The sequence below is a fragment of the Notothenia rossii genome (assembly GCF_949606895.1).
Source record: "Notothenia rossii genome assembly, chromosome: 12".
NCBI classification, from domain to species: domain Eukaryota; kingdom Metazoa; phylum Chordata; class Actinopteri; order Perciformes; family Nototheniidae; genus Notothenia; species Notothenia rossii.
This window is the reverse complement of record NC_136911.1, coordinates 12,315,883-12,387,971: the sequence shown is the minus strand read 5'-3', so window position 1 is coordinate 12,387,971 and position 72,089 is coordinate 12,315,883. Positions and strand designations below refer to the sequence as shown.

At 47.6% G+C, this 72,089-nt stretch overlaps 1 protein-coding gene across 1 annotated transcript; it reads left to right on the top strand.

Annotated features, from left to right (window-relative positions):
* Positions 1 to 12,849: 12,849 nt before the first annotated feature.
* LOC307026442 (uncharacterized protein) lies at positions 12,850 to 40,323 on the top strand (the record flags this gene model as incomplete). The annotated part of the gene is made up of 5 exons (XM_079661829.1): positions 12,850 to 12,885; positions 26,917 to 26,970; positions 27,177 to 27,271; positions 39,954 to 40,007; positions 40,214 to 40,323. The coding sequence occupies exons 1-5, from the start codon at positions 12,875 to 12,877 to the stop codon at positions 40,321 to 40,323; spliced, it is 324 nt and encodes a 107-aa protein (XP_079517955.1). The 5' UTR covers positions 12,850 to 12,874.
* Between the last annotated feature and the right edge of the window lie 31,766 nt (positions 40,324 to 72,089).

Sequence of the window (72,089 nt, the reverse complement as noted above, 5' to 3'; positions counted from 1 at the left end):
GAGACTCTGTTTATTTCACTCATCCAGGACAGAGACCGGGGAAATCTCCTCTCTGTGGCCCCTCCAAGACCCCCAAAGGACGGACCACAGACCTCCAGCATGTGTCCCTGACATGGGCACCTCCATAACCTTGCACACCGTGAGTCCCCGGACTCCCGGACTTAAGCACTCCCCCACGGACTAAACCCAGATGTTCACACCCTACAGAACTCCATGCCCCTGGTTAACCTAAAGGGGGTGGATTTTGCGGTGCTTTACCGTCCGCACATCGGTATCCATATTCGGCCTTATTCACGGCACCACCACCCCTTCTGTGGAGGATATTCTCATGCTCCTGGTAACCCTTTAAATAGTCTGATACTGTCAGGGCTCATCACCGCACTTTACAAGCCATAAATAATGTTTAAATGGTCGGGGAAAGTGTTTTTAAACGTCTGGAAGAGAGTTGTAGCCTGTCATTTTGCAGGATATAATTTAACATGGAACCTCTCCTGGAAATGCGCAGAGTATGTCCATTTCCAGGAGAGGTTCCATGTTAAATCATATCCTGCAAAATGACAGGCTATAAGCCAGGAACAAGTGTTTGAAAGGCGGGGAAAAGTTGTTTAAAATAGTCGGAAAAGTGTTTTTAAACGTCTGGAAGAGAGTTGTTGCCTGTCATTTTGCAGGATATAATTTAACATGGAACCTCTCCTGGAAATGCGCAGAGTATGTCCATTTCCAGGAGAGGTTCCATGTTAAATTATATCCTGCAAAATGACAGGCTATAAGCCAGGAACAAGTGTTTGAAAGGCGGGGAAAAGTTGTTTAAAATAGTCGGAAAGTGTTTTTAAACGTCTGGAAGAGAGTTGTTGCCTGTCATTTTGCAGGATATAATTTAACATGGAACCTCTCCTGGAAATGCGCAGAGTATGTCCATTTCCAGGAGAGGTTCCATGTTAAATTATATCCTGCAAAATGACAGGCTATAAGCCAGGAACAAGTGTTTGAAAGGCGGGGAAAAGTTGTTTAAAATAGTCGGAAAAGTGTTTTTAAACGTCTGGAAGAGAGTTGTTGCCTGTCATTTTGCAGGAGATAATTTAACATGGAACCTCTCCTGGAAATGCGCAGAGTATGTCCATTTCCAGGAGAGGTTCCATGTTAAATTATATCCTGCAAAATGACAGGCTATAAGCCAGGAACAAGTGTTTGAAAGGCGGGGAAAAGTTGTTTAAAATAGTCTGATACCTCCAGGGCGCATCACCGCATTTTACAAGCCAGGGAAGGTGTCGGAATCCTGGGTAAACATTGTTTAAATAGTCTGACACCTGGCACTGTATTTGCCCCTGGGAGAGGTTCCATGTTAAATTATATCCTGCAAAATGACAGGCTATAAGCCAGGAACAAGTGTTTGAAAGGCGGGGAAAAGTTGTTTAAAATAGTCTGATACCTCCAGGGCGCATCACCGCATTTTACAAGCCAGGGAAGGTGTCGGAATCCTGGGTAAACATTGTTTAAATAGTCTGACACCTGGCACTGTATTTGCCCCTGGGAGAGGTTCCATGTTAAATTATATCCTGCAAAATGACAGGCTATAAGCCAGGAACAAGTGTTTGAAAGGCGGGGAAAAGTTGTTTAAAATAGTCTGATACCTCCAGGGCGCATCACCGCATTTTACAAGCCAGGGAAGGTGTCGGAATCCTGGGTAAACATTGTTTAAATAGTCTGACACCTGGCACTGTATTTGCCCCTGGGAGAGGTTCCATGTTAAATTATATCCTGCAAAATGACAGGCTATAAGCCAGGAACAAGTGTTTGAAAGGCGGGGAAAAGTTGTTTAAAATAGTCTGATACCTCCAGGGCGCATCACCGCATTTTACAAGCCAGGGAAGGTGTCGGAATCCTGGGTAAACATTGTTTAAATAGTCTGACACCTGGCACTGTATTTGCCCCTGGGAGAGGTTCCATGTTAAATTATATCCTGCAAAATGACAGGCTATAAGCCAGGAACAAGTGTTTGAAAGGCGGGGAAAAGTTGTTTAAAATAGTCTGATACCTCCAGGGCGCATCACCGCATTTTACAAGCCAGGGAAGGTGTCGGAATCCTGGGTAAACATTGTTTAAATAGTCTGACACCTGGCACTGTATTTGCCCCTGGGAGAGGTTCCATGTTAAATTATATCCTGCAAAATGACAGGCTATAAGCCAGGAACAAGTGTTTGAAAGGCGGGGAAAAGTTGTTTAAAATAGTCTGATACCTCCAGGGCGCATCACCGCATTTTACAAGCCAGGGAAGGTGTCGGAATCCTGGGTAAACATTGTTTAAATAGTCTGACACCTGGCACTGTATTTGCCCCTGGGAAACTTCAAGGTTATATTCATGTTTTAATATTTATTTAATAATCACATGATTTTTACAAAAACAGTATACACAGTATACATATATACAATAATAATAATAATAATATAACAATATACATAATAAAAACATGAAAAGTGGTGAAAATGAGAAAATGTATCCGAAAATAGTGCCTCCTAATGCGGGCATGTTGACAGTAGCCACAGACTCACAGGCACACACACACATGCAGAGATCCAGGGGGCGGAGCACATGGCTTTTTTTACCCAGAAATAAGTCTATGAGAGGCGGGGAGACTCAGAGGACAGGCTGCGTCACCTCACTTTGTAACCCAGGAAAAGAGCAGGAATTCTGGCTGCGTGAGTGTTAAAAGTGCATTCATCTGTGTTAATCCGACAGCCGCAGAGGTGCTGACGCAAAGCAGGCGGAACAAATTGATTATTTGAACCAGGAATAAATGTTTGCAAGGCGGGGAAAGTGTTCCTGCAGCCCCTCCATAACGGTAATAATGATTAGAAATGATTTCCAGGGCAGAAAGCGTTTTTTAAATGTGGAAAAAAATATGTTAAACTGTTTAAAAAGCACAAAGTGATTTGAGTGCAGTTCTCATGTGTCCCCACAGGAGGGCGCGTCGTCCCAGGGAGCACAGTGCATGGTGACAAGGTACGATTTATACCCTAAAATAGCATGCTAAGTGTGGGTGGATTAGTTTCAAAGCATGCACACTCTGCTCGTGTCAGACTTCCATCAAATAGACCGGGGAAAACACCTCTCATTAGCCCCTCACAGACCACCAAAGGACGGACTAAGCAGCTCCAGCACGGCTCCCTCACATGGAGCTCAGGTTATTTCATACCTCCAGGAGAGGGACCGGGAAAACCACCTCTCTGTAGCCCCTGACAGAGCCCCAAAGGACGGACTAAGGACCTCCGGCAACAGTGGCACTTCCATAACCTCGTGCACCGTGAGACCCCGGGCCCCCGGACTTAAGCACTCCCCCACGGACTAAACCCAGATGTTCACACCCTGCAGAATCTCATGCCCCTGGTCACCTTTAAGGGGGGGTGGATTTTGCGGTGCTTTACCGTCCGAACACAAGCATCAATATTTGTCCTCCTTCACAGCAGCAGCAGCAGCAGCAGCAGCAGCAGCAGCAGCAGCAGCAGCAGCAGCAACACCTGCCCTGCTGCACTTCCATAACCTCGTGCACCGTGAGACCCCGGGCCCCCGGACTTAAGCACTCCCCCACGGACTAAACCCAGATGTTCACACCCTGCAGAATCTCATGCCCCTGGTCACCTTTAAGGGGGGGTGGATTTTGCGGTGCTTTACCGTCCGAACACAAGCATCAATATTCGTCCTCCTTCACAGCAGCAGCAGCAGCAGCAGCAGCAGCAGCAGCAGCAGCAGCAGCAGCAGCAGCAGCAGCAGCAGCAGCAGCACCTGCCCTGCTGGAGGTTCACACTTTAACTTATTTGTATTCATTTTTTTTTGTTCCCCTCCTCTGCATGCCCCTGGTCACCTTTAAGGGGGGGTGGATTTTGCGGTGCTTTACCGTCCGAACACAAGCATCAATATTCGTCCTCCTTCACAGCAGCAGCAGCAGCAGCAGCAGCAGCAGCAGCAGCAGCAGCAGCAGCAGCAGCAGCACCAGCACCTGCCCTGCTGGAGGTTCACACTTTAACTTATTTGTATTCGTTTTTTTTTGTTCCCCTCCTCTGCCTTACACATCCTCCCACGCTCGAGCACTCCTCACTCGGACTAAACCCCTCCATGCACACCGCCAGAACCAGAACCTCACGCCCCTGGTGACCTTAAAGGTGTTTGTCTTTGTTTGTTTTTGTACTCCACATAGACAGGCAGGTGTTCAGCACCACGGACAGAGCGGGCCCGCTGCTGCTGCTGCTGGAAGGTGGAACACTTTGAGTCTTTTTATTTTCTCTTTTCTCCCTGCTCCTGCACACACCTTTTGTTCCCCTCCTCTGCATTACACATCCTCCCACGCTCGAGCACTCCTCACTCGGACTAAACCCAGATGTTCACACCCTACAGAACTTCATGCCCCTGGTTACCCTAAAGGGGTGGATTTTGCGGTGCTTTACCGTCCGCACATCGGCATACATATTCGGCCTTATTCATGACACTACCACCCCTTCTTTGGAGGATATTGCAGGATATAATTTAACATGGAACCTCTCCTGGAAATGCACAGAGTATGTCCATTTCCAGGAGAGGTTACATGTTAAATTATATCCTGCAAAATGACAGGCACTGTATTTGCCCCTGGGAACCTTCAAGGTTATACTAATGTTTTTTTTTTTTTTTTTATTTAATTATCACACCACTTTTACAAAAACAGTATACAAAATAAACATAATAACAACATGATTAACAGGGGCCTGGGGGCCATATTAGCCGTCTAACTTGTACAGTGCACCGGGGAAAAAAGGTTGAGTCCACGGCCCCTTTCCCCTCATCAGGAGTACCAATCGGTCCTGAAGAAGAGGTATCGCTGCTCTCCGCCCCTGAATCCTCTTCGGAGGTAGCTGACGGTGGTAGACCTCCTTCTGATGATGATGCTGCTGCAGCTGCTGCCGCCGCCCTGAACATGGAGCGGATCTTCAATGCCTCCTTTATTCCAGGCGTATTCGCGTAGAACCGGTCTGCAGTGCTTACGTCGTGGCACATAAACCTAGCCAGAATCGACCTGCTTTCTGGATCTTGGTGATGCTTGATATTGTCAGCCAGGGCAGTGCGCAAGATGGTGAAGGTGACGGCTGTTTCTAGCCCAGCATCAGCCCAAGCCCTCTTCAAGTGAGCGTTCAGGTTCTTGGAAGCCTGCTTCCCCGATGTGAAAAGGAAGAATTCATTCTGAGGACCCGACAAGCCCTCTTTTATCCCCATCCACCGCATGACCCAGCTAAACTCCTTTATTGTAAGCACCAGCTGTGCTTCACCAAATGTCTTGGCAGTCTTGTGATCCTGCACGTGGATGATGTAGCCCTCAGCAGTGCCCCTTCTGTCCGCCTCAAAGACCTCCGTGTTGGTCATGTTTGCATACACACCCGGACGGTGGCCATACAGGAGGCTCCAATGGAGGGTTAGATAGCCATATAGCAGGTACTGGGTGATTGTGGTCGGATTGCTAGCCATCAGGTCAAGGAGATCAGGGATGCGCTTCTCAGCGGCCGCCATGGCGGCGAGAAGCTCCGCCTGGCTCGGCAGACGATCCAGCTTGTCCCTCTTCACCTTAAACTGGTGGAGAGTGACAGACTTTTTCAAATCGTTAATGTTGGCTTTCACCTCTCTGATGATGTTGGTCATATCAGACTGGGTGAGCCTGCACCCCCGGAGCTTTGATGCAGACAAGTACCTCAGGAAATGGTTCACAGTCTTCAGGAACAACAGCGATGTTGTGACTGTCCGGCCCGACTCTGAAATATACTTGCTCCAGCCACGGACCCTCTTTGTGTCTTTTAGAAACAGCCAGTCTGACAGCCGGTCAAAACCATGGGCCATGAATACTATGAAGTTCTTTATCCGGCTGACATTGGACATACAATTCTCTTTCCGTTTTACTGTCGGTGCAAGACCCTCACAATGACCTCTGTATGTCTGAATGTACGTCTCCATGCTTTTAGGCAACGTGATTTCACGCATGGTATTCCGCAGTCCCTTCCCAGTGCACCATTGATTTTGGGAAGAGGGCCAGTCCTTAGCCAGATTAGCTTTCAGCTTATTGGAGACAGACGCACGGGTCTTCTGGCATACAGGGGTCTCACTACAGGAGGCTTCTACGGACCGCATGACAGTCTGCATCGGGGTCTTGCTTCCGGAGGCTTCTGGGGACCGCATCACAGACTTGAGAGGGATCTCACTCGCAGAGGCTTCTATGGACCGCATGATAGTCTTCACTGGGGTCTCACTACCGGAGGCTTCTGGGGACCACATGACAGTCTTCACTGGGGTCTTGCTTCCGGAGGCTTCTGGGGACCGCATCACAGACTTGAGAGGGGTCTCTCTACCGGAGGCTTTGTCGGACCGCATGACAGTCTTCACCGGGGTCTTGCTTCCGGAGGCTTCTGGGGACCGCATGACAGTGTTCACCGGGGTCTCACTACCGGAGGCTTTGTCGGACCGCATGACAGTCTTCACCGGGGTCTTGCTTCCGGAGGCTTCTGGGGACCGCATCACAGACTTGAGGGGGGTCTCACTCGCAGAGGCTTCTATGGACCGCATGACAGTCTTCACCGGGGTCTTGAGAGGGGTATTGCTGCCGGAGGCTACTGAGTTCATGTCGGGGGTACTTGGGATTGCTACGCCCTTAAATCGTATACATTCTTCGTCTTCCTCAAGCAGAGCAGCAGTGGCATTCTGCTTCCTGGGTTTTAGACCCTGTTTTAGCCTGGAGCGCAGGGTCTTCACCTCATCAATGAGGGCATCCTTCTGAGCCCTCAATGCCACATTGTCCAGCCTCACCTGCATGCAGTCCTCTTCGTCACACTCGGTATGTGGGGAGAAGGGTGGAGGGTGCACCGGGTATTCCTCCTCATTGTCTATATCCAATGATGTAGCCATTCCAATGATGGGATTAGTCTCTCGGAGGTCATGGAGCAACTGCAGGGCCACACTATGCTTCAGCCTTGCCATGACCTGATGTGCCTCATCTCGGGAGAACTCAGGGTGGTCACGAGTTACATGACGGTGTAGTTTCCTCCCAGCATACGAACACCCTGTGATGGGACAGGGTTTGGTCCGAACATTTATTCTACCACTGGCCATTTTAAGAATGATGCCTCTTTCATCCAGGTTCCGCACTGCATGTTTGTGCTTAAGGTGCTTATTCAAAGCCAGATAGCGGAGGCTGCACACCGGGCATTCGGTCAACATCCTTCCAAAAACACACACAATGAATTCTATTTAAATGGTTTTCTGTTTCTCCGTTTATATGCGTTAGCCAACTGCTGATTGCAACCATGGGTCCGATGCTTCAATGCAGGGAACACGGACCAAGGGGAGGACTTGGGTTACCACCTGGTTAAAATGGTCCCACCTCCGCACCAACGCGACTGGCGATGGGTCCGATACATTGATTGTTTTTTGTTTCATGGTTCTGCCACGAACTCACAAGACAGTTTTGGGTACAAAACGTGGGGGTAACAGTACCTCCGGGCGCTCCGTCCCGCTCCGGCTTTCGCCGCAGCGGGGGGAGGAGGCATTGAACCCCTCGCACCTGCCCCCGGAGGAGGCAGGGGAGTCAGGTACCCGGAGGCGCACGGTGGACGGCCAGGGCGAGACCGCCACACCGCACTGGAGTCAGAGTTCCGAGTTTTTCGAGCCAGGTCCCGGTGAAACGCAGTACGGAGCACCCGGCAGGAACCTCCAGCAGACCCCCCCGCGCGGTTCCCTCGTCCCTCGGAAGAGGCGGAGAGGTGGGTGTTTTTCATCTGCTGGCGGACTGCCGGGGAGAACGTGCTGCTCGGGAGCCAGGCTCAGAGTTAGTGGAAGTGAGAGCCCGTGCACCTGCCTTTTACAGCAGGCACGCGCTGGTATCGGGGTGGGGAGAGAAGGTAGATGCAGAGGCTGCAGAAACAGCCAGAGCCTTTCCCCTCTAACACACCCCTCATTTGGTTCATGAGCACTGGGAAGAGTCCCCTGTCAACTCTCCTTATATTCCTCCGGAGACCAGTTGGGAAATGGCAGCATCCCACTTCACCTGGTAGACCAATATCGTTAAATGAGCTCAGTAATGTACTGCACAACATCACATGGGTAAAATGAGCTATATCATGCACTGCAAAATCACATTTGGTTTATTTCCAAAAAGCCTGGAAAAAACCCATATCCATCATGTCCTGTAAAATATCATTCTTTGTTTATGTCCGCTCCAGGATTACCCGTAGTTTGGATGAACCGACCGCCAAGCACCGGAAGCTGGACCCGGGGAGGAGGCCCTCCGATGGCGGGTCAAATTTGATGATACCGCAGCTGGCTGGACACTAGCCGTAGAAGAACACCTGGGCGGGACCAGGCATGTCCCTCTTTGCAGACAAGCATATGTGCTCCCAGGAGCAGAGTCAATCCCACAGTTTGGAGGAACCGACCGCCAAGCACCGGAAGCTGGACCCGGGGAGGAGGCCCTCCGATGGCGGGTCAAAGTTGATGATACCGCAGCTGGCTGGACACTAGCCGTAGAAGAACACCTGGGCGGGAACAGGCATGTCCCTCTTTGCAGACAAGCATATGTGCTCCCAGGAGCAGAGTCAATCCCACAGTTTGGAGGAACCGACCGCCAAGCACCGGAAGCTGGACCCGGGGAGGAGGCCCTCCGATGGCGGGTCAAATTTGATGATACCGCAGCTGGCTGGACACTAGCCGTAGAAGAACACCTGGGCGGGACCAGGCATGTCCCTCTTTGCAGACAAGCATATGCGCTCCCAGGAGCAGAGTCAATCCCACAGTTTGGAGGAACCGACCGCCAAGCACCGGAAGCTGGACCCGGGGAGGAGGCCCTCCGATGGCGGGTCAAATTTGATGATACCGCAGCTGGCTGGACACTAGCCGTAGAAGAACACCTGGGCGGGACCAGGCATGTCCCTCTTTGCAGACAAGCATATGTGCTCCCAGGAGCAGAGTCAATCCCACAGTTTGGAGGAACCGACCGCCAAGCACCGGAAGCTGGACCCGGGGAGGAGGCCCTCCGATGGCGGGTCAAATTTGATGATACCGCAGCTGGCTGGACACTAGCCGTAGAAGAACACCTGGGCGGGACCAGGCATGTCCCTCTTTGCAGACAAGCATATGTGCTCCCAGGAGCAGAGTCAATCCCACAGTTTGGAGGAACCGACCGCCAAGCACCGGAAGCTGGACCCGGGGAGGAGGCCCTCCGATGGCGGGTCAAATTTGATGATACCGCAGCTGGCTGGACACTAGCCGTAGAAGAACACCTGGGCGGGACCAGGCATGTCCCTCTTTGCAGACAAGCATATGTGCTCCCAGGAGCAGAGTCAATCCCACAGTTTAGAGGAACCGACCGCCAAGCACCGGAAGCTGGACCCGGGGAGGAGGCCCTCCGATGGCGGGTCAAATTTGATGATACCGCAGCTGGCTGGACACTAGCCGTAGAAGAACACCTGGGCGGGACCAGGCATGTCCCTCTTTGCAGACAAGCATATGCGCTCCCAGGAGCAGAGTCAAACCCGCAGTTTGGAAGAACCGACCGCCAGAGCACCGGCACGAAGCCGGGCCGGCGGAGGCCTTCCGATGGCGGGTCACGTTTGCCATTCGATCAATGTCTTTGCAGACAAGCATATATGTGGTTGTTACGCAGGATCAAACAGGTAGTTTGATGAAGTAGGGTCCTGTGCCCGGAGCAAGGCCAATTGCTGAATGCCGCAGCCGACTAAGGCCGCTATGCCACAGTGGAGGATGAGAGAAACAGGTGTTTCTTTTGCATTCCGCGGCAAAGAGGGGAGGTGGAACTTCCACCCCGCTACGGAACCTGTGGTGGGACCCCTGAGTCAGACGGTTCGTCTTGGAAACGCTTCATATCGGTCGGCCTGGGAGGTAAGAGACACGCAGGGTAACGGACACGCAGGGTTACCCCCACGCAGCCCACGCAACACGGAGGAGGCAGGGGAGTCTGGTACCCGGAGGCGCATGGCCGCAACACCGCACTGGAGTCAGGGTTTCGAGTTTTTCGACCCAGGTCCCAGTGAACGCAAGACTCCAGCAGGAGCCTCCAGCAGACCCCCCCGACGTTTCCCTCGTCCCTCCCGGCCATCAGAGTCGAACCCGCAGTTCGGAGGAACCGACCGCCAGAGCACCGGCACGAGGCCGGGCCGGCGGAGGCCCTCCGATGGCGGGTCGCGTTTGCCATTCGATCAGTGAGAAATCAGAAGAGGAAGGGGGAAAAAAAAGACTAACTTGTCTTTTTGGAGTTCCATAAAAAATGGGTGAAAATGAAAAAATGTATCCGAGAATAGTGCCCCATAAGGCGGGTAAAGTCCCCTGTCAACTCCCCTCACCTTCCTCCACACTCTGAAAAAGTCAGAGTTATTTTTTGGAGAACCATCAAAAATGGGTGAAAATGAAAAAATGTATCCGAGAATAGTGCCCCATAAGGCGGATTGAGTCCCCTGTCAACTCCCCTTACCTTCCTCCACACTCTGAAAAAGTCAGAGTTATTTTTTGGAGAACCATCAAAAAGGGCTAAAAGTGTTGAAATGTATCCGAGAATAGTGCCCCATAAGGCGGATAAAGTCCCCTGTCAACTCCCCTCACCTTCCTCCAGAGCCCAGTTCAAAAACTTTAAGTTTGGTAAGAACCATGCTGGGGGGTCTCCAGGCAACAAAATGTATCCGAGCCAAAGTGCACATACAGCGGATGAATTCCTCCATGAAGTTACACAGCCGTTTTTTTTCTGAGTCCTCTCAAAAACCGGGTTTCCGATTTCGTGCAGAAGGTAGCTTGTAAAACATGAACGGTTTTTTACAACGGAGGAGGGGAAGTCTGGATTCCCCTCTCCGTTGTACCTTGCAACGGGGGAGGGGAAAAGTGTTCGGCGCTTTGTCCCGAAGCGCCGAACACTTTTCCCCTTCTCCAATTTTCAGATCCCCTCTCCCATGTAATTTTAAAAGTTCATTTTTTGATTATTTTAACATATAATTGACCGTTTTCTTTCATTTTTTTTTCATTCCACGGGTGGGGGGCCTATGGCAGGCTGCCTATGAGCTCCCAAATTTGGCCCGGATCATCCGGGATTTGTGGGATAAGCTCCATAAACTGACAAAGTCATCCAAATATGTCGCTTTTATCGCCCAAAGATATATCATGCAAATACATTAAAATAGTAAAAGGTACGATTGTGCTCGGCATTAACCGGAATTTGATTTATATAGCCCCCAAAAAATGATTAAAAATCATTTTCGTGGGGAAAAGTGTTAAAACGCCTGATTAAAGCATTTGCGGGACCCCAGCGATCTCCAGACTAGTTGCATTGTGTCGGGGACCCTGGATAATGATAAGACCCATCATTTAAATACAAAAAACACCATTAAAAGTCACTTTTAGGGGCAAAAAACAGCCTCTGTCCACTTTGTTAACAAACTGATGGGCAATTGGACAAAAGTGTGATTAAAGCATTTGCGGGACACCAGCGAGCTCCAGACTAGTTTCATTGTGTCGGGGACCCTGGATAATGATAAGACCCATCATTTAAATGCCAAAAACACCATTAAAAGTCACTTTTAGGGGCAAAAAACAGCCTCTGTCCACTTCGTTAACAAACTGATAGGCAAATGGACAAAATCGTGATTAAAGCATTTTGCGGGACACCAGCGAGCTCCAGACTAGTTTCATTGTGTCGGGGACCCTGGATAATGATAAAACCCATCATTTAAATGCCAAAAACACCATTAAAAGTCACTTTTAGGGGCAAAAAAAGCCTCTGTCCACTTCGTTAACAAACTGATAGGCAAATGGACAAAATCGTGATTAAAGCATTTGCGGGACCCCAGCGAGCTCCAGACTAGTTTCATTGTGTCGGGGACCCTGGAGAACGATAAGACCAATCATTTAAATACAAAAAACACCATTAAAAGTCACTTTTAGGGGCAAAAAACAGCCTCTGTCCACTTCGTTAACAAACTGATGGGCAAATGGACAAAAGTGTGATTAAAGCATTTGCGGGACCCCAGCGAGCTCCAGACTAGTTGCATTGTCTTGGGGACCCTCCATAAGGATAAGACCCATCATTTAAATACAAAAAACACCATTAAAAGTCACTTTTAGGGGCAAAAAACAGCTTCTGTCCACTTCGTTAACAAACTGATAGGCAAATGGACAAAATCGTGATTAAAGCATTTTGCGGGACCCCAGCGAGCTCCAGACTATGTGCATTGTGTCGGGGACCCTGGATAATGATAAGACCCATCATTTAAATACAAAAAACACCATTAAAAGTCACTTTTAGGGGCGAAAAACAGCCTCTGTCCACTTCGTTAACAAACTGATAGGCAAATGGACAGAAGGGGGAACACGGCCCAGCCGCTGCTCCGCTGCTCCAGACTATGTGCATTGTGTCGGGGAGCCAGGTCAAACCCCTCCATGCACACCGCCAGAACCAGAACCTCACGACCCTGGTGACCTTAAAGGTGTTTGTCTTTGTTTGTTTTTGTACTCCACATAGACAGGCAGGTGTTCAGCACCACGGACAGAGCGGGCCCGCTGCTGCTGCTGCTGGAAGGTGGAACACTTTGAGTCTTTTTATTTTCTCTTTTCTCCCTGCTCCTGCACACACCTTTTGTTCCCCTCCTCTGCCTTACACATCCTCCCACGCTCGAGCACTCCTCACTCGGACTAAACCCCTCCATGCACACCGCCAGAACCAGAACCTCACGACCCTGGTGACCTTAAAGGTGTTGTCTTTGTTTGTTTTTGTATTCCACATAGACAGGCTGGGGTTCAGCACCACGCACAGAGCCTACCCGCTACCTCCAGGGCGCATCACCACATTTTACAAGCCAGGAAAGGTGCATGGATCCTGGGTAAACATTGATTAAGTGTTTTTAAATGTGTGGAACAGTGTTTTGTCACTTTCAAAACTCTCCTGTCATTGACCGGAGAATTTGGGTCGATGTTGTATTCAATCTGGCCATTAATATTCCAGTGAGACGAAGTACGTACATTGACCGGAGTGATCCCATGTTAATGTTGTCCAAATACCGGAACATTCCCTAACCCTATTTAGGGGCAATGGATGTCCACTTGCGGGAGACGACAGACAGTGGTGCGGTTAGCCAAAGTGACAATGGATGTCCACTTGCGGGAGACGACAGACAGTGGTGCGGTTAGCCAAAGTGACAGACCTAATGTTAGACCAATTTACAGGCAATGGACGTCCACTCTCGGGAGAGAGACCTCCAGCATGTGTCCCTGACATGGAGACTCTGTTTATTTCACTCATCCAGGACAGAGACCGGGGAAATCTCCTCTCTGTGGCCCCTCCAAGACCCCCAAAGGACGGACCACAGACCTCCAGCATGTGTCCCTGACATGGGCACCTCCATAACCTTGCACACCGTGAGTCCCCGGACTCCCGGACTTAAGCACTCCCCCACGGACTAAACCCAGATGTTCACACCCTACAGAACTCCATGCCCCTGGTTAACCTAAAGGGGGTGGATTTTGCGGTGCTTTACCGTCGGCACATCGGTATCCATATTCGGCCTTATTCACGGCACCACCACCCCTTCTGTGGAGGATATTCTCATGCTCCTGGTAACCCTTTAAATAGTCTGATACTGTCAGGGCTCATCACCGCACTTTACAAGCCATAAATAATGTTTAAATGGTCGGGGAAAGTGTTTTTAAACGTCTGGAAGAGAGTTGTGGCCTGTCATTTTGCAGGATATCATTTAACATGTAACCTCTCCTGGAAATGCACAGAATATGTCCATTTCCAGGAGAGGTTCCATGTTAAATTATATCCTGCAAAATGACAGGCTATAAGCCAGGAACAAGTGTTTGAAAGGCGGGGAAAAGTTGTTTAAAATAGTCGGAAAAGTGTTTTTAAACGTCTGGAAGAGAGTTGTTGCCTGTCATTTTGCAGGATATAATTTAACATGGAACCTCTCCTGGAAATGCGCAGAGTATGTCCATTTCCAGGAGAGGTTCCATGTTAAATTATATCCTGCAAAATGACAGGCTATAAGCCAGGAACAAGTGTTTGAAAGGCGGGGAAAAGTTGTTTAAAATAGTCGGAAAAGTGTTTTTAAACGTCTGGAAGAGAGTTGTTGCCTGTCATTTTGCAGGATATAATTTAACATGGAACCTCTCCTGGAAATGCGCAGAGTATGTCCATTTCCAGGAGAGGTTCCATGTTAAATTATATCCTGCAAAATGACAGGCTATAAGCCAGGAACAAGTGTTTGAAAGGCGGGGAAAAGTTATTTAAAATAGTCGGGAAAGTGTTTTTAAACGTCTGGAAGAGAGTTGTTGCCTGTCATTTTGCAGGATATAATTTAACATGGAACCTCTCCTGGAAATGCGCAGAGTATGTCCATTTCCAGGAGAGGTTCCATGTTAAATTATATCCTGCAAAATGACAGGCTATAAGCCAGGAACAAGTGTTTGAAAGGCGGGGAAAAGTTGTTTAAAATAGTCTGATACCTCCAGGGCGCATCACCGCATTTTACAAGCCAGGGAAGGTGTCGGAATCCTGGGTAAACATTGTTTAAATAGTCTGACACCTGGCACTGTATTTGCCCCTGGGAGAGGTTCCATGTTAAATTATATCCTGCAAAATGACAGGCTATAAGCCAGGAACAAGTGTTTGAAAGGCGGGGAAAAGTTGTTTAAAATAGTCTGATACCTCCAGGGCGCATCACCGCATTTTACAAGCCAGGGAAGGTGTCGGAATCCTGGGTAAACATTGTTTAAATAGTCTGACACCTGGCACTGTATTTGCCCCTGGGAGAGGTTCCATGTTAAATTATATCCTGCAAAATGACAGGCTATAAGCCAGGAACAAGTGTTTGAAAGGCGGGGAAAAGTTGTTTAAAATAGTCTGATACCTCCAGGGCGCATCACCGCATTTTACAAGCCAGGGAAGGTGTCGGAATCCTGGGTAAACATTGTTTAAATAGTCTGACACCTAGCACTGTATTTGCCCCTGGGAGAGGTTCCATGTTAAATTATATCCTGCAAAATGACAGGCTATAAGCCAGGAACAAGTGTTTGAAAGGCGGGGAAAAGTTGTTTAAAATAGTCTGATACCTCCAGGGCGCATCACCGCATTTTACAAGCCAGGGAAGGTGTCGGAATCCTGGGTAAACATTGTTTAAATAGTCTGACACCTGGCACTGTATTTGCCCCTGGGAGAGGTTCCATGTTAAATTATATCCTGCAAAATGACAGGCTATAAGCCAGGAACAAGTGTTTGAAAGGCGGGGAAAAGTTGTTTAAAATAGTCTGATACCTCCAGGGCGCATCACCGCATTTTACAAGCCAGGGAAGGTGTCGGAATCCTGGGTAAACATTGTTTAAATAGTCTGACACCTGGCACTGTATTTGCCCCTGGGAGAGGTTCCATGTTAAATTATATCCTGCAAAATGACAGGCTATAAGCCAGGAACAAGTGTTTGAAAGGCGGGGAAAAGTTGTTTAAAATAGTCTGATACCTCCAGGGCGCATCACCGCATTTTACAAGCCAGGGAAGGTGTCGGAATCCTGGGTAAACATTGTTTAAATAGTCTGACACCTGGCACTGTATTTGCCCCTGGGAAACTTCAAGGTTATATTCATGTTTTATTATTTATTTAATAATCACATGATTTTTACAAAAACAGTATACACAGTATACATATATACAATAATAATAATAATAATAATAATATAACAATATACATAATAAAAACATGAAAAGTGGTGAAAATGAGAAAATGTATCCGAAAATAGTGCCTCCTAATGCGGGCATGTGGACAGTAGCCACAGACTCACAGGCACACACACACATGCAGAGATCCAGGGGGCGGAGCACATGGCTTTTTTTACCCAGAAATAAGTCTATGAGAGGCGGGGAGACTCAGAGGACAGGCTGCGTCACCTCACTTTGTAACCCAGGAAAAGAGCAGGAATTCTGGCTGCGTGAGTGTTAAAAGTGCATTCATCTGTGTTAATCCGACAGCCGCAGAGGTGCTGACGCAAAGCAGGCGGAACAAATTGATTATTTGAACCAGGAATAAATGTTTGCAAGGCGGGGAAAGTGTTCCTGCAGCCCCTCCATAACGGTAATAATGATTAGAAATGATTTCCAGGGCAGAAAGCGTTTTTTAAATGTGGAAAAAAATATGTTAAACTGTTTAAAAAGCACAAAGTGATTTGAGTGCAGTTCTCATGTGTCCCCACAGGAGGGCGCGTCGTCCCAGGGAGCACAGTGCATGGTGACAAGGTACGATTTATACCCTAAAATAGCATGCTAAGTGTGGGTGGATTAGTTTCAAAGCATGCACACTCTGCTCGTGTCAGACTTCCATCAAATAGACCGGGGAAAACACCTCTCATTAGCCCCTCAAAGACCACCAAAGGACGGACTAAGCAGCTCCAGCACGGCTCCCTCACATGGAGCTCAGGTTATTTCATACCTCCAGGAGAGGGACCGGGAAAACCACCTCTCTGTAGCCCCTGACAGAGCCCCAAAGGACGGACTAAGGACCTCCGGCAACAGTGGCACTTCCATAACCTCGTGCACCGTGAGACCCCGGGCCCCCGGACTTAAGCACTCCCCCACGGACTAAACCCAGATGTTCACACCCTGCAGAATCTCATGCCCCTGGTCACCTTTAAGGGGGGTGGATTTTGCGGTGCTTTACCGTCCGAACACAAGCATCAATATTCGTCCTCCTTCACAGCAGCAGCAGCAGCAGCAGCAGCAGCAGCAGCAGCAGCAGCAGCAGCAGCAGCACCTGCCCTGCTGCACTTCCATAACCTCGTGCACCGTGAGACCCCGGGCCCCCGGACTTAAGCACTCCCCCACGGACTAAACCCAGATGTTCACACCCTGCAGAATCTCATGCCCCTGGTCACCTTTAAGGGGGGGGTGGATTTTGCGGTGCTTTACCGTCCGAACACAAGCATCAATATTCGTCCTCCTTCACAGCAGCAGCAGCAGCAGCAGCAGCAGCAGCAGCAGCACCTGCCCTGCTGGAGGTTCACACTTTAACTTATTTGTATTCGTTTTTTTTTGTTCCCCTCCTCTGCCTTACACATCCTCCCACGCTCGAGCACTCCTCACTCGGACTAAACCCCTCCATGCACACCGCCAGAACCAGAACCTCACGCCCCTGGTGACCTTAAAGGTGTTTGTCTTTGTTTGTTTTTGTACTCCACATAGACAGGCAGGTGTTCAGCACCACGGACAGAGCGGGCCCGCTGCTGCTGCTGCTGGAAGGTGGAACACTTTGAGTCTTTTTATTTTCTCTTTTCTCCCTGCTCCTGCACACACCTTTTGTTACCCTCCTCTGCCTTACACATCCTCCCACGCTCGAGCACTCCTCACTCGGACTAAACCCAGATGTTCACACCCTACAGAACTTCATGCCCCTGGTTACCCTAAAGGGGTGGATTTTGCGGTGCTTTACCGTCCGCACATCGGCATACATATTCGGCCTTATTCATGACACTACCACCCCTTCTTTGGAGGATATTGCAGGATATAATTTAACATGGAACCTCTCCTGGAAATGCACAGAGTATGTCCATTTCCAGGAGAGGTTACATGTTAAATTATATCCTGCAAAATGACAGGCACTGTATTTGCCCCTGGGAACCTTCAAGGTTATACTAATGTTTTTTTTTTATTTTTTATTTAATTATCACACCACTTTTACAAAAACAGTATACAAAATAAACATAATAACAACATGATTAACAGGGGCCTGGGGGCCATATTAGCCGTCTAACTTGTACAGTGCACCGGGGAAAAAAGGTTGAGTCCACGGCCCCTTTCCCCTCATCAGGAGTACCAATCGGTCCTGAAGAAGAGGTATCGCTGCTCTCCGCCCCTGAATCCTCTTCGGAGGTAGCTGACGGTGGTAGACCTCCTTCTGATGATGATGCTGCTGCAGCTGCTGCCGCCGCCCTGAACATGGAGCGGATCTTCAATGCCTCCTTTATTCCAGGCGTATTCGCGTAGAACCGGTCTGCAGTGCTTACGTCGTGGCACATAAACCTAGCCAGAATCGACCTGCTTTCTGGATCTTGGTGATGCTTGATATTGTCAGCCAGGGCAGTGCGCAAGATGGTGAAGGTGACGGCTGTTTCTAGCCCAGCATCAGCCCAAGCCCTCTTCAAGTGAGCGTTCAGGTTCTTGGAAGCCTGCTTCCCCGATGTGAAAAGGAAGAATTCATTCTGAGGACCCGACAAGCCCTCTTTTATCCCCATCCACCGCATGACCCAGCTAAACTCCTTTATTGTAAGCACCAGCTGTGCTTCAACAAATGTCTTGGCAGTCTTGTGATCCTGCACGTGGATGATGTAGCCCTCAGCAGTGCCCCTTCTGTCCGCCTCAAAGACCTCCGTGTTGGTCATGTTTGCATACACACCCGGACGGTGGCCATACAGGAGGCTCCAATGGAGGGTTAGATAGCCATATAGCAGGTACTGGGTGATTGTGGTCGGATTGCTAGCCATCAGGTCAAGGAGATCAGGGATGCGCTTCTCAGCGGCCGCCATGGCGGCGAGAAGCTCCGCCTGGCTCGGCAGACGATCCAGCTTGTCCCTCTTCACCTTAAACTGGTGGAGAGTGACAGACTTTTTCAAATCGTTAATGTTGGCTTTCACCTCTCTGATGATGTTGGTCATATCAGACTGGGTGAGCCTGCACCCCCGGAGCTTTGATGCAGACAAGTACCTCAGGAAATGGTTCACAGTCTTCAGGAACAACAGCGAAGTTGTGACTGTCCGGCCCGACTCTGAAATATACTTGCTCCAGCCACGGACCCTCTTTGTGTCTTTTAGAAACAGCCAGTCTGACAGCCGGTCAAAACCATGGGCCATGAATACTATGAAGTTCTTTATCCGGCTGACATTGGACATACAATTCTCTTTCCGTTTTACTGTCGGTGCAAGACCCTCACAATGACCTCTGTATGTCTGAATGTACGTCTCCATGCTTTTAGGCAACGTGATTTCACGCATGGTATTCCGCAGTCCCTTCCCAGTGCACCATTGATTTTGGGAAGAGGGCCAGTCCTTAGCCAGATTAGCTTTCAGCTTATTGGAGACAGACGCACGGGTCTTCTGGCATACAGGGGTCTCACTACAGGAGGCTTCTACGGACCGCATGACAGTCTGCATCGGGGTCTTGCTTCCGGAGGCTTCTGGGGACCGCATCACAGACTTGAGAGGGATCTCACTCGCAGAGGCTTCTATGGACCGCATGACAGTCTTCACTGGGGTCTCACTACCGGAGGCTTCTGGGGACCACATGACAGTCTTCACTGGGGTCTTGCTTCCGGAGGCTTCTGGGGACCGCATCACAGACTTGAGAGGGGTCTCTCTACCGGAGGCTTTGTCGGACCGCATGACAGTCTTCACCGGGGTCTTGCTTCCGGAGGCTTCTGGGGACCGCATGACAGTGTTCACCGGGGTCTCACTACCGGAGGCTTTGTCGGACCGCATGACAGTCTTCACCGGGGTCTTGCTTCCGGAGGCTTCTGGGGACCGCATCACAGACTTGAGGGGGGTCTCACTCGCAGAGGCTTCTATGGACCGCATGACAGTCTTCACCGGGGTCTTGAGAGGGGTATTGCTGCCGGAGGCTACTGAGTTCATGTCGGGGGTACTTGGGATTGCTACGCCCTTAAATCGTATACATTCTTCGTCTTCCTCAAGCAGAGCAGCAGTGGCATTCTGCTTCCTGGGTTTTAGACCCTGTTTTAGCCTGGAGCGCAGGGTCTTCACCTCATCAATGAGGGCATCCTTCTGAGCCCTCAATGCCACATTGTCCAGCCTCACCTGCATGCAGTCCTCTTCGTCACACTCGGTATGTGGGGAGAAGGGTGGAGGGTGCACCGGGTATTCCTCCTCATTGTCTATATCCAATGATGTAGCCATTCCAATGATGGGATTAGTCTCTCGGAGGTCATGGAGCAACTGCAGGGCCACACTATGCTTCAGCCTTGCCATGACCTGATGTGCCTCATCTCGGGAGAACTCAGGGTGGTCACGAGTTACATGACGGTGTAGTTTCCTCCCAGCATACGAACACCCTGTGATGGGACAGGGTTTGGTCCGAACATTTATTCTACCACTGGCCATTTTAAGAATGATGCCTCTTTCATCCAGGTTCCGCACTGCATGTTTGTGCTTAAGGTGCTTATTCAAAGCCAGATAGCGGAGGCTGCACACCGGGCATTCGGTCAACATCCTTCCAAAAACACACACAATGAATTCTATTTAAATGGTTTTCTGTTTCTCCGTTTATATGCGTTAGCCAACTGCTGATTGCAACCATGGGTCCGATGCTTCAATGCAGGGAACACGGACCAAGGGGAGGACTTGGGTTACCACCTGGTTAAAATGGTCCCACCTCCGCACCAACGCGACTGGCGATGGGTCCGATACATTGATTGTTTTTTGTTTCATGGTTCTGCCACGAACTCACAAGACAGTTTTGGGTACAAAACGTGGGGGTAACAGTACCTCCGGGCGCTCCGTCCCGCTCCGGCTTTCGCCGCAGCGGGGGGAGGAGGCATTGAACCCCTCGCACCTGCCCCAGGAGGAGGCAGGGGAGTCAGGTACCCGGAGGCGCACGGTGGACGGCCAGGGCGAGACCGCCACACCGCACTGGAGTCAGAGTTCCGAGTTTTTCGAGCCAGGTCCCGGTGAAACGCAGTACGGAGCACCCGGCAGGAACCTCCAGCAGACCCCCCCGCGCGGTTCCCTCGTCCCTCGGAAGAGGCGGAGAGGTGGGTGTTTTTCATCTGCTGGCGGACTGCCGGGGAGAACGTGCTGCTCGGGAGCCAGGCTCAGAGTTAGTGGAAGTGAGAGCCCGTGCACCTGCCTTTTACAGCAGGCACGCGCTGGTATCGGGGTGGGGAGAGAAGGTAGATGCAGAGGCTGCAGAAACAGCCAGAGCCTTTCCCCTCTAACACACCCCTCATTTGGTTCATGAGCACTGGGCAGAGTCCCCTGTCAACTCTCCTTATATTCCTCCGGAGACCAGTTGGGAAATGGCAGCATCCCACTTCACCTGGTAGACCAATATCGTTAAATGAGCTCAGTAATGTACTGCACAACATCACATGGGTAAAATGAGCTATATCATGCACTGCAAAATCACATTTGGTTTATTTCCAAAAAGCCTGGAAAAAACACATATCCATCATGTCCTGTAAAATATCATTCTTTGTTTATGTCCGCTCCAGGATTACCCGTAGTTTGGATGAACCGACCGCCAAGCACCGGAAGCTGGACCCGGGGAGGAGGCCCTCCGATGGCGGGTCAAATTTGATGATACCGCAGCTGGCTGGACACTAGCCGTAGAAGAACACCTGGGCGGGACCAGGCATGTCCCTCTTTGCAGACAAGCATATGTGCTCCCAGGAGCAGAGTCAATCCCACAGTTTGGAGGAACCGACCGCCAAGCACCGGAAGCTGGACCCGGGGAGGAGGCCCTCCGATGGCGGGTCAAAGTTGATGATACCGCAGCTGGCTGGACACTAGCCGTAGAAGAACACCTGGGCGGGACCAGGCATGTCCCTCTTTGCAGACAAGCATATGTGCTCCCAGGAGCAGAGTCAATCCCACAGTTTGGAGGAACCGACCGCCAAGCACCGGAAGCTGGACCCGGGGAGGAGGCCCTCCGATGGCGGGTCAAATTTGATGATACCGCAGCTGGCTGGACACTAGCCGTAGAAGAACACCTGGGCGGGACCAGGCATGTCCCTCTTTGCAGACAAGCATATGTGCTCCCAGGAGCAGAGTCAATCCCACAGTTTGGAGGAACCGACCGCCAAGCACCGGAAGCTGGACCCGGGGAGGAGGCCCTCCGATGGCGGGTCAAATTTGATGATACCGCAGCTGGCTGGACACTAGCCGTAGAAGAACACCTGGGCGGGACCAGGCATGTCCCTCTTTGCAGACAAGCATATGTGCTCCCAGGAGCAGAGTCAATCCCACAGTTTGGAGGAACCGACCGCCAAGCACCGGAAGCTGGACCCGGGGAGGAGGCCCTCCGATGGCGGGTCAAAGTTGATGATACCGCAGCTGGCTGGACACTAGCCGTAGAAGAACACCTGGGCGGGACCAGGCATGTCCCTCTTTGCAGACAAGCATATGTGCTCCCAGGAGCAGAGTCAAACCCGCAGTTTGGAAGAACCGACCGCCAGAGCACCGGCACGAAGCCGGGCCGGCGGAGGCCTTCCGATGGCGGGTCACGTTTGCCATTCGATCAATGTCTTTGCAGACAAGCATATATGGGGTTGTTACGCAGGATCAAATAGGTAGTTTGATGAAGTAGGGTCCTGTGCCCGGAGCAAGGCCAATTGCTGAATGCCGCAGCCGACTAAGGCCGCTATGCCACAGTGGAGGATGAGAGAAACAGGTGTTTGTTTTGCATTCCGCGGCAAAGAGGGGAGGTGGAACTTCCACCCCGCTACGGAACCTGTGGTGGGACCCCTGAGTCAGACGGTTCGTCTTGGAAACGCTTCATATCGGTCGGCCTGGGAGGTAAGAGACACGCAGGGTAACGGACACGCAGGGTTACCCCCACGCAGCCCACGCAACACGGAGGAGGCAGGGGAGTCTGGTACCCGGAGGCGCATGGCCGCAACACCGCACTGGAGTCAGGGTTTCGAGTTTTTCGAGCCAGGTCCCAGTGAACGCAAGACTCCAGCAGGAGCCTCCAGCAGACCCCCCCGACGTTTCCCTCGTCCCTCCCGGCCATCAGAGTCGAACCCGCAGTTCGGAGGAACCGACCGCCAGAGCACCGGCACGAGGCCGGGCCGGCGGAGGCCCTCCGATGGCGGGTCGCGTTTGCCATTCGATCAGTGAGAAATCAGAAGAGGAAGGGGGAAGAAAAAAGACTAACTTGTCTTTTTGGAGAACCATCAAAAATGGGTGAAAATGAAAAAATGTATCCGAGAATAGTGCCCCATAAGGCGGGTAAAGTCCCCTGTCAACTCCCCTCACCTTCCTCCACACTCTGAAAAAGTCAGAGTTATTTTTTGGAGAACCATCAAAAATGGGTGAAAATGAAAAAATGTATCCGAGAATAGTGCCCCATAAGGCGGGTAAAGTCCCCTGTCAACTCCCCTCACCTTCCTCCACACTCTGAAAAAGTCAGAGTTATTTTTTGGAGAACCATCAAAAAGGGCTAAAAGTGTTGAAATGTATCCGAGAATAGTGCCCCATAAGGCGGGTAAAGTCCCCTGTCAACTCCCCTCACCTTCCTCCACACTCTGAAAAAGTCAGAGTTATTTTTTGGAGAACCATCAAAAATGGGTGAAAATGAAAAAATGTATCCGAGAATAGTGCCCCATAAGGCGGGTAAAGTCCCCTGTCAACTCCCCTCACCTTCCTCCACACTCTGAAAAAGTCAGAGTTATTTTTTGGAGAACCATCAAAAATGGGTGAAAATGAAAAAATGTATCCGAGAATAGTGCCCCATAAGGCGGGTAAAGTCCCCTGTCAACTCCCCTCACCTTCCTCCACACTCTGAAAAAGTCAGAGTTATTTTTTGGAGAACCATCAAAAATGGGTGAAAATGAAAAAATGTATCCGAGAATAGTGCCCCATAAGGCGGGTAAAGTCCCCTGTCAACTCCCCTCACCTTCCTCCACACTCTGAAAAAGTCAGAGTTATTTTTTGGAGAACCATCAAAAATGGGTGAAAATGAAAAAATGTATCCGAGAATAGTGCCCCATAAGGCGGGTAAAGTCCCCTGTCAACTCCCCTCACCTTCCTCCACACTCTGAAAAAGTCAGAGTTATTTTTTGAAGAACCATCAAAAATGGGTGAAAATGAAAAAATGTATCCGAGAATAGTGCCCCATAAGGCGGGTAAAGTCCCCTGTCAACTCCCCTCACCTTCCTCCACACTCTGAAAAAGTCAGAGTTATTTTTTGGAGAACCATCAAAAAGGGCTAAAAGTGTTGAAATGTATCCGAGAATAGTGCCCCATAAGGCGGGTAAAGTCCCCTGTCAACTCCCCTCACCTTCCTCCACACTCTGAAAAAGTCAGAGTTATTTTTTGGAGAACCATCAAAAAGGGCTAAAAGTGTTGAAATGTATCCGAGAATAGTGCCCCATAAGGCGGATTGAGTCCCCTGTCAACTCCCCTTACCTTCCTCCACACTCTGAAAAAGTCAGAGTTATTTTTTGGAGAACCATCAAAAAGGGCTAAAAGTGTTGAAATGTATCCGAGAATAGTGCCCCATAAGGCGGATAAAGTCCCCTGTCAACTCCCCTCACCTTCCTCCAGAGCCCAGTTCAAAAACTTTAAGTTTGGTAAGAACCATGCTGGGGGGTCTCCAGGCAACAAAATGTATCCGAGCCAAAGTGCACATACAGCGGATGAATTCCTCCATGAAGTTACACAGCCGTTTTTTTTCTGAGTCCTCTCAAAAACCGGGTTTCCGATTTCGTGCAGAAGGTAGCTTGTAAAACATGAACGGTTTTTTACAACGGAGGAGGGGAAGTCTGGATTCCCCTCTCCGTTGTACCTTGCAACGGGGGAGGGGAAAAGTGTTCGGGGCTTCGTCCCGAAGCGCCGAACACTTTTCCCATGTAATTTTAAAAGTTCATTTTTTGATTATTTTAACATATAATTGACCGTTTTCTTTCATTTTTTTTTCATTCCACGGGTGGGGGCCTATGGCAGGCTGCCTATGAGCTCCCAAATTTGGCCCGGATCATCCGGGATTTGTGGGATAAGCTCCATAAACTGACAAAGTCATCCAAACATGTCGCTTTTATAGCCCAAAGATATATCATGCAAATACATTAAAATAGTAAAAGGTACGATTGTGCTCGGCATTAACCGGAATTTGATTTATATAGCCCCCAAAAAATGATTAAAAATCGTTTTCGTGGGGAAAAGTGTTAAAACGCCTGATTAAAGCATTTGCGGGACACCAGCGAGCTCCAGACTAGTTTCATTGTGTCGGGGACCCTGGAGAACGATAAGACCCATCATTTAAATACAAAAAACACCATTAAAAGTCACTTTTAGGGGCAAAAAACAGCCTCTGTCCACTTCGTTAACAAACTGATGGGAAAATGGACAAAAGTTTGATTAAAGCATTTGCGGGACCCCAGCGAGCTCCAGACTAGTTTCATTGTCTTGGGGACCCTCCACAATGATAATACCCATCATTTAAATGCAAAACCCACCATTAAAAGTCACTTTTAGGGGCAAAAAACAGCCTCTGTCCACTTCGTTAACAAACTGATGGGGAAATGGACCAAATCGTGATTAAAGCATTTTGCGGGACCCCAGCGAGCTCCAGACTAGTTTCATTGTGTCGGGGACCCTGGAGAATGATAAAACCCATCATTTAAATACAAAAAACACCATTAAAAGTCACTTTTAGGGGCAAAAAACAGCCTCTGTCCACTTCGTTAACAAACTGATGGGGGAAAGGACCAAATCGTGATTAAAGCATTTTGCGGGACCCCAGCGAGCTCCAGACTAGTTTCATTGTGTCGGGGACCCTGGAGAATGATAAAACCCATCATTTAAATGCCAAAAACACCATTAAAAGTCACTTTTAGGGGCAAAAAACAGCCTCTGTCCACTTCGTTAACAAACTGATGGGGAAATGGACCAAATCGTGATTAAATCATTTTGCGGGACCCCAGCGAGCTCCAGACTATGTGCATTGTGTCGGGGACCCTGGAGAATGATAAAACCCATCATTTAAATGCCAAAAACACCATTAAAAGTCACTTTTAGGGGCAAAAAACAGCCTCTGTCCACTTCGTTAACAAACTGATGGGCAAATGGACCAAATCGTGATTAAAGCATTTTGCGGGACCCCAGCGAGCTCCAGACTATGTGCATTGTGTCGGGGACCCTGGAGAATGATAAAACACATCATTTAAATACAAAAAACACCATTAAAAGTCACTTTTAGGGGCAAAAAACAGCCTCTGTCCACTTCGTTAACAAACTGATGGGGAAATGGACAAAATCGTGATTAAAGCATTTTGCGGGACCCCAGCGAGCTCCAGACTAGTTTCATTGTGTCGGGGACCCTGGAGAATGATAAAACCCATCATTTAAATGCCAAAAACACCATTAAAAGTCACTTTTAGGGGCAAAAAACAGCCTCTGTCCACTTCGTTAACAAACTGATGGGGAAATGGACCAAATCGTGATTAAAGCATTTTGCGGGACCCCAGCGAGCTCCAGACTAGTTTCATTGTGTCGGGGACCCTGGAGAATGATAAAACCCATCATTTAAATACAAAAAACACCATTAAAAGTCACTTTTAAGGGCAAAAAACAGCCTCTGTCCACTTCGTTAACAAACTGATGGGGAAAAGGACCAAATCGTGATTAAAGCATTTTGCGGGACCCCAGCGAGCTCCAGACTAGTTTCATTGTGTCGGGGACCCTGGAGAATGATAAAACCCATCATTTAAATGCCAAAAACACCATTAAAAGTCACTTTTAGGGGCAAAAAACAGCCTCTGTCCACTTCGTTAACAAACTGATGGGGAAATGGACAAAATCGTGATTAAAGCATTTTGCGGGACCCCAGCGAGCTCCAGACTATGTGCATTGTGTCGGGGACCCTGGAGAATGATAAAACACATCATTTAAATGCCAAAAACACCATTAAAAGTCACTTTTAGGGGCGAAAAACAGCCTCTGTCCACTTCGTTAACAAACTGATAGGCAAATGGACAGAAGGGGGAACACGGCCCAGCCGCTGCTCCGCTGCTCCAGACTATGTGCATTGTGTCGGGGAGCCAGGTCAAACCCCTCCATGCACACCGCCAGAACCAGAACCTCACGACCCTGGTGACCTTAAAGGTGTTTGTCTTTGTTTGTTTTTGTACTCCACATAGACAGGCAGGTGTTCAGCACCGCGGGCCCGCTGCTGCTGCTGCTGCTGCTGGAAGGTGGAACACTTTGAGTCTTTTTATTTTCTCTTTTCTCCCTGCTCCTGCACACACCTTTTGTTCCCCTCCTCTGCCTTACACATCCTCCCACGCTCGAGCACTCCTCACTCGGACTAAACCCCTCCATGCACACCGCCAGAACCAGAACCTCACGACCCTGGTGACCTTAAAGGTGTTGTCTTTGTTTGTTTTTGTATTCCACATAGACAGGCTGGGGTTCAGCACCACGCACAGAGCCTACCCGCTACCTCCAGGGCGCATCACCACATTTTACAAGCCAGGAAAGGTGCATGGATCCTGGGTAAACATTGATTAAGTGTTTTTAAATGTGTGGAACAGTGTTTTGTCACTTTCAAAACTCTCCTGTCATTGACCGGAGAATTTGGGTCGATGTTGTATTCAATCTGGCCATTAATATTCCAGTGAGACGAAGTACGTACATTGACCGGAGTGATCCCATGTTAATGTTGTCCAAATACCGGAACATTCCCTAACCCTATTTAGGGGCAATGGATGTCCACTTGCGGGAGACGACAGACAGTGGTGCGGTTAGCCAAAGTGACAATGGATGTCCACTTGCGGGAGACGACAGACAGTGGTGCGGTTAGCCAAAGTGACAGACCTAATGTTAGACCAATTTACAGGCAATGGACGTCCACTCTCGGGAGAGAGACCTCCAGCATGTGTCCCTGACATGGAGACTCTGTTTATTTCACTCATCCAGGACAGAGACCGGGGAAATCTCCTCTCTGTGGCCCCTCCAAGACCCCCAAAGGACGGACCACAGACCTCCAGCATGTGTCCCTGACATGGGCACCTCCATAACCTTGCACACCGTGAGTCCCCGGACTCCCGGACTTAAGCACTCCCCCACGGACTAAACCCAGATGTTCACACCCTACAGAACTCCATGCCCCTGGTTAACCTAAAGGGGGTGGATTTTGCGGTGCTTTACCGTCGGCACATCGGTATCCATATTCGGCCTTATTCACGGCACCACCACCCCTTCTGTGGAGGATATTCTCATGCTCCTGGTAACCCTTTAAATAGTCTGATACTGTCAGGGCTGATCACCGCACTTTACAAGCCATAAATAATGTTTAAATGGTCGGGGAAAGTGTTTTTAAACGTCTGGAAGAGAGTTGTAGCCTGTCATTTTGCAGGATATCATTTAACATGTAACCTCTCCTGGAAATGCACAGAATATGTCCATTTCCAGGAGAGGTTCCATGTTAAATTATATCCTGCAAAATGACAGGCTATAAGCCAGGAACAAGTGTTTGAAAGGCGGGGAAAAGTTGTTTAAAATAGTCGGAAAAGTGTTTTTAAACGTCTGGAAGAGAGTTGTTGCCTGTCATTTTGCAGGATATAATTTAACATGGAACCTCTCCTGGAAATGCGCAGAGTATGTCCATTTCCAGGAGAGGTTCCATGTTAAATTATATCCTGCAAAATGACAGGCTATAAGCCAGGAACAAGTGTTTGAAAGGCGGGGAAAAGTTGTTTAAAATAGTCTGATACCTCCAGGGCGCATCACCGCATTTTACAAGCCAGGGAAGGTGTCGGAATCCTGGGTAAACATTGTTTAAATAGTCTGACACCTGGCACTGTATTTGCCCCTGGGAGAGGTTCCATGTTAAATTATATCCTGCAAAATGACAGGCTATAAGCCAGGAACAAGTGTTTGAAAGGCGGGGAAAAGTTGTTTAAAATAGTCTGATACCTCCAGGGCGCATCACCGCATTTTACAAGCCAGGGAAGGTGTCGGAATCCTGGGTAAACATTGTTTAAATAGTCTGACACCTGGCACTGTATTTGCCCCTGGGAGAGGTTCCATGTTAAATTATATCCTGCAAAATGACAGGCTATAAGCCAGGAACAAGTGTTTGAAAGGCGGGGAAAAGTTGTTTAAAATAGTCTGATACCTCCAGGGCGCATCACCGCATTTTACAAGCCAGGGAAGGTGTCGGAATCCTGGGTAAACATTGTTTAAATAGTCTGACACCTGGCACTGTATTTGCCCCTGGGAAACTTCAAGGTTATATTCATGTTTTATTATTTATTTAATAATCACATGATTTTTACAAAAACAGTATACACAGTATACATATATACAATAATAATAATAATAATAATAATAATAATATAACAATATACATAATAAATACATGAAAAGTGGTGAAAATGAGAAAATGTATCCGAAAATAGTGCCTCCTAATGCGGGCATGTGGACAGTAGCCACAGACTCACAGGCACACACACACATGCAGAGATCCAGGGGGCGGAGCACATGGCTTTTTTTACCCAGAAATAAGTCTATGAGAGGCGGGGAGACTCAGAGGACAGGCTGCGTCACCTCACTTTGTAACCCAGGAAAAGAGCAGGAATTCTGGCTGCGTGAGTGTTAAAAGTGCATTCATCTGTGTTAATCCGACAGCCGCAGACGTGCTGACGCAAAGCAGGCGGAACAAATTTATTATTTGAACCAGGAATAAATGTTTGCAAGGCGGGGAAAGTGTTCCTGCAGCCCCTCCATAACGGTAATAATGATTAGAAATGATTTCCAGGGCAGAAAGCGTTTTTTAAATGTGGAAAAAAATATGTTAAACTGTTTAAAAAGCACAAAGTGATTTGAGTGCAGTTCTCATGTGTCCCCACAGGAGGGCGCGTCGTCCCAGGGAGCACAGTGCATGGTGACAAGGTACGATTTATACCCTAAAATAGCATGCTAAGTGTGGGTGGATTAGTTTCAAAGCATGCACACTCTGCTCGTGTCAGACTTCCATCAAATAGACCGGGGAAAACACCTCTCATTAGCCCCTCAAAGACCACCAAAGGACGGACTAAGCAGCTCCAGCACGGCTCCCTCACATGGAGCTCAGGTTATTTCATACCTCCAGGAGAGGGACCGGGAAAACCACCTCTCTGTAGCCCCTGACAGAGCCCCAAAGGACGGACTAAGGACCTCCGGCAACAGTGGCACTTCCATAACCTCGTGCACCGTGAGACCCCGGGCCCCCGGACTTAAGCACTCCCCCACGGACTAAACCCAGATGTTCACACCCTGCAGAATCTCATGCCCCTGGTCACCTTTAAGGGGGGGGTGGATTTTGCGGTGCTTTACCGTCCGAACACAAGCATCAATATTCGTCCTCCTTCACAGCAGCAGCAGCAGCAGCAGCAGCAGCAGCAGCAGCAGCACCTGCCCTGCTGGAGGTTCACACTTTAACTTATTTGTATTCGTTTTTTTTTGTTCCCCTCCTCTGCCTTACACATCCTCCCACGCTCGAGCACTCCTCACTCGGACTAAACCCCTCCATGCACACCGCCAGAACCAGAACCTCACGCCCCTGGTGACCTTAAAGGTGTTTGTCTTTGTTTGTTTTTGTACTCCACATAGACAGGCAGGTGTTCAGCACCACGGACAGAGCGGGCCCGCTGCTGCTGCTGCTGGAAGGTGGAACACTTTGAGTCTTTTTATTTTCTCTTTTCTCCCTGCTCCTGCACACACCTTTTGTTACCGTCCTCTGCCTTACACATCCTCCCACGCTCGAGCACTCCTCACTCGGACTAAACCCAGATGTTCACACCCTACAGAACTTCATGCCCCTGGTTACCCTAAAGGGGTGGATTTTGCGGTGCTTTACCGTCCGCACATCGGCATACATATTCGGCCCTATTCATGACACTACCACCCCTTCTTTGGAGGATATTGCAGGATATAATTTAACATGGAACCTCTCCTGGAAATGCACAGAGTATGTCCATTTCCAGGAGAGGTTACATGTTAAATTATATCCTGCAAAATGACAGGCACTGTATTTGCCCCTGGGAACCTTCAAGGTTATACTAATGTTTTTTTTTTATTTTTTATTTAATTATCACACCACTTTTACAAAAACAGTATACAAAATAAACATAACAACATGATTAACAGGGGCCTGGGGGCCATATTAGCCGTCTAACTTGTACAGTGCACCGGGGAAAAAAGGTTGAGTCCACGGCCCCTTTCCCCTCATCAGGAGTACCAATCGGTCCTGAAGAAGAGGTATCGCTGCTCTCCGCCCCTGAATCCTCTTCGGAGGTAGCTGACGGTGGTAGACCTCCTTCTGATGATGATGCTGCTGCAGCTGCTGCCGCCGCCCTGAACATGGAGCGGATCTTCAATGCCTCCTTTATTCCAGGCGTATTCGCGTAGAACCGGTCTGCAGTGTTTACGTCGTGGCACATAAACCTAGCCAGAATCGACCTGCTTTCTGGATCTTGGTGATGCTTGATATTGTCAGCCAGGGCAGTGCGCAAGATGGTGAAGGTGACGGCTGTTTCTAGCCCAGCATCAGCCCAAGCCCTCTTCAAGTGAGCGTTCAGGTTCTTGGAAGCCTGCTTCCCCGATGTGAAAAGGAAGAATTCATTCTGAGGACCCGACAAGCCCTCTTTTATCCCCATCCACCGCATGACCCAGCTAAACTCCTTTATTGTAAGCACCAGCTGTGCTTCACCAAATGTCTTGGCAGTCTTGTGATCCTGCACGTGGATGATGTAGCCCTCAGCAGTGCCCCTTCTGTCCGCCTCAAAGACCTCCGTGTTGGTCATGTTTGCATACACACCCGGACGGTGGCCATACAGGAGGCTCCAATGGAGGGTTAGATAGCCATATAGCAGGTACTGGGTGATTGTGGTCGGATTGCTAGCCATCAGGTCAAGGAGATCAGGGATGCGCTTCTCAGCGGCCGCCATGGCGGCGAGAAGCTCCGCCTGGCTCGGCAGACGATCCAGCTTGTCCCTCTTCACCTTAAACTGGTGGAGAGTGACAGACTTTTTCAAATCGTTAATGTTGGCTTTCACCTCTCTGATGATGTTGGTCATATCAGACTGGGTGAGCCTGCACCCCCGGAGCTTTGATGCAGACAAGTACCTCAGGAAATGGTTCACAGTCTTCAGGAACAACAGCGAAGTTGTGACTGTCCGGCCCGACTCTGAAATATACTTGCTCCAGCCACGGACCCTCTTTGTGTCTTTTAGAAACAGCCAGTCTGACAGCCGGTCAAAACCATGGGCCATGAATACTATGAAGTTCTTTATCCGGCTGACATTGGACATACAATTCTCTTTCCGTTTTACTGTCGGTGCAAGACCCTCACAATGACCTCTGTATGTCTGAATGTACGTCTCCATGCTTTTAGGCAACGTGATTTCACGCATGGTATTCCGCAGTCCCTTCCCAGTGCACCATTGATTTTGGGAAGAGGGCCAGTCCTTAGCCAGATTAGCTTTCAGCTTATTGGAGACAGACGCACGGGTCTTCTGGCATACAGGGGTCTCACTACAGGAGGCTTCTACGGACCGCATGACAGTCTGCATCGGGGTCTTGCTTCCGGAGGCTTCTGGGGACCGCATCACAGACTTGAGAGGGATCTCACTCGCAGAGGCTTCTATGGACCGCATGACAGTCTTCACTGGGGTCTCACTACCGGAGGCTTCTGGGGACCACATGACAGTCTTCACTGGGGTCTTGCTTCCGGAGGCTTCTGGGGACCGCATCACAGACTTGAGAGGGGTCTCTCTACCGGAGGCTTTGTCGGACCGCATGACAGTCTTCACCGGGGTCTTGCTTCCGGAGGCTTCTGGGGACCGCATGACAGTGTTCACCGGGGTCTCACTACCGGAGGCTTTGTCGGACCGCATGACAGTCTTCACCGGGGTCTTGCTTCCGGAGGCTTCTGGGGACCGCATCACAGACTTGAGGGGGGTCTCACTCGCAGAGGCTTCTATGGACCGCATGACAGTCTTCACCGGGGTCTTGAGAGGGGTATTGCTGCCGGAGGCTACTGAGTTCATGTCGGGGGTACTTGGGATTGCTACGCCCTTAAATCGTATACATTCTTCGTCTTCCTCAAGCAGAGCAGCAGTGGCATTCTGCTTCCTGGGTTTTAGACCCTGTTTTAGCCTGGAGCGCAGGGTCTTCACCTCATCAATGAGGGCATCCTTCTGAGCCCTCAATGCCACATTGTCCAGCCTCACCTGCATGCAGTCCTCTTCGTCACACTCGGTATGTGGGGAGAAGGGTGGAGGGTGCACCGGGTATTCCTCCTCATTGTCTATATCCAATGATGTAGCCATTCCAATGATGGGATTAGTCTCTCGGAGGTCATGGAGCAACTGCAGGGCCACACTATGCTTCAGCCTTGCCATGACCTGATGTGCCTCATCTCGGGAGAACTCAGGGTGGTCACGAGTTACATGGCGGTGTAGTTTCCTCCCAGCATACGAACACCCTGTGATGGGACAGGGTTTGGTCCGAACATTTATTCTACCACTGGCCATTTTAAGAATGATGCCTCTTTCATCCAGGTTCCGCACTGCATGTTTGTGCTTAAGGTGCTTATTCAAAGCCAGATAGCGGAGGCTGCACACCGGGCATTCGGTCAACATCCTTCCAAAAACACACACAATGAATTCTATTTAAATGGTTTTCTGTTTCTCCGTTTATATGCGTTAGCCAACTGCTGATTGCAACCATGGGTCCGATGCTTCAATGCAGGGAACACGGACCAAGGGGAGGACTTGGGTTACCACCTGGTTAAAATGGTCCCACCTCCGCACCAACGCGACTGGCGATGGGTCCGATACATTGATTGTTTTTTGTTTCATGGTTCTGCCACGAACTCACAAGACAGTTTTGGGTACAAAACGTGGGGGTAACAGTACCTCCGGGCGCTCCGTCCCGCTCCGGCTTTCGCCGCAGCGGGGGGAGGAGGCATTGAACCCCTCGCACCTGCCCCAGGAGGAGGCAGGGGAGTCAGGTACCCGGAGGCGCACGGTGGACGGCCAGGGCGAGACCGCCACACCGCACTGGAGTCAGAGTTCCGAGTTTTTCGAGCCAGGTCCCGGTGAAACGCAGTACGGAGCACCCGGCAGGAACCTCCAGCAGACCCCCCCGCGCGGTTCCCTCGTCCCTCGGAAGAGGCGGAGAGGTGGGTGTTTTTCATCTGCTGGCGGACTGCCGGGGAGAACGTGCTGCTCGGGAGCCAGGCTCAGAGTTAGTGGAAGTGAGAGCCCGTGCACCTGCCTTTTACAGCAGGCACGCGCTGGTATCGGGGTGGGGAGAGAAGGTAGATGCAGAGGCTGCAGAAACAGCCAGAGCCTTTCCCCTCTAACACACCCCTCATTTGGTTCATGAGCACTGGGCAGAGTCCCCTGTCAACTCTCCTTATATTCCTCCGGAGACCAGTTGGGAAATGGCAGCATCCCACTTCACCTGGTAGACCAATATCGTTAAATGAGCTCAGTAATGTACTGCACAACATCACATGGGTAAAATGAGCTATATCATGCACTGCAAAATCACATTTGGTTTATTTCCAAAAAGCCTGGAAAAAACACATATCCATCATGTCCTGTAAAATATCATTCTTTGTTTATGTCCGCTCCAGGATTACCCGTAGTTTGGATGAACCGACCGCCAAGCACCGGAAGCTGGACCCGGGGAGGAGGCCCTCCGATGGCGGGTCAAATTTGATGATACCGCAGCTGGCTGGACACTAGCCGTAGAAGAACACCTGGGCGGGACCAGGCATGTCCCTCTTTGCAGACAAGCATATGTGCTCCCAGGAGCAGAGTCAATCCCACAGTTTGGAGGAACCGACCGCCAAGCACCGGAAGCTGGACCCGGGGAGGAGGCCCTCCGATGGCGGGTCAAAGTTGATGATACCGCAGCTGGCTGGACACTAGCCGTAGAAGAACACCTGGGCGGGACCAGGCATGTCCCTCTTTGCAGACAAGCATATGTGCTCCCAGGAGCAGAGTCAATCCCACAGTTTGGAGGAACCGACCGCCAAGCACCGGAAGCTGGACCCGGGGAGGAGGCCCTCCGATGGCGGGTCAAATTTGATGATACCGCAGCTGGCTGGACACTAGCCGTAGAAGAACACCTGGGCGGGACCAGGCATGTCCCTCTTTGCAGACAAGCATATGTGCTCCCAGGAGCAGAGTCAATCCCACAGTTTGGAGGAACCGACCGCCAAGCACCGGAAGCTGGACCCGGGGAGGAGGCCCTCCGATGGCGGGTCAAAGTTGATGATACCGCAGCTGGCTGGACACTAGCCGTAGAAGAACACCTGGGCGGGACCAGGCATGTCCCTCTTTGCAGACAAGCATATGTGCTCCCAGGAGCAGAGTCAATCCCACAGTTTGGAGGAACCGACCGCCAAGCACCGGAAGCTGGACCCGGGGAGGAGGCCCTCCGATGGCGGGTCAAAGTTGATGATACCGCAGCTGGCTGGACACTAGCCGTAGAAGAACACCTGGGCGGGACCAGGCATGTCCCTCTTTGCAGACAAGCATATGTGCTCCCAGGAGCAGAGTCAAACCCGCAGTTTGGAAGAACCGACCGCCAGAGCACCGGCACGAAGCCGGGCCGGCGGAGGCCTTCCGATGGCGGGTCACGTTTGCCATTCGATCAATGTCTTTGCAGACAAGCATATATGGGGTTGTTACGCAGGATCAAATAGGTAGTTTGATGAAGTAGGGTCCTGTGCCCGGAGCAAGGCCAATTGCTGAATGCCGCAGCCGACTAAGGCCGCTATGCCACAGTGGAGGATGAGAGAAACAGGTGTTTGTTTTGCATTCCGCGGCAAAGAGGGGAGGTGGAACTTCCACCCCGCTACGGAACCTGTGGTGGGACCCCTGAGTCAGACGGTTCGTCTTGGAAACGCTTCATATCGGTCGGCCTGGGAGGTAAGAGACACGCAGGGTAACGGACACGCAGGGTTACCCCCACGCAGCCCACGCAACACGGAGGAGGCAGGGGAGTCTGGTACCCGGAGGCGCATGGCCGCAACACCGCACTGGAGTCAGGGTTTCGAGTTTTTCGAGCCAGGTCCCAGTGAACGCAAGACTCCAGCAGGAGCCTCCAGCAGACCCCCCCGACGTTTCCCTCGTCCCTCCCGGCCATCAGAGTCGAACCCGCAGTTCGGAGGAACCGACCGCCAGAGCACCGGCACGAGGCCGGGCCGGCGGAGGCCCTCCGATGGCGGGTCGCGTTTGCCATTCGATCAGTGAGAAATCAGAAGAGGAAGGGGGAAGAAAAAAGACTAACTTGTCTTTTTGGAGAACCATCAAAAATGGGTGAAAATGAAAAAATGTATCCGAGAATAGTGCCCCATAAGGCGGGTAAAGTCCCCTGTCAACTCCCCTCACCTTCCTCCACACTCTGAAAAAGTCAGAGTTATTTTTTGGAGAACCATCAAAAATGGGTGAAAATGAAAAAATGTATCCGAGAATAGTGCCCCATAAGGCGGGTAAAGTCCCCTGTCAACTCCCCTCACCTTCCTCCACACTCTGAAAAAGTCAGAGTTATTTTTTGGAGAACCATCAAAAAGGGCTAAAAGTGTTGAAATGTATCCGAGAATAGTGCCCCATAAGGCGGGTAAAGTCCCCTGTCAACTCCCCTCACCTTCCTCCACACTCTGAAAAAGTCAGAGTTATTTTTTGGAGAACCATCAAAAATGGGTGAAAATGAAAAAATGTATCCGAGAATAGTGCCCCATAAGGCGGGTAAAGTCCCCTGTCAACTCCCCTCACCTTCCTCCACACTCTGAAAAAGTCAGAGTTATTTTTTGGAGAACCATCAAAAATGGGTGAAAATGAAAAAATGTATCCGAGAATAGTGCCCCATAAGGCGGGTAAAGTCCCCTGTCAACTCCCCTCACCTTCCTCCACACTCTGAAAAAGTCAGAGTTATTTTTTGGAGAACCATCAAAAATGGGTGAAAATGAAAAAATGTATCCGAGAATAGTGCCCCATAAGGCGGGTAAAGTCCCCTGTCAACTCCCCTCACCTTCCTCCACACTCTGAAAAAGTCAGAGTTATTTTTTGAAGAACCATCAAAAATGGGTGAAAATGAAAAAATGTATCCGAGAATAGTGCCCCATAAGGCGGGTAAAGTCCCCTGTCAACTCCCCTCACCTTCCTCCACACTCTGAAAAAGTCAGAGTTATTTTTTGGAGAACCATCAAAAAGGGCTAAAAGTGTTGAAATGTATCCGAGAATAGTGCCCCATAAGGCGGGTAAAGTCCCCTGTCAACTCCCCTCACCTTCCTCCACACTCTGAAAAAGTCAGAGTTATTTTTTGGAGAACCATCAAAAAGGGCTAAAAGTGTTGAAATGTATCCGAGAATAGTGCCCCATAAGGCGGATTGAGTCCCCTGTCAACTCCCCTTACCTTCCTCCACACTCTGAAAAAGTCAGAGTTATTTTTTGGAGAACCATCAAAAAGGGCTAAAAGTGTTGAAATGTATCCGAGAATAGTGCCCCATAAGGCGGATAAAGTCCCCTGTCAACTCCCCTCACCTTCCTCCAGAGCCCAGTTCAAAAACTTTAAGTTTGGTAAGAACCATGCTGGGGGGTCTCCAGGCAACAAAATGTATCCGAGCCAAAGTGCACATACAGCGGATGAATTCCTCCATGAAGTTACACAGCCGTTTTTTTTCTGAGTCCTCTCAAAAACCGGGTTTCCGATTTCGTGCAGAAGGTAGCTTGTAAAACATGAACGGTTTTTTACAACGGAGGAGGGGAAGTCTGGATTCCCCTCTCCGTTGTACCTTGCAACGGGGGAGGGGAAAAGTGTTCGGGGCTTCGTCCCGAAGCGCCGAACACTTTTCCCCTTCTCCAATTTTTCAGATCCCCTCTCCCATGTAATTTTAAAAGTTCATTTTTTGATTATTTTAACATATAATTGACCGTTTTCTTTCATTTTTTTTTCATTCCACGGGTGGGGGCCTATGGCAGGCTGCCTATGAGCTCCCAAATTTGGCCCGGATCATCCGGGATTTGTGGGATAAGCTCCATAAACTGACAAAGTCATCCAAACATGTCGCTTTTATAGCCCAAAGATATATCATGCAAATACATTAAAATAGTAAAAGGTACGATTGTGCTCGGCATTAACCGGAATTTGATTTATATAGCCCCCAAAAAATGATTAAAAATCGTTTTCGTGGGGAAAAGTGTTAAAACGCCTGATTAAAGCATTTGCGGGACACCAGCGAGCTCCAGACTAGTTTCATTGTGTCGGGGACCCTGGAGAACGATAAGACCCATCATTTAAATACAAAAAACACCATTAAAAGTCACTTTTAGGGGCAAAAAACAGCCTCTGTCCACTTCGTTAACAAACTGATGGGAAAATGGACAAAAGTTTGATTAAAGCATTTGCGGGACCCCAGCGAGCTCCAGACTAGTTTCATTGTCTTGGGGACCCTCCACAATGATAATACCCATCATTTAAATGCAAAACCCACCATTAAAAGTCACTTTTAGGGGCAAAAAACAGCCTCTGTCCACTTCGTTAACAAACTGATGGGGAAATGGACCAAATCGTGATTAAAGCATTTTGCGGGACCCCAGCGAGCTCCAGACTAGTTTCATTGTGTCGGGGACCCTGGAGAATGATAAAACCCATCATTTAAATACAAAAAACACCATTAAAAGTCACTTTTAGGGGCAAAAAACAGCCTCTGTCCACTTCGTTAACAAACTGATGGGGGAAAGGACCAAATCGTGATTAAAGCATTTTGCGGGACCCCAGCGAGCTCCAGACTAGTTTCATTGTGTCGGGGACCCTGGAGAATGATAAAACCCATCATTTAAATGCCAAAAACACCATTAAAAGTCACTTTTAGGGGCAAAAAACAGCCTCTGTCCACTTCGTTAACAAACTGATGGGGAAATGGACCAAATCGTGATTAAAGCATTTTGCGGGTCCCCAGCGAGCTCCAGACTATGTGCATTGTGTCGGGGACCCTGGAGAATGATAAAACCCATCATTTAAATGCCAAAAACACCATTAAAAGTCACTTTTAGGGGCAAAAAACAGCCTCTGTCCACTTCGTTAACAAACTGATGGGCAAATGGACCAAATCGTGATTAAAGCATTTTGCGGGACCCCAGCGAGCTCCAGACTATGTGCATTGTGTCGGGGACCCTGTAGAATGATAAAACACATCATTTAAATACAAAAAACACCATTAAAAGTCACTTTTAGGGGCAAAAAACAGCCTCTGTCCACTTCGTTAACAAACTGATGGGGAAATGGACAAAATCGTGATTAAAGCATTTTGCGGGACCCCAGCGAGCTCCAGACTAGTTTCATTGTGTCGGGGACCCTGGAGAATGATAAAACCCATCATTTAAATGCCAAAAACACCATTAAAAGTCACTTTTAGGGGCAAAAAACAGCCTCTGTCCACTTCGTTAACAAACTGATGGGGAAATGGACCAAATCGTGATTAAAGCATTTTGCGGGACCCCAGCGAGCTCCAGACTAGTTTCATTGTGTCGGGGACCCTGGAGAATGATAAAACCCATCATTTAAATACAAAAAACACCATTAAAAGTCACTTTTAGGGGCAAAAAACAGCCTCTGTCCACTTCGTTAACAAACTGATGGGGAAAAGGACCAAATCGTGATTAAAGCATTTTGCGGGACCCCAGCGAGCTCCAGACTAGTTTCATTGTGTCGGGGACCCTGGAGAATGATAAAACCCATCATTTAAATGCCAAAAACACCATTAAAAGTCACTTTTAGGGGCAAAAAACAGCCTCTGTCCACTTCGTTAACGAACTGATGGGGAAATGGACAAAATCGTGATTAAAGCATTTTGCGGGACCCCAGCGAGCTCCAGACTATGTGCATTGTGTCGGGGACCCTGGAGAATGATAAAACACATCATTTAAATGCCAAAAACACCATTAAAAGTCACTTTTAGGGGCGAAAAACAGCCTCTGTCCACTTCGTTAACAAACTGATAGGCAAATGGACAGAAGGGGGAACACGGCCCAGCCGCTGCTCCGCTGCTCCAGACTATGTGCATTGTGTCGGGGAGCCAGGTCAAACCCCTCCATGCACACCGCCAGAACCAGAACCTCACGACCCTGGTGACCTTAAAGGTGTTTGTCTTTGTTTGTTTTTGTACTCCACATAGACAGGCAGGTGTTCAGCACCGCGGGCCCGCTGCTGCTGCTGCTGCTGCTGGAAGGTGGAACACTTTGAGTCTTTTTATTTTCTCTTTTCTCCCTGCTCCTGCACACACCTTTTGTTCCCCTCCTCTGCCTTACACATCCTCCCACGCTCGAGCACTCCTCACTCGGACTAAACCCCTCCATGCACACCGCCAGAACCAGAACCTCACGACCCTGGTGACCTTAAAGGTGTTGTCTTTGTTTGTTTTTGTATTCCACATAGACAGGCTGGGGTTCAGCACCACGCACAGAGCCTACCCGCTACCTCCAGGGCGCATCACCACATTTTACAAGCCAGGAAAGGTGCATGGATCCTGGGTAAACATTGATTAAGTGTTTTTAAATGTGTGGAACAGTGTTTTGTCACTTTCAAAACTCTCCTGTCATTGACCGGAGAATTTGGGTCGATGTTGTATTCAATCTGGCCATTAATATTCCAGTGAGACGAAGTACGTACATTGACCGGAGTGATCCCATGTTAATGTTGTCCAAATACCGGAACATTCCCTAACCCTATTTAGGGGCAATGGATGTCCACTTGCGGGAGACGACAGACAGTGGTGCGGTTAGCCAAAGTGACAATGGATGTCCACTTGCGGGAGACGACAGACAGTGGTGCGGTTAGCCAAAGTGACAGACCTAATGTTAGACCAATTTACAGGCAATGGACGTCCACTCTCGGGAGAGAGACCTCCAGCATGTGTCCCTGACATGGAGACTCTGTTTATTTCACTCATCCAGGACAGAGACCGGGGAAATCTCCTCTCTGTGGCCCCTCCAAGACCCCCAAAGGACGGACCACAGACCTCCAGCATGTGTCCCTGACATGGGCACCTCCATAACCTTGCACACCGTGAGTCCCCGGACTCCCGGACTTAAGCACTCCCCCACGGACTAAACCCAGATGTTCACACCCTACAGAACTCCATGCCCCTGGTTAACCTAAAGGGGGTGGATTTTGCGGTGCTTTACCGTCGGCACATCGGTATCCATATTCGGCCTTATTCACGGCACCACCACCCCTTCTGTGGAGGATATTCTCATGCTCCTGGTAACCCTTTAAATAGTCTGATACTGTCAGGGCTGATCACCGCACTTTACAAGCCATAAATAATGTTTAAATGGTCGGGGAAAGTGTTTTTAAACGTCTGGAAGAGAGTTGTAGCCTGTCATTTTGCAGGATATCATTTAACATGTAACCTCTCCTGGAAATGCACAGAATATGTCCATTTCCAGGAGAGGTTCCATGTTAAATTATATCCTGCAAAATGACAGGCTATAAGCCAGGAACAAGTGTTTGAAAGGCGGGGAAAAGTTGTTTAAAATAGTCGGAAAAGTGTTTTTAAACGTCTGGAAGAGAGTTGTTGCCTGTCATTTTGCAGGATATAATTTAACATGGAACCTCTCCTGGAAATGCGCAGAGTATGTCCATTTCCAGGAGAGGTTCCATGTTAAATTATATCCTGCAAAATGACAGGCTATAAGCCAGGAACAAGTGTTTGAAAGGCGGGGAAAAGTTGTTTAAAATAGTCTGATACCTCCAGGGCGCATCACCGCATTTTACAAGCCAGGGAAGGTGTCGGAATCCTGGGTAAACATTGTTTAAATAGTCTGACACCTGGCACTGTATTTGCCCCTGGGAGAGGTTCCATGTTAAATTATATCCTGCAAAATGACAGGCTATAAGCCAGGAACAAGTGTTTGAAAGGCGGGGAAAAGTTGTTTAAAATAGTCTGATACCTCCAGGGCGCATCACCGCATTTTACAAGCCAGGGAAGGTGTCGGAATCCTGGGTAAACATTGTTTAAATAGTCTGACACCTGGCACTGTATTTGCCCCTGGGAGAGGTTCCATGTTAAATTATATCCTGCAAAATGACAGGCTATAAGCCAGGAACAAGTGTTTGAAAGGCGGGGAAAAGTTGTTTAAAATAGTCTGATACCTCCAGGGCGCATCACCGCATTTTACAAGCCAGGGAAGGTGTCGGAATCCTGGGTAAACATTGTTTAAATAGTCTGACACCTGGCACTGTATTTGCCCCTGGGAAACTTCAAGGTTATATTCATGTTTTATTATTTATTTAATAATCACATGATTTTTACAAAAACAGTATACACAGTATACATATATACAATAATAATAATAATAATAATAATAATATAACAATATACATAATAAAAACATGAAAAGTGGTGAAAATGAGAAAATGTATCCGAAAATAGTGCCTCCTAATGCGGGCATGTGGACAGTAGCCACAGACTCACAGGCACACACACACATGCAGAGATCCAGGGGGCGGAGCACATGGCTTTTTTTACCCAGAAATAAGTCTATGAGAGGCGGGGAGACTCAGAGGACAGGCTGCGTCACCTCACTTTGTAACCCAGGAAAAGAGCAGGAATTCTGGCTGCGTGAGTGTTAAAAGTGCATTCATCTGTGTTAATCCGACAGCCGCAGAGGTGCTGACGCAAAGCAGGCGGAACAAATTTATTATTTGAACCAGGAATAAATGTTTGCAAGGCGGGGAAAGTGTTCCTGCAGCCCCTCCATAACGGTAATAATGATTAGAAATGATTTCCAGGGCAGAAAGCGTTTTTTAAATGTGGAAAAAAATATGTTAAACTGTTTAAAAAGCACAAAGTGATTTGAGTGCAGTTCTCATGTGTCCCCACAGGAGGGCGCGTCGTCCCAGGGAGCACAGTGCATGGTGACAAGGTACGATTTATACCCTAAAATAGCATGCTAAGTGTGGGTGGATTAGTTTCAAAGCATGCACACTCTGCTCGTGTCAGACTTCCATCAAATAGACCGGGGAAAACACCTCTCATTAGCCCCTCAAAGACCACCAAAGGACGGACTAAGCAGCTCCAGCACGGCTCCCTCACATGGAGCTCAGGTTATTTCATACCTCCAGGAGAGGGACCGGGAAAACCACCTCTCTGTAGCCCCTGACAGAGCCCCAAAGGACGGACTAAGGACCTCCGGCAACAGTGGCACTTCCATAACCTCGTGCACCGTGAGACCCCGGGCCCCCGGACTTAAGCACTCCCCCACGGACTAAACCCAGATGTTCACACCCTGCAGAATCTCATGCCCCTGGTCACCTTTAAGGGGGGGTGGATTTTGCGGTGCTTTACCGTCCGAACACAAGCATCAATATTCGTCCTCCTTCACAGCAGCAGCAGCAGCAGCAGCAGCAGCAGCAGCAGCAGCAGCACCTGCCCTGCTGCACTTCCATAACCTCGTGCACCGTGAGACCCCGGGCCCCCGGACTTAAGCACTCCCCCACGGACTAAACCCAGATGTTCACACCCTGCAGAATCTCATGCCCCTGGTCACCTTTAAGGGGGGGGGTGGATTTTGCGGTGCTTTACCGTCCGAACACAAGCATCAATATTCGTCCTCCTTCACAGCAGCAGCAGCAGCAGCAGCAGCAGCAGCAGCAGCACCTGCCCTGCTGGAGGTTCACACTTTAACTTATTTGTATTCGTTTTTTTTTGTTCCCCTCCTCTGCCTTACACATCCTCCCACGCTCGAGCACTCCTCACTCGGACTAAACCCCTCCATGCACACCGCCAGAACCAGAACCTCACGCCCCTGGTGACCTTAAAGGTGTTTGTCTTTGTTTGTTTTTGTACTCCACATAGACAGGCAGGTGTTCAGCACCACGGACAGAGCGGGCCCGCTGCTGCTGCTGCTGGAAGGTGGAACACTTTGAGTCTTTTTATTTTCTCTTTTCTCCCTGCTCCTGCACACACCTTTTGTTACCCTCCTCTGCCTTACACATCCTCCCACGCTCGAGCACTCCTCACTCGGACTAAACCCAGATGTTCACACCCTACAGAACTTCATGCCCCTGGTTACCCTAAAGGGGTGGATTTTGCGGTGCTTTACCGTCCGCACATCGGCATACATATTCGGCCTTATTCATGACACTACCACCCCTTCTTTGGAGGATATTGCAGGATATAATTTAACATGGAACCTCTCCTGGAAATGCACAGAGTATGTCCATTTCCAGGAGAGGTTACATGTTAAATTATATCCTGCAAAATGACAGGCACTGTATTTGCCCCTGGGAACCTTCAAGGTTATACTAATGTTTTTTTTTTATTTTTTATTTAATTATCACACCACTTTTACAAAAACAGTATACAAAATAAACATAATAACAACATGATTAACAGGGGCCTGGGGGCCATATTAGCCGTCTAACTTGTACAGTGCACCGGGGAAAAAAGGTTGAGTCCACGGCCCCTTTCCCCTCATCAGGAGTACCAATCGGTCCTGAAGAAGAGGTATCGCTGCTCTCCGCCCCTGAATCCTCTTCGGAGGTAGCTGACGGTGGTAGACCTCCTTCTGATGATGATGCTGCTGCAGCTGCTGCCGCCGCCCTGAACATGGAGCGGATCTTCAATGCCTCCTTTATTCCAGGCGTATTCGCGTAGAACCGGTCTGCAGTGCTTACGTCGTGGCACATAAACCTAGCCAGAATCGACCTGCTTTCTGGATCTTGGTGATGCTTGATATTGTCAGCCAGGGCAGTGCGCAAGATGGTGAAGGTGACGGCTGTTTCTAGCCCAGCATCAGCCCAAGCCCTCTTCAAGTGAGCGTTCAGGTTCTTGGAAGCCTGCTTCCCCGATGTGAAAAGGAAGAATTCATTCTGAGGACCCGACAAGCCCTCTTTTATCCCCATCCACCGCATGACCCAGCTAAACTCCTTTATTGTAAGCACCAGCTGTGCTTCACCAAATGTCTTGGCAGTCTTGTGATCCTGCACGTGGATGATGTAGCCCTCAGCAGTGCCCCTTCTGTCCGCCTCAAAGACCTCCGTGTTGGTCATGTTTGCATACACACCCGGACGGTGGCCATACAGGAGGCTCCAATGGAGGGTTAGATAGCCATATAGCAGGTACTGGGTGATTGTGGTCGGATTGCTAGCCATCAGGTCAAGGAGATCAGGGATGCGCTTCTCAGCGGCCGCCATGGCGGCGAGAAGCTCCGCCTGGCTCGGCAGACGATCCAGCTTGTCCCTCTTCACCTTAAACTGGTGGAGAGTGACAGACTTTTTCAAATCGTTAATGTTGGCTTTCACCTCTCTGATGATGTTGGTCATATCAGACTGGGTGAGCCTGCACCCCCGGAGCTTTGATGCAGACAAGTACCTCAGGAAATGGTTCACAGTCTTCAGGAACAACAGCGATGTTGTGACTGTCCGGCCCGACTCTGAAATATACTTGCTCCAGCCACGGACCCTCTTTGTGTCTTTTAGAAACAGCCAGTCTGACAGCCGGTCAAAACCATGGGCCATGAATACTATGAAGTTCTTTATCCGGCTGACATTGGACATACAATTCTCTTTCCGTTTTACTGTCGGTGCAAGACCCTCACAATGACCTCTGTATGTCTGAATGTACGTCTCCATGCTTTTAGGCAACGTGATTTCACGCATGGTATTCCGCAGTCCCTTCCCAGTGCACCATTGATTTTGGGAAGAGGGCCAGTCCTTAGCCAGATTAGCTTTCAGCTTATTGGAGACAGACGCACGGGTCTTCTGGCATACAGGGGTCTCACTACAGGAGGCTTCTACGGACCGCATGACAGTCTGCATCGGGGTCTTGCTTCCGGAGGCTTCTGGGGACCGCATCACAGACTTGAGAGGGATCTCACTCGCAGAGGCTTCTATGGACCGCATGATAGTCTTCACTGGGGTCTCACTACCGGAGGCTTCTGGGGACCACATGACAGTCTTCACTGGGGTCTTGCTTCCGGAGGCTTCTGGGGACCGCATCACAGACTTGAGAGGGGTCTCTCTACCGGAGGCTTTGTCGGACCGCATGACAGTCTTCACCGGGGTCTTGCTTCCGGAGGCTTCTGGGGACCGCATGACAGTGTTCACCGGGGTCTCACTACCGGAGGCTTTGTCGGACCGCATGACAGTCTTCACCGGGGTCTTGCTTCCGGAGGCTTCTGGGGACCGCATCACAGACTTGAGGGGGGTCTCACTCGCAGAGGCTTCTATGGACCGCATGACAGTCTTCACCGGGGTCTTGAGAGGGGTATTGCTGCCGGAGGCTACTGAGTTCATGTCGGGGGTACTTGGGATTGCTACGCCCTTAAATCGTATACATTCTTCGTCTTCCTCAAGCAGAGCAGCAGTGGCATTCTGCTTCCTGGGTTTTAGACCCTGTTTTAGCCTGGAGCGCAGGGTCTTCACCTCATCAATGAGGGCATCCTTCTGAGCCCTCAATGCCACATTGTCCAGCCTCACCTGCATGCAGTCCTCTTCGTCACACTCGGTATGTGGGGAGAAGGGTGGAGGGTGCACCGGGTATTCCTCCTCATTGTCTATATCCAATGATGTAGCCATTCCAATGATGGGATTAGTCTCTCGGAGGTCATGGAGCAACTGCAGGGCCACACTATGCTTCAGCCTTGCCATGACCTGATGTGCCTCATCTCGGGAGAACTCAGGGTGGTCACGAGTTACATGACGGTGTAGTTTCCTCCCAGCATACGAACACCCTGTGATGGGACAGGGTTTGGTCCGAACATTTATTCTACCACTGGCCATTTTAAGAATGATGCCTCTTTCATCCAGGTTCCGCACTGCATGTTTGTGCTTAAGGTGCTTATTCAAAGCCAGATAGCGGAGGCTGCACACCGGGCATTCGGTCAACATCCTTCCAAAAACACACACAATGAATTCTATTTAAATGGTTTTCTGTTTCTCCGTTTATATGCGTTAGCCAACTGCTGATTGCAACCATGGGTCCGATGCTTCAATGCAGGGAACACGGACCAAGGGGAGGACTTGGGTTACCACCTGGTTAAAATGGTCCCACCTCCGCACCAACGCGACTGGCGATGGGTCCGATACATTGATTGTTTTTTGTTTCATGGTTCTGCCACGAACTCACAAGACAGTTTTGGGTACAAAACGTGGGGGTAACAGTACCTCCGGGCGCTCCGTCCCGCTCCGGCTTTCGCCGCAGCGGGGGGAGGAGGCATTGAACCCCTCGCACCTGCCCCCGGAGGAGGCAGGGGAGTCAGGTACCCGGAGGCGCACGGTGGACGGCCAGGGCGAGACCGCCACACCGCACTGGAGTCAGAGTTCCGAGTTTTTCGAGCCAGGTCCCGGTGAAACGCAGTACGGAGCACCCGGCAGGAACCTCCAGCAGACCCCCCCGCGCGGTTCCCTCGTCCCTCGGAAGAGGCGGAGAGGTGGGTGTTTTTCATCTGCTGGCGGACTGCCGGGGAGAACGTGCTGCTCGGGAGCCAGGCTCAGAGTTAGTGGAAGTGAGAGCCCGTGCACCTGCCTTTTACAGCAGGCACGCGCTGGTATCGGGGTGGGGAGAGAAGGTATATGCAGAGGCTGCAGAAACAGCCAGAGCCTTTCCCCTCTAACACACCCCTCATTTGGTTCATGAGCACTGGGCAGAGTCCCCTGTCAACTCTCCTTATATTCCTCCGGAGACCAGTTGGGAAATGGCAGCATCCCACTTCACCTGGTAGACCAATATCGTTAAATGAGCTCAGTAATGTACTGCACAACATCACATGGGTAAAATGAGCTATATCATGCACTGCAAAATCACATTTGGTTTATTTCCAAAAAGCCTGGAAAAAACACATATCCATCATGTCCTGTAAAATATCATTCTTTGTTTATGTCCGCTCCAGGATTACCCGTAGTTTGGATGAACCGACCGCCAAGCACCGGAAGCTGGACCCGGGGAGGAGGCCCTCCGATGGCGGGTCAAATTTGATGATACCGCAGCTGGCTGGACACTAGCCGTAGAAGAACACCTGGGCGGGACCAGGCATGTCCCTCTTTGCAGACAAGCATATGTGCTCCCAGGAGCAGAGTCAATCCCACAGTTTGGAGGAACCGACCGCCAAGCACCGGAAGCTGGACCCGGGGAGGAGGCCCTCCGATGGCGGGTCAAAGTTGATGATACCGCAGCTGGCTGGACACTAGCCGTAGAAGAACACCTGGGCGGGACCAGGCATGTCCCTCTTTGCAGACAAGCATATGTGCTCCCAGGAGCAGAGTCAATCCCACAGTTTGGAGGAACCGACCGCCAAGCACCGGAAGCTGGACCCGGGGAGGAGGCCCTCCGATGGCGGGTCAAATTTGATGATACCGCAGCTGGCTGGACACTAGCCGTAGAAGAACACCTGGGCGGGACCAGGCATGTCCCTCTTTGCAGACAAGCATATGTGCTCCCAGGAGCAGAGTCAATCCCACAGTTTGGAGGAACCGACCGCCAAGCACCGGAAGCTGGACCCGGGGAGGAGGCCCTCCGATGGCGGGTCAAAGTTGATGATACCGCAGCTGGCTGGACACTAGCCGTAGAAGAACACCTGGGCGGGACCAGGCATGTCCCTCTTTGCAGACAAGCATATGTGCTCCCAGGAGCAGAGTCAATCCCACAGTTTGGAGGAACCGACCGCCAAGCACCGGAAGCTGGACCCGGGGAGGAGGCCCTCCGATGGCGGGTCAAATTTGATGATACCGCAGCTGGCTGGACACTAGCCGTAGAAGAACACCTGGGCGGGACCAGGCATGTCCCTCTTTGCAGACAAGCATATGTGCTCCCAGGAGCAGAGTCAATCCCACAGTTTGGAGGAACCGACCGCCAAGCACCGGAAGCTGGACCCGGGGAGGAGGCCCTCCGATGGCGGGTCAAAGTTGATGATACCGCAGCTGGCTGGACACTAGCCGTAGAAGAACACCTGGGCGGGACCAGGCATGTCCCTCTTTGCAGACAAGCATATGTGCTCCCAGGAGCAGAGTCAATCCCACAGTTTGGAGGAACCGACCGCCAAGCACCGGAAGCTGGACCCGGGGAGGAGGCCCTCCGATGGCGGGTCAAAGTTGATGATACCGCAGCTGGCTGGACACTAGCCGTAGAAGAACACCTGGGCGGGACCAGGCATGTCCCTCTTTGCAGACAAGCATATGTGCTCCCAGGAGCAGAGTCAAACCCGCAGTTTGGAAGAACCGACCGCCAGAGCACCGGCACGAAGCCGGGCCGGCGGAGGCCTTCCGATGGCGGGTCACATTTGCCATTCGATCAATGTCTTTGCAGACAAGCATATATGGGGTTGTTACGCAGGATCAAATAGGTAGTTTGATGAAGTAGGGTCCTGTGCCCGGAGCAAGGCCAATTGCTGAATGCCGCAGCCGACTAAGGCCGCTATGCCACAGTGGAGGATGAGAGAAACAGGTGTTTGTTTTGCATTCCGCGGCAAAGAGGGGAGGTGGAACTTCCACCCCGCTACGGAACCTGTGGTGGGACCCCTGAGTCAGACGGTTCGTCTTGGAAACGCTTCATATCGGTCGGCCTGGGAGGTAAGAGACACGCAGGGTAACGGACACGCAGGGTTACCCCCACGCAGCCCACGCAACACGGAGGAGGCAGGGGAGTCTGGTACCCGGAGGCGCATGGCCGCAACACCGCACTGGAGTCAGGGTTTCGAGTTTTTCGAGCCAGGTCCCAGTGAACGCAAGACTCCAGCAGGAGCCTCCAGCAGACCCCCCCGACGTTTCCCTCGTCCCTCCCGGCCATCAGAGTCGAACCCGTAGTTCGGAGGAACCGACCGCCAGAGCACCGGCACGAGGCCGGGCCGGCGGAGGCCCTCCGATGGCGGGTCGCGTTTGCCATTCGATCAGTGAGAAATCAGAAGAGGAAGGGGGAAGAAAAAAGACTAACTTGTCTTTTTGGAGAACCATCAAAAATGGGTGAAAATGAAAAAATGTATCCGAGAATAGTGCCCCATAAGGCGGGTAAAGTCCCCTGTCAACTCCCCTCACCTTCCTCCACACTCTGAAAAAGTCAGAGTTATTTTTTGGAGAACCATCAAAAATGGGTGAAAATGAAAAAATGTATCCGAGAATAGTGCCCCATAAGGCGGGTAAAGTCCCCTGTCAACTCCCCTCACCTTCCTCCACACTCTGAAAAAGTCAGAGTTATTTTTTGGAGAACCATCAAAAAGGGCTAAAAGTGTTGAAATGTATCCGAGAATAGTGCCCCATAAGGCGGGTAAAGTCCCCTGTCAACTCCCCTCACCTTCCTCCACACTCTGAAAAAGTCAGAGTTATTTTTTGGAGAACCATCAAAAATGGGTGAAAATGAAAAAATGTATCCGAGAATAGTGCCCCATAAGGCGGGTAAAGTCCCCTGTCAACTCCCCTCACCTTCCTCCACACTCTGAAAAAGTCAGAGTTATTTTTTGGAGAACCATCAAAAATGGGTGAAAATGAAAAAATGTATCCGAGAATAGTGCCCCATAAGGCGGGTAAAGTCCCCTGTCAACTCCCCTCACCTTCCTCCACACTCTGAAAAAGTCAGAGTTATTTTTTGGAGAACCATCAAAAATGGGTGAAAATGAAAAAATGTATCCGAGAATAGTGCCCCATAAGGCGGGTAAAGTCCCCTGTCAACTCCCCTCACCTTCCTCCACACTCTGAAAAAGTCAGAGTTATTTTTTGGAGAACCATCAAAAAGGGCTAAAAGTGTTGAAATGTATCCGAGAATAGTGCCCCATAAGGCGGGTAAAGTCCCCTGTCAACTCCCCTCACCTTCCTCCACACTCTGAAAAAGTCAGAGTTATTTTTTGGAGAACCATCAAAAAGGGCTAAAAGTGTTGAAATGTATCCGAGAATAGTGCCCCATAAGGCGGATTGAGTCCCCTGTCAACTCCCCTTACCTTCCTCCACACTCTGAAAAAGTCAGAGTTATTTTTTGGAGAACCATCAAAAAGGGCTAAAAGTGTTGAAATGTATCCGAGAATAGTGCCCCATAAGGCGGATAAAGTCCCCTGTCAACTCCCCTCACCTTCCTCCAGAGCCCAGTTCAAAAACTTTAAGTTTGGTAAGAACCATGCTGGGGGGTCTCCAGGCAACAAAATGTATCCGAGCCAAAGTGCACATACAGCGGATGAATTCCTCCATGAAGTTACACAGCCGTTTTTTTTCTGAGTCCTCTCAAAAACCGGGTTTCCGATTTCGTGCAGAAGGTAGCTTGTAAAACATGAACGGTTTTTTACAACGGAGGAGGGGAAGTCTGGATTCCCCTCTCCGTTGTACCTTGCAACGGGGGAGGGGAAAAGTGTTCGGGGCTTCGTCCCGAAGCGCCGAACACTTTTCCCCTTCTCCAATTTTTCAGATCCCCTCTCCCATGTAATTTTAAAAGTTCATTTTTTGATTATTTTAACATATAATTGACCGTTTTCTTTCATTTTTTTTTCATTCCACGGGTGGGGGCCTATGGCAGGCTGCCTATGAGCTCCCAAATTTGGCCCGGATCATCCGGGATTTGTGGGATAAGCTCCATAAACTGACAAAGTCATCCAAACATGTCGCTTTTATAGCCCAAAGATATATCATGCAAATACATTAAAATAGTAAAAGGTACGATTGTGCTCGGCATTAACCGGAATTTGATTTATATAGCCCCCAAAAAATGATTAAAAATCGTTTTCGTGGGGAAAAGTGTTAAAACGCCTGATTAAAGCATTTGCGGGACACCAGCGAGCTCCAGACTAGTTTCATTGTGTCGGGGACCCTGGAGAACGATAAGACCCATCATTTAAATACAAAAAACACCATTAAAAGTCACTTTTAGGGGCAAAAAACAGCCTCTGTCCACTTCGTTAACAAACTGATGGGAAAATGGACAAAAGTTTGATTAAAGCATTTGCGGGACCCCAGCGAGCTCCAGACTAGTTTCATTGTCTTGGGGACCCTCCACAATGATAATACCCATCATTTAAATGCAAAACCCACCATTAAAAGTCACTTTTAGGGGCAAAAAACAGCCTCTGTCCACTTCGTTAACAAACTGATGGGGAAATGGACCAAATCGTGATTAAAGCATTTTGCGGGACCCCAGCGAGCTCCAGACTAGTTTCATTGTGTCGGGGACCCTGGAGAATGATAAAACCCATCATTTAAATACAAAAAACACCATTAAAAGTCACTTTTAGGGGCAAAAAACAGCCTCTGTCCACTTCGTTAACAAACTGATGGGGGAAAGGACCAAATCGTGATTAAAGCATTTTGCGGGACCCCAGCGAGCTCCAGACTAGTTTCATTGTGTCGGGGACCCTGGAGAATGATAAAACCCATCATTTAAATGCCAAAAACACCATTAAAAGTCACTTTTAGGGGCAAAAAACAGCCTCTGTCCACTTCGTTAACAAAGTGATGGGGAAATGGACCAAATCGTGATTAAAGCATTTTGCGGGACCCCAGCGAGCTCCAGACTATGTGCATTGTGTCGGGGACCCTGGAGAATGATAAAACCCATCATTTAAATGCCAAAAACACCATTAAAAGTCACTTTTAGGGGCAAAAAACAGCCTCTGTCCACTTCGTTAACAAACTGATGGGCAAATGGACCAAATCGTGATTAAAGCATTTTGCGGGACCCCAGCGAGCTCCAGACTATGTGCATTGTGTCGGGGACCCTGGAGAATGATAAAACACATCATTTAAATACAAAAAACACCATTAAAAGTCACTTTTAGGGGCAAAAAACAGCCTCTGTCCACTTCGTTAACAAACTGATGGGGAAATGGACAAAATCGTGATTAAAGCATTTTGCGGGACCCCAGCGAGCTCCAGACTAGTTTCATTGTGTCGGGGACCCTGGAGAATGATAAAACCCATCATTTAAATGCCAAAAACACCATTAAAAGTCACTTTTAGGGGCAAAAAACAGCCTCTGTCCACTTCGTTAACAAACTGATGGGGAAATGGACCAAATCGTGATTAAAGCATTTTGCGGGACCCCAGCGAGCTCCAGACTAGTTTCATTGTGTCGGGGACCCTGGAGAATGATAAAACCCATCATTTAAATACAAAAAACACCATTAAAAGTCACTTTTAGGGGCAAAAAACAGCCTCTGTCCACTTCGTTAACAAACTGATGGGGAAAAGGACCAAATCGTGATTAAAGCATTTTGCGGGACCCCAGCGAGCTCCAGACTAGTTTCATTGTGTCGGGGACCCTGGAGAATGATAAAACCCATCATTTAAATGCCAAAAACACCATTAAAAGTCACTTTTAGGGGCAAAAAACAGCCTCTGTCCACTTCGTTAACAAACTGATGGGGAAATGGACAAAATCGTGATTAAAGCATTTTGCGGGACCCCAGCGAGCTCCAGACTATGTGCATTGTGTCGGGGACCCTGGAGAATGATAAAACACATCATTTAAATGCCAAAAACACCATTAAAAGTCACTTTTAGGGGCGAAAAACAGCCTCTGTCCACTTCGTTAACAAACTGATAGGCAAATGGACAGAAGGGGGAACACGGCCCAGCCGCTGCTCCGCTGCTCCAGACTATGTGCATTGTGTCGGGGAGCCAGGTCAAACCCCTCCATGCACACCGCCAGAACCAGAACCTCACGACCCTGGTGACCTTAAAGGTGTTTGTCTTTGTTTGTTTTTGTACTCCACATAGACAGGCAGGTGTTCAGCACCGCGGGCCCGCTGCTGCTGCTGCTGCTGCTGGAAGGTGGAACACTTTGAGTCTTTTTATTTTCTCTTTTCTCCCTGCTCCTGCACACACCTTTTGTTCCCCTCCTCTGCCTTACACATCCTCCCACGCTCGAGCACTCCTCACTCGGACTAAACCCCTCCATGCACACCGCCAGAACCAGAACCTCACGACCCTGGTGACCTTAAAGGTGTTGTCTTTGTTTGTTTTTGTATTCCACATAGACAGGCTGGGGTTCAGCACCACGCACAGAGCCTACCCGCTACCTCCAGGGCGCATCACCACATTTTACAAGCCAGGAAAGGTGCATGGATCCTGGGTAAACATTGATTAAGTGTTTTTAAATGTGTGGAACAGTGTTTTGTCACTTTCAAAACTCTCCTGTCATTGACCGGAGAATTTGGGTCGATGTTGTATTCAATCAGGCCATTAATATTCCAGTGAGACGAAGTACGTACATTGACCGGAGTGATCCCATGTTAATGTTGTCCAAATACCGGAACATTCCCTAACCTTCCTCCACACTCTGAAAAAGTCAGAGTTATTTTTTGGAGAACCATCAAAAATGGGTGAAAATGAAAAAATGTATCCGAGAATAGTGCCCCATAAGGCGGGTAAAGTCCCCTGTCAACTCCCCTCACCTTCCTCCACACTCTGAAAAAGTCAGAGTTATTTTTTGGAGAACCATCAAAAATGGGTGAAAATGAAAAAATGTATCCGAGAATAGTGCCCCATAAGGCGGGTAAAGTCCCCTGTCAACTCCCCTCACCTTCCTCCACACTCTGAAAAAGTCAGAGTTATTTTTTGGAGAACCATCAAAAATGGGTGAAAATGAAAAAATGTATCCGAGAATAGTGCCCCATAAGGCGGGTAAAGTCCCCTGTCAACTCCCCTCACCTTCCTCCACACTCTGAAAAAGTCAGAGTTATTTTTTGGAGAACCATCAAAAATGGGTGAAAATGAAAAAATGTATCCGAGAATAGTGCCCCATAAGGCGGGTAAAGTCCCCTGTCAACTCCCCTCACCTTCCTCCACACTCTGAAAAAGTCAGAGTTATTTTTTGGAGAACCATCAAAAATGGGTGAAAATGAAAAAATGTATCCGAGAATAGTGCCCCATAAGGCGGGTAAAGTCCCCTGTCAACTCCCCTCACCTTCCTCCAGAGCCCAGTTCAAAAACTTTAAGTTTGGTAAGAACCATGCTGGGGGGTCTCCAGGCAACAAAATGTATCCGAGCCAAAGTGCACATACAGCGGATGAATTCCTCCATGAAGTTACACAGCCGTTTTTTTTCTGAGTCCTCTCAAAAACCGGGTTTCCGATTTCGTGCAGAAGGTAGCTTGTAAAACATGAACGGTTTTTTTACAACGGAGGAGGGGAAGTCTGGATTCCCCTCTCCGTTGTACCTTGCAACGGGGGAGGGGAAAAGTGTTCGGGGCTTCGTCCCGAAGCGCCGAACACTTTTCCCCTTCTCCAATTTTTCAGATCCCCTCTCCCATGTAATTTTAAAAGTTCATTTTTTGATTATTTTAACATATAATTGACCGTTTTCTTTCATTTTTTTTTCATTCCACGGGTGGGGGCCTATGGCAGGCTGCCTATGAGCTCCCAAATTTGGCCCGGATCATCCGGGATTTGTGGGATAAGCTCCATAAACTGACAAAGTCATCCAAACATGTCGCTTTTATAGCCCAAAGATATATCATGCAAATACATTAAAATAGTAAAAGGTACGATTGTGCTCGGCATTAACCGGAATTTGATTTATATAGCCCCCAAAAAATGATTAAAAATCGTTTTCGTGGGGAAAAGTGTTTAAAACGCCTGATTAAAGCATTTGCGGGACACCAGCGAGCTCCAGACTGGTTTCATTGTGTCGGGGACCCTGGAGAACGATAAGACCCATCATTTAAATACAAAAAACACCATTAAAAGTCACTTTTAGGGGCAAAAAACAGCCTCTGTCCACTTCGTTAACAAACTGATGGGAAAATGGACAAAAGTGTGATTAAAGCATTTGCGGGACCCCAGCGAGCTCCAGACTAGTTTCATTGTCTTGGGGACCCTCCACAATGATAATACCCATCATTTAAATGCAAAACCCACCATTAAAAGTCACTTTTAGGGGCAAAAAACAGCCTCTGTCCACTTCGTTAACAAACTGATGGGGAAATGGACCAAATCGTGATTAAAGCATTTTGCGGGACCCCAGCGAGCTCCAGACTAGTTTCATTGTGTCGGGGACCCTGGAGAATGATAAAACCCATCATTTAAATACAAAAAACACCATTAAAAGTCACTTTTAGGGGCAAAAAACAGCCTCTGTCCACTTCGTTAACAAACTGATGGGGAAAAGGACCAAATCGTGATTAAAGCATTTTGCGGGACCCCAGCGAGCTCCAGACTAGTTTCATTGTGTCGGGGACCCTGGAGAATGATAAAACCCATCATTTAAATGCCAAAAACACCATTAAAAGTCACTTTTAGGGGCAAAAAACAGCCTCTGTCCACTTCGTTAACAAACTGATGGGGAAATGGACCAAATCGTGATTAAAGCATTTTGCGGGACCCCAGCGAGCTCCAGCCTATGTGCATTGTGTCGGGGACCCTGGAGAATGATAAAACCCATCATTTAAATGCCAAAAACACCATTAAAAGTCACTTTTAGGGGCAAAAAACAGCCTCTGTCCACTTCGTTAACAAACTGATGGGCAAATGGACCAAATCGTGATTAAAGCATTTTGCGGGACCCCAGCGAGCTCCAGACTATGTGCATTGTGTCGGGGACCCTGGAGAATGATAAAACACATCATTTAAATACAAAAAACACCATTAAAAGTCACTTTTAGGGGCAAAAAACAGCCTCTGTCCACTTCGTTAACAAACTGATGGGGAAATGGACAAAATCGTGATTAAAGCATTTTGCGGGACCCCAGCGAGCTCCAGACTAGTTTCATTGTGTCGGGGACCCTGGAGAATGATAAAACCCATCATTTAAATGCCAAAAACACCATTAAAAGTCACTTTTAGGGGCAAAAAACAGCCTCTGTCCACTTCGTTAACAAACTGATGGGGAAATCGACCAAATCGTGATTAAAGCATTTTGCGGGACCCCAGCGAGCTCCAGACTAGTTTCATTGTGTCGGGGACCCTGGAGAATGATAAAACCCATCATTTAAATACAAAAAACACCATTAAAAGTCACTTTTAGGGGCAAAAAACAGCGTCTGTCCACTTCGTTAACAAACTGATGGGGAAAAGGACCAAATCGTGATTAAAGCATTTTGCGGGACCCCAGCGAGCTCCAGACTAGTTTCATTGTGTCGGGGACCCTGGAGAATGATAAAACCCATCATTTAAATGCCAAAAACACCATTAAAAGTCACTTTTAGGGGCAAAAAACAGCCTCTGTCCACTTCGTTAACAAACTGATGGGGAAATGGACAAAATCGTGATTAAAGCATTTTGCGGGACCCCAGCGAGCTCCAGACTATGTGCATTGTGTCGGGGACCCTGGAGAATGATAAAACACATCATTTAAATGCCAAAAACACCATTAAAAGTCACTTTTAGGGGCGAAAAACAGCCTCTGTCCACTTCGTTAACAAACTGATAGGCAAATGGACAGAAGGGGGAACACGGCCCAGCCGCTGCTCCGCTGCTCCAGACTATGTGCATTGTGTCGGGGAGCCAGGTCAAACCCCTCCATGCACACCGCCAGAACCAGAACCTCACGACCCTGGTGACCTTAAAGGTGTTTGTCTTTGTTTGTTTTTGTACTCCACATAGACAGGCAGGTGTTCAGCACCGCGGGCCCGCTGCTGCTGCTGCTGCTGCTGGAAGGTGGAACACTTTGAGTCTTTTTATTTTCTCTTTTCTCCCTGCTCCTGCACACACCTTTTGTTCCCCTCCTCTGCCTTACACATCCTCCCACGCTCGAGCACTCCTCACTCGGACTAAACCCCTCCATGCACACCGCCAGAACCAGAACCTCACGACCCTGGTGACCTTAAAGGTGTTGTCTTTGTTTGTTTTTGTATTCCACATAGACAGGCTGGGGTTCAGCACCACGCACAGAGCCTACCCGCTACCTCCAGGGCGCATCACCACATTTTACAAGCCAGGAAAGGTGCATGGATCCTGGGTAAACATTGATTAAGTGTTTTTAAATGTGTGGAACAGTGTTTTGTCACTTTCAAAACTCTCCTGTCATTGACCGGAGAATTTGGGTCGATGTTGTATTCAATCTGGCCATTAATATTCCAGTGAGACGAAGTACGTACATTGACCGGAGTGATCCCATGTTAATGTTGTCCAAATACCGGAACATTCCCTAACCCTGCCAACTCCCCTTGCATTCAGCCATACTCAGAAAAAGTCTAAGTCAACTTTTTGGAGAACCATAGAAAATGGGTGAAAATGAAAAAATGTACTCAAAAATAGTGCCTCATAAGGCAGGTAGAGTCCCTTCAAACTCCCCTTGCATTCCTCCAGACTCAGAAAAAGTCTAAGTCAACTTTTTGGAGAACCATAGAAAATGGGTGAAAATGAAAAAATGTATCCCAAGATAGTGCCTCATAATTCGGGTAGAGTCCCCTGCCAACTCCCCTTGCATTCCTCCAGACTCAGAAAAAGTCTAAGTCAACTTTTTGGAGAACCATAGAAAATGGGTGAAAATGAAAAAATGTATCCCAAAATAGTGCTTCATAATGCGGGTAGAAACCCCTGCCAACTCCCCTTGCATTCCTCCAGAGTCAGAAAAAGTCTAAGTCAACTTTTTGGAGAACCATAGAAAATGGGTGAAAATGTCAAAAGATGCAACCCAAAATAGTGCCTCATAAGGCAGGTAGAGTCCCATCAAACTCCCCTTGCATTCCTCCAGACTCAGAAAAAGTCTAAGTCAACTTTTTGGAGAACCATAGAAAATGGGTGAAAATGAAAAAATGTATCCCAAAATAGTGCTTCATAATGCGGGTAGAGTCTCTGCCAACTCCCCTTGCATTCAGCCAGACTCAGAAAAAAGTCTAAGTCAACTTTTTGGAGAACCATAGAAAATGGGTGAAAATGAAAAAATGTATCCCAAAATAGTGCTTCATAATGCGGGTAGAGTCCTCTGCCAACTCCCCTTGCATTCCTCCAGACTCAGAAAAAGTCTAAGTCAACTTTTTGGAGAACCATAGAAAATGGGTGAAAATGAAAAAATGTATCCCAAAATAGTGCCTCATAAGGCAGGCAGAGTCCCATCAAACTCCCCTTGCATTCCTCCAGACTCAGAAAAAGTCTAAGTCAACTTTTTGGAGAACCATAGAAAATGGGTGAAAATGAAAAAATGTATCCCAAGATAGTGCCTCATAATGCGGGTAGAGTCCCCTGCCAACTCCCCTTGCATTCCTCCAGACTCAGAAAAAGTCTAAGTCAACTTTTTGGAGAACCATAGAAAATGGGTGAAAATGTCAAAAGATGCAACCCAAAATAGTGCCTCATAAGGCAGGTAGAGTCCCATCAAACTCCCCTTGCATTCCTCCAGACTCAGAAAAAGTCTAAGTCAACTTTTTGGAGAACCATAGAAAATGGGTGAAAATGAAAAAATGTATCCCAAAATAGTGCTTCATAATGCGGGTAGAGTCTCTGCCAACTCCCCTTGCATTCAGCCAGACTCAGAAAAAGTCTAAGTCAACTTTTTGGAGAACCATAGAAAATGGGTGAAAATGAAAAAATGTATCCCAGAATAGTGCCTCATAAGGCAGGTAGAGTCCCATCAAATTCCCCTTGCATTCCTCCAGACTCAGAAAAAGTCTAAGTCAACTTTTTGGAGAACCATAGAAAATGGGTGAAAATGAAAAAATGTATCCCAAAATAGTGCCTCATAAGGCAGGTAGAGTCCCATCAAATTCCCCTTGCATTCCTCCAGACTCAGAAAAAGTCTAAGTCAACTTTTTGGAGAACCATAGAAAATGGGTGAAAATGAAAAAATGTATCCCAAAATAGTGCCTCATAAGGCAGGTAGAGTCCCATCAAACTCCCCTTGCATTCCTCCAGACTCAGAAAAAGTCTAAGTCAACTTTTTGGAGTACCATAGAAAATGGGTGAAAAGGAAAAAATGTATCCCAAAATAGTGCTTCATAATGCGGGTAGAGGCCCCTGCCAACTCCCCTTGCTTTCAGCCAGACTCAGAAAAAGTCTAAGTCAACTTTTTGGAGAACCATAGAAAATGGGTGAAAATGAAAAAATGTATCCCAAAATAATGCCTCATAAGGCAGGTAGAGTCCCCTGCCAACTCCCCTTGCATTCCTCCAGACTCAGAAAAAGTCTAAGTCAACTTTTTGGAGAACAATAGAAAATGGGTGAAAATGAAAAAATGTATCCCAAAATAGTGCTTCATAATGCGGGTAGAGTCCCCTTCCAACTCCCCTTGCATTCAGCCAGACTCAGAAAAAGTCTAAGTCAACTTTTTGGAGTACCATAGAAAATGGGTGAAAATGAAAAAATGTATCCCAAAATAATGCCTCATAAGGCAGGTAGAGTCCCATCAAACTCCCCTTGCATTCCTCCAGACTCAGAAAATTCTAAGTCAACTTTTTGGAGTACCATAGAAAATGGGTGAAAAGGAAAAAATGTATCCCAAAATAGTGCTTCATAATGCGGGTAGAGGCCCCTGCCAACTCCCCTTGCATTCAGCCAGACTCAGAAAAAGTCTAAGTCAACTTTTTGGAGAACCATAGAAAATGGGTGAAAATGAACAAATGTATCCCAAAATAATGCCTCATAAGGCAGGTAGAGTCCCATCAAACTCCCCTTGTATTCCTCCAGACTCAGAAAAAGTCTAAGTCAACTTTTTGGAGAACCATAGAAAATGGGTGAAAATGAAAAAATGTATCCCAAAATAGTGCTTCATAATGCGGGTAGAGTCCCCTGCCAACTCCCTTGCATTCAGCCAGACTCAGAAAAAGTCTAAGTCAACTTTTTGGAGAACCATAGAAAATGGGTGAAAATGAAAAAATGTATCCCAAAATAGTGCCTCATAAGGCAGGTAGAGTCCCTTCAAACTCCCCTTGCATTCCTCCAGACTCAGAAAAAGTCTAAGTCAACTTTTTGGAGAACCATAGAAAATGGGTGAAAATGAAAAAATGTGTCCCAAAATAGTGCCTCATAATGCGGGTAGAGTCCCATCAAACTCCCTTGCATTCCTCCATAATCAGAAAAAGTCTCAGTCAACTTTTTGGAGTACCATAGAAAATGGGTGAAAAGGAAAAAATGTATCCCAAAATAGTGCCTCATAATGCGGGTAGAGGCCCCTGCCAACTCCCCTTGCATTTAGCCAGACTCAGAAAAAGTCTAAGTCAACTTTTTGGAGAACCATAGAAAATGGGTGAAAATGAAAAAATGTATCCCAAAATAATGCCTCATAAGGCAGGTAGAGTCCCATCAAACTCCCCTTGCATTCCTCTAGACTCAGAAAAAGTCTAAGTCAACTTTTTGGAGAACCATAGAAAATGGGTGAAAATGAAAAAATGTATCCCAAAATAGTGCCTCATAATGCGGGTAGAGTCCCCTGCCAACTCCCCTTGCATTCAGCCAGACTCAGAAAAAGTCTAAGTCAACTTTTTGGAGAACCATAGAAAATGGGTGAAAATGAAAAAAATGTATCCCAAAATAGTGCCTCATAATGCGGGTAGAGTCCCCTGCCAACTCCCCTTGCATTCAGCCAGACTCAGAAAAAGTCTAAGTCAACTTTTTGGAGAACCATAGAAAATGGGTGAAAATGAAAAAATGTATCCAAAAATAGTGCCTCATAAGGCAGGTAGAGTCCCCTTCAAACTCCCCTTGCATTCCTCCAGACTCAGAAAAAGTCTAAGTCAACTTTTTGGAGAACCATAGAAAATGGGTGAAAATGAAAAAATGTATCCCAAAATAGTGCCTCATAAGGCAGGTAGAGTCCCATCAAACTCCCCTTGCATTCCTCCAGACTCAGAAAAAGTCTAAGTCAACTTTTTGGAGAACCATAGAAAATGGGTGAAAATGAAAAAATGTATCCAAAAATAGTGCTTCATAATGCGGGTAGAGTCCCCTGCCAACTCCCCTTGCATTCAGCCATACTCAGAAAAAGTCTAAGTCAACTTTTTGGAGAACCATAGAAAATGGGTGAAAATTAAAAAATGTATCCCAAAATAGTGCCTCATAAGGCAGGTAGAGTCCCTTCAAACTCCCCTTGCATTCCTCCAGACTCAGAAAAAGTCTAAGTCAACTTTTTGGAGAACCATAGAAAATGGGTGAAAATGAAAAAATGTATCCCAAGATAGTGCCTCATAAGGCAGGTAGAGACCCCTGCCAACTCCCCTTGCATTCCTCCAGACTCAGAAAAAGTCTAAGTCAACTTTTTGGAGAACCATAGAAAATGGGTGAAAATGAAAAAATGTATCCCAAAATAGTGCTTCATAATGCGGGTAGAGTCCCCTGCCAACTCCCTTGCATTCAGCCAGACTCAGAAAAAGTCTAAGTCAACTTTTTGGAGAACCATAGAAAATGGGTGAAAATGAAAAAATGTATCCCAAAATAGTGCCTCATAAGGCAGGTATAGTCCCATCAAACTCCCCTTGCATTCCTCCAGACTCAGAAAAAGTCTAAGTCAACTTTTTGGAGTACCATAGAAAATGGGTGAAAAGGAAAAAATGTATCCCAAAATAGTGCTTCATAATGCGGGTAGAGGCCCCTGCCAACTCCCCTTGCATTTAGCCAGACTCAGAAAAGTCTAAGTCAACTTTTTGGAGAACCATAGAAAATGGGTGAAAATGAAAAATGTATCCCAAAATAATGCCTCATAAGGCAGGTAGAGTCCCATCAAACTCCCCTTGCATTCCTCTAGACTCAGAAAAAGTCTAAGTCAACTTTTTGGAGAACCATAGAAAATGGGTGAAAATGAAAAAATGTATCCCAAAATAGTGCTTCATAATGCGGGTAGAGTGCCCTGCCAACTCCCCTTGCATTCAGCCAGACTCAGAAAAAGTCTAAGTCAACTTTTTGGAGAACCATAGAAAATGGGTGAAAATGAAAAAATGTATCCCAAAATAGTGCCTCATAAGGCAGGTAGAGTCCCTTCAAACTCCCCTTGCATTCCTCCAAACTCAGAAAAAGTCTAAGTCAACTTTTTGGAGAACCATAGAAAATGGGTGAAAATGAAAAAATGTATCCCAAAATAGTGCCTCATAATGCGGGTAGAGTCCCCTGCCAACTCCCCTTGCATTCAGCCAGACTCAGAAAAAGTCTAAGTCAACTTTTTGGAGAACCATAGAAAAGGGGGGAAAATGAAAAAATGTATCCCAAAATAATGCCTCATAAGGCAGGTAGAGTCCCATCAAACTCCCCTTGCATTCCTCTAGACTCAGAAAAAGTCTAAGTCAACTTTTTGGAGAACCATAGAAAATGGGTGAAAATGAAAAAATGTATCCAAAAATAGTGCCTCATAAGGCAGGTAGAGTCCCTTCAAACTCCCCTTGCATTCCTCCGGACTCAGAAAAAGTCTAAGTCAACTTTTTGGAGAACCATAGATAATGGGTGAAAATGAAAAAATGTATCCCAAAATAGTGCCTCATAAGGCAGGCAGAGTCCCATCAAACTCCCCTTGCATTCCTCCAGACTCAGAAAAAGTCTAAGTCAACTTTTTGGAGAACCATATAAAATGGGTGAAAATGAAAAAATGTATCCCAAGATAGTGCCTCATAATGCGGGTAGAGTCCCCTGCCAACTCCCCTTGCATTCTTCCATACTCAGAAAAAGTCTAAGTCAACTTTTTGGAGAACCATAGAAAATGGGTGAAAATGTCAAAAGATGCAACCCAAAATAGTGCCTCATAAGGCAGGTAGAGTCCCATCAAACTCCCCTTGCATTCCTCCAGACTCAGAAAAAGTCTAAGTCAACTTTTGGAGAACCATAGAAAATGGGTGAAAATGAAAAAATGTATCCCAAAATAGTGCTTCATAATGCGGGTAGAGTCTCTGCCAACTCCCCTTGCATTCAGCCAGACTCAGAAAAAGTCTAAGTCAACTTTTTGGAGAACCATAGAAAATGGGTGAAAATGAAAAAATGTATCCCAGAATAGTGCCTCATAAGGCAGGTAGAGTCCCATCAAATTCCCCTTGCATTCCTCCAGACTCAGAAAAAGTCTAAGTCAACTTTTTGGAGAACCATAGAAAATGGGTGAAAATGAAAAAATGTATCCCAAAATAGTGCCTCATAAGGCAGGTAGAGTCCCATCAAACTCCCCTTGCATTCCTCCAGACTCAGAAAAATTCTAAGTCAACTTTTTGGAGTACCATAGAAAATGGGTGAAAAGGAAAAAATGTATCCCAAAATAGTGCTTCATAATGCGGGTAGAGGCCCCTGCCAACTCCCCTTGCATTCAGCCAGACTCAGAAATAGTCTAAGTCAACTTTTTGGAGAACCATAGAAAATGGGTGAAAATGAACAAATGTATCCCAAAATAATGCCTCATAAGGCAGGTAGAGTCCCATCAAACTCCCCTTCCATTCCTCCAGACTCAGAAAAAGTCTAAGTCAACTTTTTGGAGAACCATAGAAAATGGGTGAAAATGAAAAAATGTATCCCAAAATAGTGCCTCATAATGCGGGTAGAGTCCCCTGCCAACTCCCCTTGCATTCAGCCAGACTCAGAAAAAGTCTAAGTCAACTTTTTGGAGAACCATAGAAAATGGGTGAAAATGAAAAAAATGTATCCAAAAATAGTGCCTCATAAGGCAGGTAGAGTCCCTTCAAACTCCCCTTGCATTCCTCCGGACTCAGAAAAAGTCTAAGTCAACTTTTTGGAGAACCATAGAAAATGGGTGAAAATGAAAAAATGTATCCCAAAATAGTGCCTCATAAGGCAGGCAGAGTCCCATCAAACTCCCCTTGCATTCCTCCAGACTCAGAAAAAGTCTAAGTCAACTTTTTGGAGAACCATAGAAAATGGGTGAAAATGAAAAAATGTATCCCAAGATAGTGCCTCATAATGCGGGTAGAGTCCCCTGCCAACTCCCCTTGCATTCAGCCAGACTCAGAAATAGTCTAAGTCAACTTTTTGGAGAACCATAGAAAATGGGTGAAAATGAACAAATGTATCCCAAAATAATGCCTCATAAGGCAGGTAGAGTCCCATCAAACTCCCCTTCCATTCCTCCAGACTCAGAAAAAGTCTAAGTCAACTTTTTGGAGAACCATAGAAAATGGGTGAAAATGAAAAAATGTATCCCAAAATAGTGCCTCATAATGCGGGTAGAGTCCCCTGCCAACTCCCCTTGCATTCAGCCAGACTCAGAAAAAGTCTAAGTCAACTTTTTGGAGAACCATAGAAAATGGGTGAAAATGAAAAAAATGTATCCAAAAATAGTGCCTCATAAGGCAGGTAGAGTCCCTTCAAACTCCCCTTGCATTCCTCCGGACTCAGAAAAAGTCTAAGTCAACTTTTTGGAGAACCATAGAAAATGGGTGAAAATGAAAAAATGTATCCCAAAATAGTGCCTCATAAGGCAGGCAGAGTCCCATCAAACTCCCCTTGCATTCCTCCAGACTCAGAAAAAGTCTAAGTCAACTTTTTGGAGAACCATAGAAAATGGGTGAAAATGAAAAAATGTATCCCAAGATAGTGCCTCATAATGCGGGTAGAGTCCCCTGCCAACTCCCCTTGCATTCCTCCAGACTCAGAAAAAGTCTAAGTCAACTTTTTGGAGAACCATAGAAAATGGGTGAAAATGTCAAAAGATGCAACCCAAAATAGTGCCTCATAAGGCAGGTAGAGTCCCATCAAACTCCCCTTGCATTCCTCCAGACTCAGAAAAAGTCTAAGTCAACTTTTTGGAGAACCATAGAAAATGGGTGAAAATGAAAAAATGTATCCCAAAATAGTGCTTCATAATGCGGGTAGAGTCTCTGCCAACTCCCCTTGCATTCAGCCAGACTCAGAAAAAGTCTAAGTCAACTTTTTGGAGAACCATAGAAAATGGGTGAAAATGAACAAATGTATCCCAAAATAATGCCTCATAAGACAGGTAGAGTCCCATCAAACTCCCCTTCCATTCCTCCAGACTCAGAAAAAGTCTAAGTCAACTTTTTGGAGAACCATAGAAAATGGGTGAAAATGAAAAAATGTATCCCAAAATAGTGCTTCATAATGCGGGTAGAGTCCCCTGCCAACTCCCCTTGCATTCAGCCAGACTCAGAAAAAGTCTAAGTCAACTTTTTGGAGAACCATAGAAAATGGGTGAAAATGAAAAAATGTATCCCAAAATAGTGCCTCATAAGGCAGGTAGAGTCCCTTCAAACTCCCCTTGCATTCCTCCAGACTCAGAAAAAGTCTAAGTCAACTTTTTGGAGAACCATAGAAAATGGGTGAAAATGAAAAAATGTGTCCCAAAATAGTGCCTCATAATGCGGGTAGAGTCCCCTGCCAACTCCCCTTGCATTCAGCCAGACTCAGAAAAAGTCTAAGTCAACTTTTTGGAGAACCATAGAAAATGGGTGAAAATGAAAAAATGTATCCCAAGATAGTGCCTCATAAGGCAGGTAGAGTCCCCTGCCAACTCCCCTTGCATTCCTCCAGACTCAGAAAAAGTCTAAGTCAACTTTTTGGAGAACCATAGAAAATGGGTGAAAATGAAAAAATGTATCCCAAAATAGTGCTTCATAATGCGGGTAGAGTCTCTGCCAACTCCCCTTGCATTCAGCCAGACTCAGAAAAAGTCTAAGTCAACTTTTTGGAGAACCATAGAAAATGGGTGAAAATGAAAAAATGTATCCCAGAATAGTGCCTCATAAGGCAGGTAGAGTCCCATCAAATTCCCCTTGCATTCCTCGAGACTCAGAAAAAGTCTAAGTCAACTTTTTGGAGAACCATAGAAAATGGGTGAAAATGAAAAAATGTATCCCAAAATAGTGCCTCATAAGGCAGGCAGAGTCCCATCAAACTCCCCTTGCATTCCTCCAGACTCAGAAAAAGTCTAAGTCAACTTTTTGGAGAACCATAGAAAATGGGTGAAAATGAAAAAATGTATCCCAAAATAGTGCTTCATAATGCGGGTAGAGTCTCTGCCAACTCCCCTTGCATTCAGCCAGACTCAGAAAAAGTCTAAGTCAACTTTTTGGAGAACCATAGAAAATGGGTGAAAATGAAAAAATGTATCCCAGAATAGTGCCTCATAAGGCAGGTAGAGTCCCATCAAATTCGCCTTGCATTCCTCCAGACTCAGAAAAAGTCTAAGTCAACTTTTTGGAGAACCATAGAAAATGGGTGAAAATGAAAAAATGTATCCCAAAATAGTGCCTCATAAGGCAGGTAGAGTCCCATCAAACTCCCCTTGCATTCCTCCAGACTCAGAACAATTCTAAGTCAACTTTTTGGAGTACCATAGAAAATGGGTGAAAAGGAAAAAATGTATCCCAAAATAGTGCTTCATAATGCGGGTAGAGGCCCCTGCCAACTCCCCTTGCATTCAGCCAGACTCAGAAATAGTCTAAGTCAACTTTTTGGAGAACCATAGAAAATGGGTGAAAATGAACAAATGTATCCCAAAATAATGCCTCATAAGGAAGGTAGAGTCCCATCAAACTCCCCTTCCATTCCTCCAGACTCAGAAAAAGTCTAAGTCAACTTTTTGGAGAACCATAGAAAATGGGTGAAAATGAAAAGATGTATCCCAAAATAGTGCGTCATAATGCGGGTAGAGTCCCCTGCCAACTCCCCTTGCATTCAGCCAGACTCAGAAAAAGTCTAAGTCAACTTTTTGGAGAACCATAGAAAATGGGTGAAAATGAAAAAATGTATCCAAAAATAGTGCCTCATAAGGCAGGTAGAGTCCCTTCAAACTCCCCTTGCATTCCTCCGGACTCAGAAAAAGTCTAAGTCAACTTTTTGGAGAACCATAGAAAATGGGTGAAAATGAAAAAATGTATCCCAAAATAGTGCCTCATAAGGCAGGCAGAGTCCCATCAAACTCCCCTTGCATTCCTCCAGACTCAGAAAAAGTCTAAGTCAACTTTTTGGAGAACCATAGAAAATGGGTGAAAATGTCAAAAGATGCAACCCAAAATAGTGCCTCATAAGGCAGGTAGAGTCCCATCAAACTCCCCTTGCATTCCTCCAGACTCAGAAAAAGTCTAAGTCAACTTTTTGGAGAACCATAGAAAATGGGTGAAAATGAAAAGATGTATCCCAAAATAATGCCTCATAAGACAGGTAGAGTCCCATCAAACTCCCCTTCCATTCCTCCAGACTCAGAAAAAGTCTAAGTCAACTTTTTGGAGAACCATAGAAAATGGGTGAAAATGAAAAAATGTATCCCAAAATAGTGCTTCATAATGCGGGTAGAGTCCCCTGCCAACTCCCCTTGCATTCAGCCAGACTCAGAAAAAGTGTAAGTCAACTTTTTGGAGAACCATAGAAAATGGGTGAAAAGGAAAAAATGTATCCCAAAATAGTGCCTCATAAGGCAGGTAGAGTCCCTTCAAACTCCCCTTGCATTCCTCCAGACTCAGAAAAAGTCTAAGTCAACTTTTTGGAGAACCATAGAAAATGGGTGAAAATGAAAAAATGTGTCCCAAAATAGTGCCTCATAATGCGGGTAGAGTCCCCTGCCAACTCCCCTTGCATTCAGCCAGACTCAGAAAAAGTCTAAGTCAACTTTTTGGAGAACCATAGAAAATGGGTGAAAATGAAAAAATGTATCCCAAGATAGTGCCTCATAAGGCAGGTAGAGTCCCCTGCCAACTCCCCTTGCATTCCTCCAGACTCAGAAAAAGTCTAAGTCAACTTTTTGGAGAACCATAGAAAATGGGTGAAAATGAAAAAATGTATCCCAAAATAGTGCTTCATAATGCGGGTAGAGTCTCTGCCAACTCCCCTTGCATTCAGCCAGACTCAGAAAAAGTCTAAGTCAACTTTTTGGAGAACCATAGAAAATGGGTGAAAATGAAAAAATGTATCCTAGAATAGTGCCTCATAAGGCAGGTAGAGTCCCATCAAATTCCCCTTGCATTCCTCGAGACTCAGAAAAAGTCTAAGTCAACTTTTTGGAGAACCATAGAAAATGGGTGAAAATGAAAAAATGTATCCCAAAATAGTGCCTCATAAGGCAGGCAGAGTCCCACCAAACTCCCCTTGCATTCCTCCAGACTCAGAAAAAGTCTAAGTCAACTTTTTGGAGAACCATAGAAAATGGGTGAAAATGAAAAAATGTATCCCAAGATAATGCCTCATAATGCGGGTAGAGTCCCCTGCCAACTCCCCTTGCATTCTTCCAGACTCAGAAAAAGTCTAAGTCAACTTTTCGGAGAACCATAGAAAATGCGTGAAAATGTCAAAAGATGCAACCCAAAATAGTGCCTCATAAGGCAGGCAGAGTCCCATCAAACTCCCCTTGCATTCCTCCAGACTCAGAAAAAGTCTAAGTCAACTTTTTGGAGAACCATAGAAAATTGGTGAAAATGAAAAAATGTATCCCAAAATAGTGCTTCATAATGCGGGTAGAGTCTCTGCCAACTCCCCTTGCATTCAGCCAGACTCAGAAAAAGTCTAAGTCAACTTTTTGGAGAACCATAGAAAATGGGTGAAAATGAAAAAATGTATCCCAGAATAGTGCCTCATAAGGCAGGTAGAGTCCCATCAAATTCGCCTTGCATTCCTCCAGACTCAGAAAAAGTCTAAGTCAACTTTTTGGAGAACCATAGAAAATGGGTGAAAATGAAAAAATGTATCCCAAAATAGTGCCTCATAAGGCAGGTAGAGTCCCATCAAACTCCCCTTGCATTCCTCCAGACTCAGAAAAATTCTAAGTCAACTTTTTGAAGTACCATAGAAAATGGGTGAAAAGGAAAAAATGTATCCCAAAATAGTGCTTCATAATGCGGGTAGAGGCCCCTGCCAACTCCCCTTGCATTCTTCCAGACTCAGAAAAAGTCTAAGTCAACTTTTCGGAGAACCATAGAAAATGCGTGAAAATGTCAAAAGATGCAACCCAAAATAGTGCCTCATAAGGCAGGTAGAGTCCCATCAAACTCCCCTTGCATTCCTCCAGACTCAGAAAAAGTCTAAGTCAACTTTTTGGAGAACCATAGAAAATGGGTGAAAATGAAAAAATGTATCCCAAAATAGTGCTTCATAATGCGGGTAGAGTCTCTGCCAACTCCCCTTGCATTCAGCCAGACTCAGAAAAAGTCTAAGTCAACTTTTTGGAGAACCATAGAAAATGGGTGAAAATGAAAAAATGTATCCCAGAATAGTGACTCATAAGGCAGGTAGAGTCCCATCAAATTCGCCTTGCATTCCTCCAGACTCAGAAAAAGTCTAAGTCAACTTTTTGGAGAACCATAGAAAATGGGTGAAAATGAAAAAATGTATCCCAAAATAGCGCCTCATAAGGCAGGTAGAGTCCCATCAAACTCCCCTTGCATTCCTCCAGACTCAGAAAAATTCTAAGTCAACTTTTTGGAGTACCATAGAAAATGGGTGAAAAGGAAAAAATGTATCCCAAAATAGTGCTTCATAATGCGGGTAGAGGCCCCTGCCAACTCCCCTTGCATTCAGCCAGACTCAGAAATAGTCTAAGTCAACTTTTTGGAGAACCATAGAAAATGGGTGAAAATGAACAAATGTATCCCAAAATAATGCCTCATAAGGCAGGTAGAGTCCCATCAAACTCCCCTTCCATTCCTCCAGACTCAGAAAAAGTCTAAGTCAACTTTTTGGAGAACCATAGAAAATGGGTGAAAATGAAAAAATGTATCCCAAAATAGTGCCTCATAATGCGGGTAGAGTCCCTTGCCAACTCCCCTTGCATTCAGCCAGACTCAGAAAAAGTCTAAGTCAACTTTTTGGAGAACCATAGAAAATGGGTGAAAATGAAAAAATGTATCCAAAAATAGTGCCTCATAAGGCAGGTAGAGTCCCTTCAAACTCCCCTTGCATTCCTCCGGACTCAGAAAAAGTCTAAGTCAACTTTTTGGAGAACCATAGAAAATGGGTGAAAATGAAAAAATGTATCCCAAAATAGTGCCTCATAAGGCAGGCAGAGTCCCATCAAACTCCCCTTGCATTCCTCCAGACTCAGAAAAAGTCTAAGTCAACTTTTTGGAGAACCATAGAAAATGGGTGAAAATGAAAAAATGTATCCCAAGATAGTGCCTCATAATGCGGGTAGAGTCCCCTGCCAACTCCCCTTGCATTCCTCCAGACTCAGAAAAAGTCTAAGTCAACTTTTTGGAGAACCATAGAAAATGGGTGAAAATGTCAAAAGATGCAACCCAAAATAGTGCCTCATAAGGCAGGTAGAGTCCCATCAAACTCCCCTTGCATTCCTCCAGACTCAGAAAAAGTCTAAGTCAACTTTTTGGAGAACCATAGAAAATGGGTGAAAATGAAAAGATGTATCCCAAAATAGTGCCTCATAAGGCAGGTAGAGTCCCATCAAACTCCCCTTCCATTCCTCCAGACTCAGAAAAAGTCTAAGTCAACTTTTTGGAGAACCATAGAAAATGGGTGAAAATGAAAAAATGTATCCCAAAATAGTGCTTCATAATGCGGGTAGAGTCCCCTGCCAACTCCCCTTGCATTCAGCCAGACTCAGAAAAAGTCTAAGTCAACTTTTTGGAGAACCATAGAAAATGGGTGAAAATGAAAAAATGTATCCCAAAATAGTGCCTCATAAGGCAGGTAGAGTCCCTTCAAACTCCCCTTGCATTCCTCCAGACTCAGAAAAAGTCTAAGTCAACTTTTTGGAGAACCATAGAAAATGGGTGAAAATGAAAAAATGTGTCCCAAAATAGTGCCTCATAATGCGGGTAGAGTCCCCTGCCAACTCCCCTTGCATTCAGCCAGACTCAGAAAAAGTCTAAGTCAACTTTTTGGAGAACCATAGAAAATGGGTGAAAATGAAAAAATGTATCCCAAGATAGTGCCTCATAAGGCAGGTAGAGTCCCCTGCCAACTCCCCTTGCATTCCTCCAGACTCAGAAAAAGTCTAAGTCAACTTTTTGGAGAACCATAGAAAATGGGTGAAAATGAAAAAATGTATCCAAAAATAGTGCTTCATAATGCGGGTAGAGTCTCTGCCAACTCCCCTTGCATTCAGCCAGACTCAGAAAAAGTCTAAGTCAACTTTTTGGAGAACCATAGAAAATGGGTGAAAATGAAAAAATGTATCCCAGAATAGTGCCTCATAAGGCAGGTAGAGTCCCATCAAATTCCCCTTGCATTCCTCGAGACTCAGAAAAAGTCTAAGTCAACTTTTTGGAGAACCATAGAAAATGGGTGAAAATGAAAAAATGTATCCCAAAATAGTGCCTCATAAGGCAGGCAGAGTCCCACCAAACTCCCCTTGCATTCCTCCAGACTCAGAAAAAGTCTAAGTCAACTTTTTGGAGAACCATAGAAAATGGGTGAAAATGAAAAAATGTATCCCAAGATAATGCCTCATAATGCGGGTAGAGTCCCCTGCCAACTCCCCTTGCATTCTTCCAGACTCAGAAAAAGTCTAAGTCAACTTTTCGGAGAACCATAGAAAATGCGTGAAAATGTCAAAAGATGCAACCCAAAATAGTGCCTCA